At 39.4% G+C, this 60,414-nt stretch overlaps 6 protein-coding genes across 6 annotated transcripts; all 6 read right to left on the bottom strand.

Moving 5' to 3' along the window:
- Nucleotides 1-11,066: 11,066 nt before the first annotated feature.
- Krt39 (keratin 39) lies at nt 11,067-19,248 on the bottom strand. Its single transcript, XM_071603859.1, has 8 exons — nt 19,202-19,248; nt 17,391-17,841; nt 16,440-16,522; nt 15,603-15,759; nt 14,844-15,005; nt 14,614-14,739; nt 12,881-13,101; nt 11,067-11,325 (listed from the first exon to the last, which is right to left on the bottom strand). The coding sequence occupies exons 1-8, from the start codon at nt 19,246-19,248 to the stop codon at nt 11,067-11,069; spliced, it is 1,506 nt and encodes a 501-aa protein (XP_071459960.1).
- Nucleotides 19,249-31,442: 12,194 nt separating this feature from the next.
- Nucleotides 31,443-37,164, bottom strand: Krt40 (keratin 40). Its single transcript, XM_027947049.2, has 7 exons — nt 36,733-37,164; nt 35,924-36,006; nt 35,505-35,661; nt 34,085-34,246; nt 33,881-34,006; nt 32,266-32,486; nt 31,443-31,542 (listed from the first exon to the last, which is right to left on the bottom strand). Exons 1-7 carry the CDS (start codon nt 37,162-37,164, stop codon nt 31,443-31,445), a joined length of 1,281 nt encoding a protein of 426 aa, XP_027802850.2.
- Nucleotides 37,165-43,123: 5,959 nt separating this feature from the next.
- LOC114102050 (keratin-associated protein 3-2) lies at nt 43,124-43,420 on the bottom strand. Its single transcript, XM_027947309.2, has one exon. The coding sequence runs from the start codon at nt 43,418-43,420 to the stop codon at nt 43,124-43,126; it is 297 nt and encodes a 98-aa protein (XP_027803110.1).
- A 6,019-nt stretch (nt 43,421-49,439) lies between these two features.
- Nucleotides 49,440-49,736, bottom strand: LOC114101875 (keratin-associated protein 3-2). The gene has a single exon (XM_027947009.2). The coding sequence runs from the start codon at nt 49,734-49,736 to the stop codon at nt 49,440-49,442; it is 297 nt and encodes a 98-aa protein (XP_027802810.1).
- Nucleotides 49,737-52,376: 2,640 nt separating this feature from the next.
- On the bottom strand, nt 52,377-52,676 carry LOC114102053 (keratin-associated protein 3-1-like). The gene has a single exon (XM_027947312.1). It carries the CDS (start codon nt 52,674-52,676, stop codon nt 52,377-52,379), a length of 300 nt encoding a protein of 99 aa, XP_027803113.1.
- Nucleotides 52,677-57,962: 5,286 nt separating this feature from the next.
- On the bottom strand, nt 57,963-58,256 carry LOC114101874 (keratin-associated protein 3-1). The gene has a single exon (XM_027947008.1). It carries the CDS (start codon nt 58,254-58,256, stop codon nt 57,963-57,965), a length of 294 nt encoding a protein of 97 aa, XP_027802809.1.
- Between the last annotated feature and the right edge of the window lie 2,158 nt (nt 58,257-60,414).

The raw sequence follows: 60,414 nt of genomic DNA, 5'->3' as shown, positions 1-60,414 counted from the left end.
TTAAGTAGTTTTGTGTTCTTAAAGGTTTCTGTAGCAAAAGGAAAAGAACATCTTGCCCCGGTCATGACCCTTCTACTTGGCATGGTTGTTCTACAGGATGAAGTCATAAAACAAAATGGAGTCACACTTGCTTCTACTATCACATGTTGATGCATGTTCTTGTTATCAGACTTAAGTTCAAATCCTGACTCTTTCATCTACGACTCAACTCCTTACTCCTCAATTTCTATAACTATGAACTGAGATTAAACCTCATCTCTTATAATTCAATGGTAGAGCACTTGCTTAGACTGCACCAGGCCCTGAGTTCAATTCCCAGCACCAAAAAGAAAAACAAAAACGTAGACAACTAAAGTTCTGGCAATGTTCATTGTAAGCTTCAGAAACAAAACAAAACAAACAAATACCAAAACAAAACATCATCTGATGGTGTGAATTAAAGCAGATAATCTATGTGTTATACTCAGTGGTTTGTTAGTTTCCTACCACTGTGACAAAACACCTGAGATAATCAACATAAAAAGCCAAAAGTTTTACTTTGGCTTATGGATTCAGTCCATGGTCACTTGGCTATGTTGTTTTAGGCTTGTGGCATCACAGTATATGACAGTGGTAACACATGGTGGAGGAGGCTGTTTAGCTCATGGTGGCCTAGAAGCAAACAGAAAGAGACTGATGGCCCAATATTTTCTTCAATGGAATACTCCCAATGATCCTATCTTCCACTGGATTTCAGAGGTACCACCATCTCCCAGTAGCACCATAAACTGGCAACCAAGTCTTTCACACTTGGGCCTTTGGGAAAATCTCCAGACCTTAACTATCGTAATGGTACTATTATTAAATTTTTGTGTGTGTATTACAATATCTATTTGTTATATATTTGAAAAAACTAGGAGAGATAAACTTGAAGGCTCCAGCATAAAGTAATGATAAAGAGATGGGAATGCTGATTATTCTGATTTGATTATTAACATTGTATACATGAATTGAAATATCATATTGGAATCCACAAATGTGTCTACTTTTTTTTTTCTGTGGTACTGGGGATTGAACCCAGGGCCTTGTGCATGTGAGGAAAGCACTCTACTAACTGAGCTATGTCCCCAATCATATATATATATGTGTATGTGTGTGTATGTATGTAAATATAACACACACACACACATATATACACACACACACACACACTTATTATGTGTTGATTAAAATAAAATAAAAATCCCATATTTTTCTTTGTTCTGGACTTGAGTATAAATTGCTGGGAAGATATGTTTATTTTAAAATTGTGGGAGCCTTTTAAATTCTCACTTTTCTATATAAAATTGTATCCTAAGTATAGTTTCAAATTTCTTTGTTTTGGTGTATTTTATTCTTACTGTTTCTATGTTCTCTGTTTAAAACTATTTTTATTTTGGGATGAATACTATTTACACTTGGAGAAAGTTACCAGAGCATTCCATATGGTATCTTAAGTGGGGCTTAGGGTGGAGTGGAGCACAGTGAACCAGCCCTGCAGCTCTTCCCTAGCAAGATTTGACTTTGCCTTATTTCTTCTGAGCAGGTGAAATCCATTTCTGCATGACCTTTGTTAGATCTTACTCCCATTCTCTCTGTCTTCCTTATTTTCCCATGGACATGCCTCTTTATTTTCCTCCCCATAAGTTCTTTCCTTTCTGTCCCAGAATTATAGGAGAGGTCAGCGGAGAGTGGCCAAAATTGGCCTGAGGGACAGAATCCTAACAGCTAGATGTCTTTCTTTCACACTGAACTCACAGCAAGTCAATCAGTGAATAAATTCTTACAAAGTGCACATTGGTAAAAAAAAGAAGAGGCAGTTTTGCTTGATGGTTAAAAAGTCAGGGTCTGGAGTCCCACAGTCCTGGACTTGGAACCTGGCTCTGTAAATAACTATTCGCACGTCCCTGGTGAATTATGAACCCCTTGTACCTCATGCTCCTCATCTGTCAAATGAGTAGCTCTGTAGAAAATGCACAGAGAGCACATGACACTTTGGCACAATGTAAGTGCTCAGTAAATGTTAATTGTTGTTATTGTTGCTATAAAAAGATGATCCCCAGAAGGTTATAGAGTATGTTTACATCTTCAAACTATTAGTTAAGGTATAGTCTTAAATATATACTATCCTTACATCAATTGTATTCCCTGAGGCTTAAAGTACAACACAGAAACTTAATTGGTTGGTGGATTTAAATACCCATGTCCTTGTTACCGGGCACATCAGTCTTCAGATTGGGTCTTTGGTGTTTTACAAAGATAATATATGGAGTGTCTCTTTCTCTCTCTCCGGTTTTCGTTTGGTTTGTTATAAGCAAGTGCATTAGGTAGAATGATGGTTTCCCCCAAAGACATCCACATCCTAATTTTCTAGACCCTCTGAATAAGCTATGTCAGGTGACACAGGAGAATTATGGCTGTAAATAGAATTAAGGTTGCTAATCACCTGGCCTTAAAATGGGAAGATTATCCTGAATCATTCAGGTGGGCCCTTCCTCTTTTTTGTTCTGTCTGTACCCCAGTGCAATCTCAAATGTCTTTAAAAGCCAAAGAACAAAGTGGAAAATTCAGATCACGTTGCAGGAGATGTGAGGAAGGCAGAGCTCAGTCTACTGAGATTGCTGACTTGGAAGATGGAAGGACAACATCGCCAAGCATGAGGAGCAGCCCCTCGGAGGTGGACAAGGCAAGGGAATGAAGTCTCCTCTAGGTCCTCCTCCAGGAAGGAGCATAGCCCGGAGGATTTCAGCCCTGTGAGCCCTGTGTTATGCTTCTGACACAGAGAGCTGAAGGATAATAAGTAAATTTGTGCTGTCTAGAGCCACTCAGTTCCTGGTAGTTTATAGCAGCAGTAGAAAATTAACACAGCAAGTGCATGTAATGGGAACTCCAGCGATTGGTTTTTGCTGAAGATTAAATACAGATGAACAGAATATTTTTCCATGTCATTGGTAAGACATATTTTCAACACACATATTTAATAGGAATCTTTATTAGTAAAGCAGCAAAGATAGTTATAGTGAATATAGTTCCTAAACCCTAAATTAGCCAAATTATAGGTGTTTTTAAATTTGCAAATTAATTTATATAATAGACTTCATAAAATCATAGAGTTTTAACTCACATTGAATTAAACACTTAATTTTTATGGAAAATAAAAAACATTTCACTGAATTAAGGCTGTTCCTGATAGTCCACAACACCTGGGTGCTGTAATTGGACAGGATTGAACGTCTTTCAGTTACAGCCCAAGTCTCTCGCTCTCCCCTGATGGAGTCCTTTGTCCCCAGCTCTTGAACTTCTCCATGGACCTTCCTTTTAGACTGAGCTGCCTTATCCCCAGGTTTCTTCATCACTACTGTTCACTACACAGGCTTCACATCATCAATATGGACAGATGGTGATGCAACGGGGACACTGGACATGGCCCCTGTGGTTCTGCAGCTACAGGACATTCTGCTCCACCTGGATGAGCTTCCAACGGCCTCTCGGCTCTTCCCACTCAGGGCGACAAGAACAGAACTATTTTGCTTCTTCCTCTTCCTTGTTCTGTCTGTGCCTCGTTCACAGACAGTATCGTCTATTATCCTAAACTTAACACGTTGGATTTCACTTCTGATCTCCATTCCATCCCTGTAACAATCTGTAGCCGTTCTTAACAGGGATCCTGGGGGTGGACTTTGGATATCTCATCCTATCACTCTTGTGGCCTGCTACTCATGGGAGAGATCAAAACCAGAAAGTTGCTTGCTGCTTTGACAACCTACCATTGTTGATGAAGCCGCAAGTTGTCCATTGGAAACAAGGATACCCTGCAGCTATCATTCCAACCCTGTGCTCACCGTGAATATGAGTAGAAGTGAGGCCTATTCTTTCTTGATGTTTCTCCACGTAAGACCTCTTGGTTTTACATCTAGTGGGGCAGAACTATACAGTGCCAATATTCAAACAATAGACTTCACATGAACCCAATGACATGAGTGCTGCAGTTTGACCGAGATGAGGTGGAGATGCTATCTAGTTAGGTCATCTGGTCTCCAGGGCAGAGCTTCACAGGGGGATACTCTTTTGTGAGGTCTGTCTGCAGGCTGGTGGGTTCAGAGCCCTATTTCTATTGGTGCACCAGAAGCAAAGAGATTCTCAGGAGCTGACTCACAATAACCTGACCTTTAAGTGCCAGAGGGAGGATCCAGAATGCAAATGTGCTAATACCGAAAGATGATCCATTCTGCCACTATAGAGTTTCCATTTGCAAACCAGAGCATCTTTGTTATATCTGAAAATTATAGAAACCAAATTGAAACAGGAAGGTTTCTGGAAAAAATAGGACCAGAAGAGAGATGTGAGGTCTTAAGGAACGAATCCTGAAGAGCTGCTCTGGCCCTACATGTACTGATGTGACTGTGTTCAGCCCTGCTTCTTCCTGGATTGGGCTATATATATGAACACTACTGAGTTGTGTCTTTAGGGCTCATTTTCTTTAGAACTCGGTGACGAGCCTTGATTCTTGAACTCTTTATGTCTTTGATCATGCTACAGACATGACATAATCAAACTTGAGTGATCACATTAATGACTGGGCATCTGGAGTGTGGTAGATAAGCATTGGTTCAAGTTCTGACCTTACCATTTATGCACCATGTGACACTGAGCAAGTTACTTCTGTAAGCTTTGGTTCAGTGGCTGGTGAAGTGTGAATCATAATAGTATGACAGGGAAATTGTGAGAGTGGAGTGCAATTATTCATGTGAAACCCTTAGTATGATGTCTGAGCCAAAAAGTTCAATGCATTTTTGATTGAATAGAAGAAGCCCTGCTCTTCCTAGTTCTGGCCTTAGAAGGCACTGTGGTTTCTGCATGTGTCTGGTAATTCTGATCATGAGTTGGCTGTACCATGTTAACACTGAGAGTTTTGTAGAAGCCTTCCTGCTGGTTTCTCCGCGGACCCCTAACCAGGCCCCAGGGAACACTGGGGCCACAAAGGACAAAAACAATAAATAAAATGTACTGGTAGAAGGGCCAGCAATCCTATCTGAATTATCCTGTCATTTGCGTTCTCTACAAAAATGATCCTTCCTGCAGGACTGATGTCAAGCTGGTCTCCCTCCTCCTCTTGGTGCCGTCTTCTTCTTATTGGCTGCCCCCAAAGAGCAAAGGTTGATACATTATGGAAAGGTCCTTTCCAACTGAGTTCCATGACATTTTGGAAAACAAAAGTCTTTGACCTGCATGTGGTTTTTTATTTGGGGCTATTGTATGACTCCATTTTCTATTAAAAAGAAAGGTTCTAACCTTGATCTGGTGCTTTTGTTTGCTATTAAAACAGCTTTGGATGACTCCTGCCATTTACAATTGGCTCATGTGGAATAACTCATTAGCTTGAGTGTGATTCTTTTTCCAATTGAATGTAAGCTTCTCAAAGCAGCACAATGGCCTCTTACTACCAGTGTTACTGGGTGCCAGTCCTGCTCTTGGAGCTTTGCAGTCATTAATTAATGTCATCATCAAACCCTACGAAGCAGATGCTATTAATAGCTCCATTTTGCAGATGAAGAAGTGGAGCTATAGAGGTTAAGTCATTTGCCTAATATCTCACAGCTGGAAACCAGACAGTGCTGGTCTACATTTAAGTATTTGTTCTCAATCAGTACATGATTCTGTTTCTTGGCCAGAGGGGGGAAAACAGTTCCTTTTTTTCTTTTTTTAATATAGTGGAGATGGAACCCAGGGATGCTTTATCACTGAGCTGTATATACACAGTCCTTTTTATTTTTTTTATGTTGATAGAGAGTCTTGCTAAATTGCATAGGGCCTCACTCAGTTGCTGAGGCTGGCCTCAAACTTGTAATCCTTTTGCCTCAGCCTCCCAAGTTTCTGGGATCATAAGCTTGTACCACCAGGCCTGGCCTTTTCTAGCTTTTTTCTAATGCTTTAGTTCTGGACTTTCTGGATCACTTGATGGAGAAAAGGAGAAAATTATACTCTCCCTTTTCCCCTGAAAAAACAAAGTCCTGTTTGATAGGTTGTTGTTTTATCTGCCTTCTACCATCAGACTTCTCTCTGTAACCACAGAGGCCATCCTACAAGGCAGGTGTATGTATTTCTGGAACAGTGACGGTAAAGGAGGAGGGCACTTATTTTTTTTTCTGGTGGGTTAGTGAAAAACGAGCCAACAAACAATCCGCAGCTGACACGGAGAGAAGACACTTGTACTCTTACTTAGAGTTGGGGATAGATAGTTCTCTAAAACCAGCTGCATAAATTGAAAGAAATGAGCTCAAGATAACAAAAGATAACAAAAATCTGTTCAGAAACTTTCCTATCATTGACACCTTCATTGAGAAGTTTAATAAACATTGGCATTTTACACATTTTTCTTACGTGAATGTTAAATGGTGGCTTATGGCTTAAAGGTATTGGCTAAAAAAACTCTCCAGATATGATGCTCAACCTGAAAGGTTAATGGCAATTAGAATAAACCTATTCAATGTTGCCAAACAGGGTTGTTCCCATTTGTACGGGGTGCGTGGGTTGTCCCCGGGAAGCCTGTGACTCATGTATGAACACACTGACCAGATATTTCCAGCCAGCCAAATAGGCCAAGGATTCATTTCCTATAAAAGACATTTGATTATAGTGTTGAAGCAGGGAACGCTTGGCCAGGCTTGCGTGCACCGACACTAACCCACGGCTCCACACGGCGCATGCCTCAGCCTCCACCCTGATGTGGATGGTGCTACTCCCTCCTCTCCAGGACACTTCCCCTTTCTCCTGAAACTTTGCATTTTTCTCCTTCCCTTTCATTTAGAGAGGACATTTTCTTTGAAAATAACTTTTAATATGAAGACTTTGATTTGAAATCAAAATGGACGGAATGAAGATGAATCTCTTCAGGCATGGACAAGTTCGTGGCTCCCTAGAGGAAGATGCATCCCCCCATTGTCTGATAGGTAGAAATTATGGGAATTAATCCTAACAGCGTACAGTAGTGGCTTCTCAAAAACATCCATTGACACCATTTCCTTGCCTTTGAAAGGCACTGGGGTGAGGGGTTTGGAGGATGTCACTTTGGGTGTCATTTCATCTTTGCGGATGTAGAAGATTAGACACAATAAGGTGGGCCCCATGACATTAGCACTTACAAGAGAAACTAAGGATATCAGAGCTGGAGAGTTCTGTGATGAGCACTCAGGGCCCAAGCACAGGGAAGCCAAGTGATGCTCCCAAGGACTAGAACCCAAGGTCACTGTCGGGTGAAAAGAGAACTATATTTTCTCATCAGTCATCATGGTTCATGGTTCAGTTACCTTTCTCTCTGGGCTCTCTGGTTTCTCTATCTATGATATAAAAAAGGTTATGAGCTGCCAGCAAAATACCTAATACTAAAACTCACTTAATCTCTGCAGTTTGGATGAAGAGAATGATTAGTGGCAATAGCCTAAAAACTTCTCTTCTTGATGGCATCTCACTAGAAGTAGTGACAAGCAATTACAGAAGAGTGCTTTGAAAAGCAGTCATTGCTATTGTGGATCATGTCTGTTTGGGGAGACTGATTGATTATATGTCAGGTGTTAAGGAAAACAAAGTACTTAAAATTTAATTTCATTATGGTGTGGCATTTGACGAATTATTGAACTTCTCTGTCTAGCTGTTTCATCTGTTTAATGGGACTGTTAATAGTAGCTACTTCCTGGTGGTGGTGTGAGGGTTAAAGAATTAACAAAGTTTGTTAAATTATTGATTATTATTGATTAACTCCCTTTCATAAACAGGCAGATTGACATGTAGAGGAGGAGCTATCTGTAAATGCGATCATCTATGAGGCTAGTGACAAAATCTAAAAGAGACACTCAAAAGGAAGGGTGGATGCTGTATACATATTTGGAAATATTAGAATGCATCCCATTAATATGCACAATTTATATGTATTAATAAAAAAAGATGAGAAAAAAAAGATGGAGTCATCCAGATCTTTATACCAAAAATCAGTTGTCAATTATAAAGCAATAGCTTTGAATGCAGTGTATGCTCCTCTGTTGGGGAGTTTTGTTAAAAATTGGATTCCCAGGTCCCACACCTGGTAATGCGAATGCAGCAAGTCTGGCATACCTCTCAAGGATCTGAATTTTAAAGCTCCCCAGGAAATGTGACTGCAGGTGGCTTCTGGATTGCACTAGGGAAGTCCAGGAGGGAAATCGTGAAAGGGATTACCGCTAAGGAACTCTTGAGGAAAAGTTTCTAGGCCATGTTGGAATTGATGCTGAGAGGTTAGCATGGAGAGGCCACTTGCCCTGTGCCGGAGGAGCGGGCACGGGGGCAGTTAAAGGGCAAGAAGCAAAGGGTGGGTATCTGTGTATTTGGGAGAGTTGGAAGCAGCTATGACATTAGGGTGAATCAACATGAAGAAAGACAAAGTCTAGAAAAAATATCTCCAAAACATCTCCTTTGTTTAGAAATGTAATTATGGACTCTCACAGTGAAAAGCAGAGAAAGGATTTGAACTCAAGCTTCAGAGACCATGGTGTTTCCTAATTCATGGCTCTTTTGAGCTGTGCTAGAATTATACTAGTAGGGAATCCTTTGTCTCCCACAAGCCTCTTTTCTACTCCAGCTGCTGACCTATGCTGAACTATGTAAAAACCCTTTAACTCCCTCCTGTGGCTATATAGGATACTTATTTAGTTTCCTGGTAAAATCCAGACTCACATTGCCTTGAAAAGATTTGGCCACATGTAGACAAGGTTCTGCAGATGGGTTTACATTCTCTTATTCAAAGAAGACAATTCAAAAATCTATAAGCCCTTGAGAGGCCCATTCCCTCGTGACTGTGCAGTTCATAAAAACTTATTTTTATTACAGAAGGGATGAGGGATACTTTGCTCTGAGTGGGTAGAAGATGCCAAATTTCTGGGATGAACTGATAATGGCATTGCTGCATCAGCCTAAGGTTAGCCTGAGTCCACTGACCCTTCTATCTAGTTGGGATCAGAAGCTCAAAGCAGGTTGAGCAGCTCTGACCTCTTGCCAATTAGTTTTCCAGTAAGTGTTGATGGTATGTATCAGGATCCACCTGGCTTGCAATGATTAGAAAGGAGGAAGATGGATGGAAATGACATATGTCTGGCTTTTAATTTAGGGAATAAGGACTGCTTTCTGCATAGCACCACCACTTTGCAATATTCTATCATTATCCCACTTAATCCTATCAGCCACTTTTTAGATGGGGCCCAGGTTGTAAAGTTCGTTTTACTCAAGATCACACATACAAAATGGGTTGAGACTCTGTACCATGGTTTCTAGTTCAAGTTCTTGGCTCTTTTCCATATTTCCATCCTGTAGTCTGAGATAATATGCACTTAAGTGCTGACTGGAGGTACTTTGCTCATTTGGATGAGAAATCATCAATAGAAAAGAGTCCATTCTGGGAATTCTGCATTCCACTAGGTTAGTGTGAGTTGCTACTTGTCTGGAGGAAGTAAATCTCTGAGCTGTGAGTTACTGTAAACATCTTTGATGTGGGCACCAGGCATCAACTGACATCTGATACTTACCCTAAGAATTTAAAAAATGCTTTATTGAGTAGAATTGTAGGCATGATCACAAGACATCTTGTTTTGTCCCCCACCCTCCGAAGCTAAACACTATTAAAACTCTCAAATCATGACTGGATAAATAATTCATGAAGAAACAATTTTAAGAAGATAATAATGAATAAAATTATGTCCAGAGCTGTAGCTAATAGCAAAGCTTATTTAAGATCACATTTGTCTAGTGCTTTTCATCAAACAGCAGTATTACATAAACAATTTCATTTGCTCTTCACAACAGCCCTGTGAAGTAGGCAATTTCTTTCTCTAGGAAATGAATCTAAACTGTGCAGGGTCACAGTTGGGAAATGGCAAGTTTAGAACACAAGGCCTTTGGGCTCCCCATTATATGTTTGATTTGGAATTATTTGCTAAAACCTCCAAAAACGTCTCATTTTTGCAGGGAATGATTTACATACTCTGAGCTCTGCTGTTAAGAAGCTATGGTACTGGCTAGTACATAAATAATACCTTCTCACAGTGGGGTTCCCTGGTGCTTTCAAGTAGCAATGATTCACTATTGATTTTCTGCAAAGCTTGTGAATATCAAGTCCATTTATCTCTGATGGATAGATTGAAGCAGGAATCTAAGCTATTTTTTCATGATCACCCATCGGGGGTTATGTCTTGAGAGATCCAGCTACATGGCCCTTCTCAAACAATCAGATCAAACTCCCATTCCCTAAAGAATAGAAAGAGAAAGAGTAAACATTTAACGAAAGGACCCAGTTTCTTCAAAATTATTTTTGAAGAAATAGCTCTAGATTCATTCATTCCCCATAACTATTTCTGATTCTCAAAGAAAATATTTGGAGAAGAGCCTAATGGTTCACAAAGTTTTAGAGAACATGGACATCTTCAAAAATCTCCTGGGGAGGGTCAAGTATGTCAGTACCTATAAACAAAAAACTGAGGCAGCAGAGTTCAACAGGACCTGTGATTATCTATTCAAGGAAACTAAACATCAAAGATCTTTTTTTCCTTATTTACTCTGTTTTTGTATAGGCTTCTTTCTATAGCCACAAAAGGAGCTTGGAAGGGAAGGTTGTAGCTTTTCACCTTAGTGTGCCAATGGCCAAAAACAATCCTGGAACTTGTCTGACTGGCTCCAAGGAGGCACATAAGTAAATAAGGCCTGAGTAAACAAAAGAAAAACCTGCCGGTTCAACACCTGGGGAGTCAAGCATCATAGGCCATCTTCCCCCAGGAACTGGCTAATCCATTCCCACCCTTCAGATGAATGCAAAATGTCCTACCAGAGAAATGTAATTTATTATCACGTTGGCAGCAGCGACTTAGGGAAGGAGTGGAATAAAAGACACTCTATCTAGTGATGGGGACCCGCTGTAGTAGTAAGAGACTAAGTACCTTAAGGGCCTGGGGAGTTCTTAAACCTCTCTGGAAGGAGCAGGTATTGGCCTTTCTCTCATGAATGGGGGTCCTTTGCATCCCCTTGGGCCGTTAGACTTTGGCAAGTCTGGGGATGAAGCAAGGCTGCACATGTTCATGAGAAGAAATGACCTTCCCATCCTGAATCTCCTTGGTGATGGTGCATATTTTAACCAGTATCCGGGACGGGGGTCCACAGACGTTGTACCGCTTGAGTATCCCATTAGGGGCTGAGGATGTGAAAACCGGGGCGGTGCATTCCACGGTGCTGGGCTTGGAGGATGTGCAAGTGGAAGGCTTGCATTGGGTGGCACACGGGTTACAGGGAAGCCTGAGGAGAAAACAGAGTTTTACCTATGATTGAGAAAGAGCAATGATGGCTATGAAGAAAAATGGGGGTGGGCAAAGTTTTCAACAACCTGTCCCTCAAAATAGGTGCTTCCAAGTGTTTATTCATTTTGTGTTGTAGTCCAGTGGAAGAAAAAAAAATCAGGTCAGATCCATTGGAAAACAGCATCCTAGCTTGAGAAATATTATGTTAACTAAGCTTCTGATATGGCCAATGTCAGAGCATCACGGGACTCATACTGCAAGGGAGTCAAAAACTGTGGTGGAGTCCAGCACTGTCACTTACCAGCTGGTGACCTCAGGTAGCTCAGTTAACGCTCCTGAGCTTTAGCTTTTCATCTGCAGAATGGACATAATGGGAACTAACCTCACAAGATCAACAGTTAAGGATCAACAGATAAGGAACAAGTTGAGGAACAGAAATGAATCAGATATTTTTCTCATGGGAAGCTAGTCACATTGCTAGTGGTGATTTGCATCCCATCTATGGGATCTTTAGATGTGGAATCTTCAAAGTGCCTTCTGGGCCTCTATAAATGAATAGTTTTTAGAGAATTGGAGTAGTAAACAACTAACAGTAAACACCTTTTGTAATACATGATCTTACTTTGATAACAGGAGGCACTTTGAAATATTAAGGTGATGAAATCAGTTAACATTGTGCTAACATGATGGGGACATGCCTGTTTGGAGAATGCTGTGAGCTGGGTGCAGTAGCGCATGCCTATAATCCCAGCAGCTTGTGGGGCTGAGGCATGAGGATGACAAGTTCAAAGCCAGTCTTAGTAACTTAGGCCCTAAGCAACTTAGTAAGACCCTATCTCAAAATAAAAAATAAAAATAAAAAGAGCCCAGTAACCACCCCCCCAAAAAAAACAAAAACACCGTGAACAGAGCTCACTGATGTGATGAGTTGGGGCAGGTTGGTGTCCTTTGCAGTTTCATCTAAGCATGCATTTGTGTTCGTCTGGACTGAGTGACTTCAAAGTGTTCATATTTCAGGTGAGTTTTTAATGGGTTTGTTAGCTTATCATCATTTTAAAAATACAACTTAAAAAAAAAAGATGCTGAAACACACCTGTGAATATACTGTTATTGGCATTAAGAACCAGCAGCTGGATGCAGTAGGGGTTTCAGCTGGGGCGGAGTTTCCCCAAAGAGACCAGGGTTGTCTTGTTTCAACTTGGCAAAGTCAGGCATTCATCTCAGTGGGTGCGGGGGGGTGGCAGTCTGTAACAGTGGCTAGCAATGTACATCTTTGGGAAAATCCCTTTTTATCTAATAATTTTTAAAACTCTAAGAAGCAAAGGAATTAACTTACATACTGGCTCTTCAGAGCAACTCAGTTCAGCCTATACCTCAAGTTTGGACTAGGTTATAATTGGTAGTCTCGCAGGGTACAGCTTAAGACAGTCTCCATTCAGAGCTTCCCAGCACAAGCAAGAAGCTCAAAGTGCAGTCCCCTGGATACCTGTGGCAGTACATACATTGTGCATTTTAGCATTTTTTCTCATACAAGTTGTTTTCATTTTACTTACTTGCAGTCTGAGCTCTCCAGAAGGCTGCGGTATGTGGCAATCTCACACTCCAGCCGGGACTTAATATCCAGCAGAATGTCATATTCCTGGTTCTGTCTTTCCAGGGCACTGCGGATCTCTGCCAGCTGAGCCTCCAGGTTATGGACCAGACTTTGGATCTGGGCCAGCAGGGTCGTGTAGCGGGCCTCAGTCTCTGTCAGGATGCATTCCTGGGAATCTCTCTACCAGGGAGGAGGAAAAGAAAAGTAGGATTTACAATGACGACTCCTTTAAGCCCAGGTCATTGTTTAAGTCATTGAAACCAATGATTTCTTTGTGATACTGGTAATGGATCTCCAAGTCCTTTTATTACCTCCTAGCCACATAAATCTAAAAGCAAAATGACCAATTATATTAAAGCTTGTTTTCCTTTATCATCCCCCGACACATACTCTTTGTATTTATTTCTCTTCCTCTTATTTTTGGACCACCTGATAATCTCCTACCACATTCTGCTACTTGTAATAGAAAAAAACAAATTCAACTCATTGCACACTCAGGCATTAAAAATGCATCACCTCCCAGTGACTTGGGAGGCTAAGGCAGTAGGGTCACAAGTTCAAAGCCATCCTCAGCAACTTAGCAAGGCCCTTTCCCAAAATAAAAAATAGAAAGGGCTGGAGATGTGGCCAGTGGTTAAATGCCCCTGTGTTCAATCTCCAGGACAAAAAAAAAAAAAAAAAAAAAAAAAGCATTATCATGAGATCTCATTCAGTAAGTTCTTATACTGAAAAAGGTAGTGAAAAATGTTTAACCATAGACATTTCCCTCACTGGATCAATTCCTTTATGTAAAACAGAAGTTGAAAGTTGGATGAGTAAAGTTCTTTGATTGTGTAAACCTATGAATAATGGTGGGATTTTTAAGTTTTAGTAACCAAATATTTATACTCCAGTTGTTTTTTTGTTTTGTTTTGTTTTTAGTTGAGAAAACTGAGGTTTGAGAGGTTAAACAAGTTGCCTAAGATCATATGACTTTCAGGTTACAAAACCAGCGAAGGGCCAAGTCTTTGTAATACCTTTCATAGTTGGTCATTTCAGTAATTTCTTACATCAGAGAAGCATTGTAATGAGGCGGAAGTGGTATTGGCTGTGGAATCTGAATTGTGGGTCAGACTCATTTCTTCTGTGACTTTGGACAGATTACTTGCTGCCTTACAATCTCGATGTCTTAATGTGTCAAATAGGAGAGAGGACATTTATTTTAGATTCTCCTTGGGAAAATCACCTTAGCTCTTAGAACCTCATCAGTCAAGTTGGATAATAATTATACCACCTCCCTCATAAGATTGTTTTATAATTCTAATATGATAGCTTATAAAAATGCTTTGCATATATAAAATGCTTTCCTAGTGTTTTCCAAAGTGTACTCCATTATTACCATGAAAAACTTAAAAAAAAAAAAAAAGAAGGTCCATAGTAAAACAAGTTTTGGAGTACCCAATACCATATACCCCCTTTTTGGAGATTTATGGTGTATATCAGCTTGTTAAAGGCTTATGGGAAGCCAGTATGTTTAACCTTTGTTTAATTGAGCATTTCCCCCTTTTTTGACTAAGAAGTCCTTTCTTAGCCATAGACCCTTTAACCAACAGAGGAGCTGTTCCGAGGGGCAGAGTTTGGGAAGCACTGTGGCAGACACACAGGTGCTGCTGCCATCCTTGCTGAGCTAGGCTTGGTTAGCATGCTGGGTACCATTCGGTGCTGGGCCTGTAGTTCCACCTCCAGAGCATTCACAGTACGTCTCAGTTCTGCGATTTCCTTCTGGGAGCACTGCTGCTGTTGAGAGCTGGTCACCACTTGTTGATTCAGCTCCTCCATCTGAAACACAAAGTCCACGGGGATTTTGGAAGGAAAACACGACCCACGAAGGGCCCTTGGAAACACATCAGCTTATTGCTTTTTGACTTTTCTACTCTGCCTACCTGGGTGTTGAACCATTGTTCCACATCTTTACGGTTTGTCTCCATGATGGACTCATACTGACATCTCATTTCTTGTAAAATCTGGTTTATGTCGACAGAAGGGGCTGCAGTTACTTCAATGTTGAGTCTATCCCCAAGCTGCCCCCATAAGGAGTTGGTATCCTATGAAAAGAAAAAGAATGTGAAGTTATTTGGTGAATAGATGACCTTCGGATGTCTTTTTTTAACAGCAAGAATTCAGTTTAACTGCATCGATCTAAATTACAGTCCACAATAAAGGAATCAATGACTTATAGTAGTATCCATATGCCGTAAAATGATTTACAGCTATTTCAAACATGACTATGTATTCAAATATGTGCAAAATTAAAAGGAATTGACTAATAAGATTAGAGTTTCAAAAAAATCTAGATAAATTCTAGGGATGGGTAACGGAGGTAGCAACATAGAGGTGAATTGATAACGAGAGCCCATAGTCTCTATGATACATATATGGGCTTGTACGAGTTTGACTTGTACCAATTATAGGGAAATTGTAACATCAGAGGATTTTCTATCCAAGTGGCTCCAGATATTGTGTAGCAGCCAATGAGTTTGAGATACATTGAATCCATAGTGCATGAAGAAGCAGTTGGTATTATCAGGGCTAAAAGCCTGAGTAATATCTAATGGGAATGCCCTTTGTCAAGCACAATTCAAAGGAACTCATGCTCATTTTAGAGGCTTAGCATGTATTGACCCTCTTGATCTTTTTCTAACCTCTTGGTGACTGTTTTTGAGGCAGAGGAGCTCCTCCTTCAGAGACTGCACTCGCGCCTCCAGGTCAGCCTTACTCAGGGTCAGTGCATCCAGGATCTTCCGTAGGCTGTTGGCGTCGGCCTCCACGAGCTGGCGTAGGGACACCTCAGCTTCATAGCTTCAAAAGCCAGACATGAAAAGAAAGGCATTAAAAAGAAGATGGTGCCAATCCAGCCAGGCAGAACTCCCTTCCATGTTTTTCTCTGGGCTTCTCATTCATTCTATTTCTATGGAGAGTTTTATTCTCTTTAGAAGTGAAACCATCTGATAAATATCATTTGATACATATCATACTTAGTTATTATGCCTAAATTAGTTGGCCAGAGTTATGCTACAGTGCTATTCTTGGAGATGAGGGCATTTATCCTTCTTCCTCTGCCCCTAGAGGCAATGCAGTGTTAGTAAGAAGATATTAGGGTTAGGGGTCAGGGACTTGCGTCTACATTTTGGCTGTGTCTTCCATTGGTTGTATGCTTTTGTATAGGTAACTTCCTCATTACACCAGTTTTCTTACCTTAAACTGAATAACAGCATATTATCTATTTTACTAAGCTGTTATCATGTAACCAGCTGTTAAGCATGTAATCAGATAGTTCTTATGTTAGAACTGTAGGTCCTACATATACAGGTGAGGGTTACCAATCTTAATTATTTACTGAATTTTCAGGTCTCTTTGGAGCTAGTGCCAACATGCTCTGGAGTAGGAGGCTTAGTAGACATGGGAATAATCGTACTGGGATTGCTTAGGTCCGACTCAGGGGTAAATTTTGTCATTGTGACAGTGCTGGGTGGGCTTACTTGGCTCTCAAGTCATCTGCAGCCAGTTTGGTGTTGTCAATTTGTGAGACCAGCCTGGAATTCTCAGCCTTGGTACACAAGATCTAGAATTAAGAAATTGTACACACAAATGAGACAAACACCAGGATCTCCTTCTTTTAAGAACCGAAGAGGTTGTGTGTGTTTCAGTGAATTAGGGGAAGGCAAGTTAAACTTTTTATAAATCTCCAGAGCTATGTTCAAGAAGCTTGGGAGATTTTAGAAAAACAGAGGTTTTGTTATTTTCCTAAAAGATCAGCAAAAAATTACATAAGTAAGAACTTTTGCATATGTTTTTCTGTTAAAAATATAAAATCTATCCCAAATATGCCTAACACACCACAACCCATTAGAATATGAATTCCATGAAGGGAGGGATATTTTTAGTTCACCCACATTTTTTTTCAGAACCTAGAACAATGTCTAGGTGCTCTGAAAATATTTAAAATATAAAACTGAATGAACCCAGATGTGTAGTAACAGCAGCATATCACTCCGAATAAGAAACTTAGGTATCGGAACAAATGATTTGAATAATGTAAAGATGATAAAAGGAGCATAAGAGGAGAAAAAGGTGGAATGGTTCCAACACGGATTAAAAACTAAACTGTTTAGAAACTTACTAAGGAAAAATTTATCTTTTAAGAGCCCTGCTTTCTTATTTGTATCAAAGAAATGGTAACCACTGGTTGTGAACCTGATTTGGTCCTGAGCTATCTAGTTATAATGGTAAAGCCTATCTCTGGCAATAGGAAAAACTCTAAAATCCGAATGTTAACTCAAGTTGACAATTAACTCAAGAGCTTTTCTTATTCTTCAATAAACTTTTTTTTTTTCAGCATAAAAAGAACTAAAACCGCTAAGGCTTAGCAAATAGCCATTGCTTGGAGACCGTCGATTCACAACTTGGTTAAACAGATGGCTGGATCTTACCTTCTGCTGGAGCTCCTCGATGGTGGTGTAGTAGGACAGGTAATTAGGACACAGGACAGGGAGCTCTTTGTCACACTCTTCCTGGATTCTACACTCCAGTTCAGCGTTCTCTCGTTCCAGCATTCGCACCTTTTCCAGGAAGTTAGCAAGGCGGTCGTTCAAGATCTGCATGGTCTCCTTCTCATTACTGTTGATACCTTCACCCATCCAGCTGCAGTCATCCAGAGACGGATGGACACAGAAGTTGCTTATGAGGTAGATGGGGGTGCGACAAAGGCGATGAGTGGATTGGCAGACCTGGCTCTGGGGAGTTCTTGGTACGTGGCCAGTTGATTGGCAGCTGTTGTTAGCAGACATGGTCCTAAAATTTGTAATCCCAGAGCAGTTTTGGGGTGGGGTTGAAGAAGAAGTAGTTGTTCTAGATCCCTCGGTATCCACAGCGTGTATCCAGCTTCAGTTGGTCTCCTAGTCTGTGGTCACTGGCTCAAGCACCCTCGACTGAGTCTAAATCCCAAGCTGTTGGCTGTCTCCTCTTTGAAGTGCTTATATAGCCTTCCCTAGAGGTGGTGTCACAATAGGTGGGATGTTTTGCTTTCTAATGTTTATATCAAATCCCATAGGAACACCTCATTAGTCTGCTTTTTACTTGCCTGAGAAGAGTTACTTGTCTCATAAAATGGTGCATTTAGGCGGTTACTAAGTTATTACCCATCGCAAATACTACGTGTCATTGGATCCAGAGCTTCACATTGTATCTTCAAAAGGAACTGTCGTCACAGTCCTCACAGCATCCATTATTAAGCAGGTGTGAGTATATTAGGTTCATTAAATCCTCGTTGACCTCACCCCCTGGAATTGACCGGGAAGAAGTCCTTCCTTCTTTTCCTTTCTTCAGCAGAAAAAGGGAAACTATGAATATCTAATAATAATCAGTGAACTTAGAAAATAGGATTTTATCTTGTTCTGTCCAGCTGATTTTTCCACTTTCATTGTTAGGACATGGTAAACATGGATTAAAATGTTAGTCTTAGATAGGCTTTTCAATTTTTTCTTTTCTTTCAGTGCTGGGGATTGAACCCAGAGACTCGCACATACCAAGCAAGCACTTGATCACTGAGTGACATGGCCAGCCTTTAAATCAGGCTCTTTTTAAAGGTCGTTGGCAAATTAGTGTTTTAGCTTTCTAGGTAGAGTTTGAATGTTAACAAGATATTTCTTGGAAGAGACTAATTACTTTTTGATTATCCAAAGCCCACACTTTATAGCACTTTTAGTGCTCAGTGTTTGCTGGGGTATACCATTATCTTACAATTATCACTGCTGCTGGTTTATGTTTGATGTTTAAATATGATCTGTAGGGAGGTATACGTGTTCTTTCTGAGTATTTTCTTTAAAAAGTTACTTGATTCTGAACCTTTATGGGGGCTGGAGGGGAGAATCCTTCTCTTGTCTTTTTCAGCTTCTAGAGGCTGCCCATGTCTGCTGGGGTTCAGACAGGTGTCTTCCAAAGGTCAGCCTTTGGTGCTAGTGGGAGGTGATTCAGATACGAAAAAAATGAATCATAAATGTGTTCAGAGAAAATGCAAGATAATTATTTTATGAATATGCAGTCAGAAGGCCTTTCCAATAGTGACTCAAGATGGCACCTGTAAGAGGTGGGGCCTCCTGAGAAAAAGCTAGGTCACTGGGGGCATCCATTGGAAAGGATATTGGGACCCAGCCTCATCCTCTCCCTCTTTCTTTGCCTCCTGGCTGCTATGAGACAAGTAGTTTCCTCGGCCAGATTCTCCCACCACGATGTACTACCTCACCGTGGGTCCCAAAGCAATGGAGCCGGTTGACCATAGACTGAAACCATGAGCCAAAAATAGGCTTTTCCTTCTTATGAACTGTTTATCTCCAGTGTTTTTTTGGACAGTGATGGAAACTGTACACAACATCTTTGGCTTGTGACCCACTTCCATCTCCAAAGCCAGTCAGGACTCCTCCAGTCCTTCTCACATCACATCATTCAGACACTTCTGCTTCCCTCTTACACATTTAAGGACCCCTGTGACCACATGGGGCCACCCAGATAGTCCAGTCCAATCTTCCTCTGTTGTCCACTGATTAGCAACTTTATTTCCTCTTTGCCATGTAGCCCCCTAATTTTCAATAGCATCCACACATATGAAATATGTAGGAATAAATTTAGTTAGAAAGGTATAAGATTTATGTAAATACTATGTTAACATAGACTGAAGGACAGAAACCTAGAATAAATGGAAAGATACATCATGTTCTAAAATGGAAATACAGTATTCATCATTATAAAAATATCAATTGTCTCTATGTTAACTTCAGTCTCAATAATGTATTAAGATCTTCCCAAAATAGATGTCATTTTTTTTCAACTAGACAAGATCATTCTGAAATTTTATGAGGAAAACTGAAAAATATGAATAATTAGGAAAATTCTGAAAAAATAGTCCTTTCAAAATATTAACATATATTTTGAAACTTCGATAACTAAGATAGTACGATATTGATGCATAAATTGTTGGGCAGACCAGACCAAAAGAATAGACTTAGAAGTCTAGAAAAAGACTCCCAAACAGGTTGGGATTTAGTATGTGATAAACAGAACACTTATAAACAAAGGGGAAAATGTAGACCTTCATCTGTGTTCTGGGGATGATTCCACACCACTCTCCAGGGTGCAGGGAATGTAGGAATAACACCTCATGCCTCATAGCAGGACAAATTCCAGGTGGATCCAAGACTCAGATGTGAAAAAATGAATGTGTTCAGAGAAAACACAGGATAATTATTTTATAATTTTGCAGTCAGACTTTTCAAAATTGACTCAAAAGTAAGAAATCATAAAAACTGGACAAATGTGACTACATAAAATAATATTGATTGAACACAATCGATAAAATTAGAACACAAGATGAAAACCCGGGAAAGAATATTTGCAATGATATTACAGAGAGTGACCAGAAAGAAAATACAAAAGACACTTAAAATAAGAAATAGTGCTTAATGTCACTTGTAGGAAGGAAGATGTGAATTTAAACTATACGGAGGTATTATTTTATTTTACACCTTTCACATTAGAGAAAAATAAAAGGTCGTCAACAATCAAAATGTTTGGGAAAAATCAAAGTTTGGTAACAAATGTATTGCTTGTGCATAAATTCATGCAATTACTATAATGTTACTATAATTAAGACAGTGTGATATAGACATAAATATTGGCAAATAGATCAAAGAGAAAGAATATAGGGTCTAGTGGATTTTTTTTTTTTTTTTTTTTTGGCAGTGAGAATGAGCCTAGGGCAAGTTAGGCAAGTGTCTACCACTGAGTGACATTCCCAGTCCTTTTTATTTTATTTTATTTTAAAAATTTTGAGACAGGGTCTCATTTGCCTTGACCTCAAACTTGTTGATCCTCCAGCTTTAGCCTTCTGAGTAGCTGGGATTCTAGGTGTGTATACATTGGGTGAGTTGATTTTTGACAAGTTCTCAAAGCAAGTCCATGAGAATGAGAAAGCCTTTTCAACAAATGTTGCTGAATCAAATAGGTGATTGATCGCATAGGAAAAATCACATCTTGATCTCGACCTCACCAGTATTTAATAATTCTTCTAATTCGAGATGGATCACTTATGTGTGAAGTTTGCAAGTTTAAAGTTTTTATAAGAAAGTATAGAAGACTATATTTATAACCTTGCACTAGGCAAAGATTTCTTAGCATATGGAGGACACTGTTAAAAACAGATTGGACGTCATCAAAATGAAAAACTTTTGCTGGTCAAAATGAGTAGCTAAGAAAGCAAAAAGGCAAGGCATAGATTGGGTGAAAGTATTCTTTCTCTCTATATTAACATAGAATATAATAAAGTTATTATATAAAAATTGATTTAAATCTCTTCTGAGCTTCTCAGTATATTTATATTGAGAGTTTTAATCTCTTTAGAAGTAAAAGCAAGGACTAAATTTATAAATATTTATATATAATATATATACATTTTCTATCTATCTATCTGAACACACACACCTGACAACAGAGGACTCTTCCCAGGACCCAGCAATTTCATTCCCAGGTATCTGGCCAAAAGTAATGAGTATATTCTTACCCCAAAGACTCATACAAGAATTCTTATGGCAACTACATTCTTAATAGCACCAACATGGAGCTAACCCAAATGCTTATAAACAGGACAGTGGATCAACAAGCTGTGACATATTTATTTAGTGTGGACTAGTACTCAACAACAATAAAGAATGAGCCACTGCTGCTCACAACAGCATGGAAGAATCTCAGGAATGTACTGAGCTAGAGAAGCCAGGCACAGGAAATACAAACAGTGTGGTCTTCGCTTACACCAACCTCAAAGGCAGGAAGACTTGTCTGCAGTGTTGGGCATCAGAACAGTGCGGCAGGTGGGTTGACTGGAAAGAGCATGAAGGAAGGTTGAAGGCTGATGTTCTACATCTTGACCTTCTATTCTGCTTTGATCTGTGTGATGATTATAGGAGTGCGGGTGGGCTTCAAACCTCACAGGACTGTGTACTTTCAATTGATGCATTTTATTGTATAAAAATTAAACCTTAATAAAGTATAGTTAACCTTAAAATTAAGATCTAATGCAACAGTGTAGCTACGTGAAGCTTCACTATTTTGTTCCTATGCTTAAATTCTAAATTGATCAAACATTGTCATGAAAAATGGAAAAATCATGAATGTGCTAAGAGAAAATGTGGAATTCTCTTGAAATTGCAGAAAGAGGAACATCTTTTCAATAGCAATTCAAAATAAAGGAACCATAAAAATTGATGAATTTGACTCAATAAAGTAATAGTGTTTGAAATAGTTCATAATCTCAAAAATGTATAAAAAAAGACTGGAAGGATATTTGTAATAATGTTAAAAGTCAAATGTTTTACATTTTATGGTTATTAATAATGATAGCTATTTTCTTCTGTATGCCTTTATGTGTTCCAGAAATTGATTGGATCATTTTCAGAATCAGGGAAAAAAAAAAGACTGAAAATCATTCATGTTCCTGTATCTTTCTATCTTTTCACTTTCCTTCTCCTCTGGCATCTCACAGGTAAGGTTGTTTCTTTCTTTTGCTACCAACTTCTTTATTTGTACCATTGATTTGATTCCTTATGATTCCTTCAGGGCCATGATTCATGAATTATTATTACTATTATTTTTATTTGATACTGGGGATTGAACCCAACCACTGAGCAACATCCCCAGCCCCACCTCCCCTTTTAATATTTTATTTTTGAGACAGGTTCTTGCTAAGTTGCTTATAGCCTTACTATATTGCTGAGGCTGGTTTTGAACTTGTGATCCTCCTGCCTCAGCCTCCTGAGTCCCTGGGATTATAGGCATGGACCACTGTGGCTGGTATGTTTAATGAATCATATTCCCCTTTTCTTGCCTCTTTCATTTCTTCTTTACTCTTGATCAATGTTCCTTTCTCTATATGCATGTTTTCCCCTAAAATATGTCTTATCTATAACTATGAAACACTTTCTGCATGAAGACAGCTTTTGCCTTCTTTTCATTACTTAACTTTTTGATAGAGCAGTGGGTGACCTTTATTTTTCCACTGCCCACTCATTTGTTAATTTTTTTTTAAAGAGAGAGAGAGAGAGAGAGAGAGAGAGAGAGAGAGGGAGAGAGAGAGTTTTTTAATATTTATTTTTTAGTTTTCGGCGGACACAACATCTTTATTTTTATGTGGTGCTGAGGATCGAAACCAATGCCGCGTGCACGCCAGGTGAGTGAGCTACCACTTGAGCCACATCCCCAGCCCCATCATTTGTTAATTTTTTGGCAATCTGGCTATCCTGTGGCCATTGCACATGGTTTATCTTTTTTAATTTTTAAATTTGTTTTAGTTAGTTATACATGACAATAGAATGCATTTATGCACTTGGATATATCCTACATAGATGGGATATAATTTCTCATTTTTCTGAGTGTACATGTTGCAGAATCATATTGGTCACACAGTCACATATATACATACAGTATTGTCTGTTTCACTCTACTATCTGTCTTATACCTACATCCCCTCCCCTCCCATCACTTCCCTCTACCTAATCTAAGGTAATACTATTCTTCTCTAGTGCCCCCCTCCTTATTGTGAATTAGCATCTGTATATTACAGAAAACATTTGGTCTTTGGTTTTTTGGGATTAGCTTATTTCACTCAGCATGATATTCTCCAACTCCATCCATTTACTGGCAAATGCCATAATTTCATTCTTCTTTAAAGCTGAGTAATATTCCATTGGAAAAATATATATATTCCACGTTTTCTTTATCCATTCATCTATTGAAGGACACCGAGGTTGGTTGCATAGTTTAGTTATTGTGAATTGAGCTGCTATAAACATTGATGTGGCTGTATTACTGTAGTATGCTGATTTTAAGTCCTTTTGGTATAAACTGAGGAGTGGTATAGCTGGGTCAAATGGTGGTTCCATTACATGTTTTCTGAGGAATCTCCATACTGCTTTCCATAGTGGTTGCACCAGTTTGCAGTCCCACTTGCAATGTATGAGTGTACTTTTCCCCCACATCCTTGCCAACTTTTATTGTTGCCTGTATTCTTGATGATTGCCATTCTGACAGGAGTGAGATGAAATCTAGTGTAGTTTTGATTTACATTTCTCTAATTGCTAGAGATGTTCAACACTTTTTCATATATTTGTTGATCCATTGTATTTCTTCTTCTGTGAAGTGTCTCTCTGCCTTTGGCCTGGACAGAGCCTTCTGGGAAAGGGGCTGTGCAGGACAGAGGAAGAAGGCTTTTGGGATGAGGGTTAGAGAGGGAATCTGCCTCCACAGGTCCAGCAAGGGCTCCATGAATGGCAAATAAAGCCATGTGCTGCAAAAAAGGAGATTTCAGCCAATGATGCACTGAATGTGTGATGGTGGTCCTGCAAGATTATATTGGAGCTGAAAAGGTCTATTGCCTAGTGACATTGCTGCCTTCGAAATGTCAGAGCACAGAGTGTTCCTCATGTGTTTTGATGATGCTAGTGTAAAAGACCTACTCCATTGTTAGCCTTATAAATTATATTACATACAATTATGTATAATATAATAAACAGCTGTTGCTGGTTTATGTACTATGCTGTACATTTTATCATTATTTTAAAATATGCTTCTTCTACTTACAAAAAAAAAATAGTTTACTGTACACAGTATGCTGTGCTGCATTGGAAGCAGCCTCAGATCTCGCATTGACTGCAACTCTTCATTGCATCAAGGGACCATGTTGAGTGATTGCCCAATATCCTCTAAATTTGTGTAAGCACCCTCTATGATGTCCATGCAATGACAAAAATCTCCTAATGACGCATTACTCAGAATGTATTCCTGTCATTAAGTAGCACACGGCGATACTGAATACACACTATGAGGAGCAAGAGTCCCATGAGTCATGGATACTTCTTGCAGGTAAGGCTCAAGGCCTGTTTCTCATGGGAGTCCTCATGGTGGGCTGTACACAAAACCTAGACTACAACACTTTTGTTGGCTGTGAGTGGTGATTATAATTTTTATATAACACCAAGTGCTAAAATTATTGGCGTCTTCTTAGGTGAATTATTAGTGCCATGAAAATATTATATTCTTAACCAAAGATTAGGACTTTCCTAAATTCTACTGAATGAGGTCTCATTATTCTACCAGGAAGTGCAATTGCCATTTCAACACTTGACAACTCAGAGGAATGCCTACTACATATATCCACATGGAAAAAATTGAATTTTCTGCAACCTGGAAAGCTTTCAATGATTGAAACTCTTGCTCTACTTATAATTTATTCTTGGTTTGCCATCATCATCATCAATTGCTTTGTTGTAGATTGGATAAAACTAAAGTATGGGGAATGAGATTGATCACATTATGTTACATGCATGAATGAATATGGCATATTGAATCCCACTATTAAGTATAATTATAATGCATCAATAAAAAAGGTAAAAAAACACTACATAGTATACAGTGATGTAGATTCATATCAATAATAATTTTGATCCATAGTTTTCCAATAACCAAACTTAAAACGTATATTAATTGATATATAAATAAAAACACATTATATCACTATTAAAGTAGAAATATATCTAATGGCCTTAGTATTTTAGAAGTTTTAAATTACTGCTGGAAGGTAGAAAGGAAAGGTCATTTGGCTTGTCCAAGTGAAGTATGATCAACACAGTTTTGCCCCCAACCTTAAAATCATTAGAGTGGGTACATAACCCAAGAACATGTCAGATTTGGAATTAACCTGTCTTTAATGTAATCTTTATTATAATACTACACAAAGATAGCTGTAAGGAAATATAAGAACTCCCTAAGTGGTCATCTAATATTAAAGAAATTTTCCTATTTTGATTCCACTTTGACTTTACATAAACCTAGGCTGAAAATAATTCTGACTGACTATGTACAAAAAGATAAATTGACTATGCAAAATATCATACGTAATGGATGGTAGCTGTGGTATTTTTTGATAAGAAGCTTGAATAAAGTTCATTGGAAATGGATATATGTGCTGAAAAACTGTTAAAGAAATACTTTTGCTACAATCTTAACACCAAAATAAACCATGACAAAGTCAGAGAGCAGGAGTAGACTGTACCTCAGATAGAGCATTAATCTCCAGGATATATAGAGAACTCAAAAAAATTAACAACAAAAATACAAAGTAACCCAATTAATAAATGGGCAAAGGAACTGAACAGATACTTCACAGAAGAAGAAATACAATTGATCAACAAATATATGAAAAAAATGTTCAACATCTCTATCAGTTGGATAAATGCAAATTAAAAGTACACTGAAATTTCATCTCACTCCAGTCAGAATGGCAATTATCAAGGCTACAAGCAAAAATAAATGTTGGCAAGGATGTAGGGGAAAAGGTACACTCATAAATTGCTAGTGGGACTGCAAAATGGTACAACCACTCTGAAAAGCAGTATGGAAATTTCTTAGAAAACTTGGAATTAAACCACCATTTGACCCAGTTATCCCACTCCTCAGTTTCTACCTGAAGGATTTAAAATCAACATACTATAGTGCCACAACCACATCAATGTTCATAGCAGCTCAATAGCCAAGTTATGGAACCAACCCACGTATCTATCAACAGATCAGTGGGATAAAAAATGTGGCAGATATACACAATTAAATATTACTCAGCCTAAAGAAGAATGAAATTGTGGCATTTGCTGGTATATGGATGGAGCTGAAGACTATCATGTTAAGTGCAATAAGCCCATCCCCAAATACCAAAGGCTGAATGTTCTCTCTGACATGTGGATGCTAACTCAAAATAAGTGAGGAGGAGAGAAGAATAGAGATTCACTGGATTAGACAAGGGAGAATGAAGGGAAGAGAGGGAGGATGGGAATAGGAAAGATAGTAGAATGAATCAGACCCAACTTTCCTATGTTCATATATGAATACATGTTTAGTGTAAGTCCACATCATGTACAACTACAAAAATGGGAAGTCCATATATGTATGATATGTCAAAATACATTCTACTATCATGTACATCTGAAAAGAACAAATAAAAAAATTTTAAAAAAGAGAACAGGTGGCAGAGATGCCTGCGAGATTTATGTGGTGGAACCTTTCAAGTGACTGGGTTTTATGATTTTGGTAGCACTGTACTATCATATTTTTTCCCAATTTAATTATTAGTGGAATAATAGTGTTTGAACAGTATTTCATGGGTTTATTTATCTGGAAAAAATTTATTTTGAGTATTTTCACAACTTTTTAGAGCAACGGAATGATATGTAAAAATATCTAACATACAATTTTAGGTCTGAAGCTTAACTTTGCTTTAAAACTGTATTAACTTATTATTAGATGCTTTATTTCTGAGTACTCAGGAGATAGAAATAGAAAAATGAAGAGAATTTTTCTTTAGTTTGCTACTGATTTTTTAAAAAAAACTTTTAAATTTTGAAATAAAGATTCATAAGAAGTTGCAAAGAAGGTACAGCAAAATGTCACATGTACCTGGTTTCTCCCAATAGTTAAATCTTATTCAATTATAGCACAATTGTAAAATCAGAAGATTGACATTGAAACACTGTGTGCTGAGTTCTATATAATTGTGTTCATATTTGTAGATTCATGTGGTTTCACAGCAATCAAGATATGGAACTAGTCAGTTGTACAAAGACCTCTCTCATTCTACACCCAGTTCATTTCCATCCCCATGATTTTGCCATTTGAGAATGTTATAGAAATAGCACCATACTGTATTGACTCTTTAAGATTTCCCCTTTTCACTCAGCCTAATGGACATTTCAGTTGTTTCCAGTTTGGGGCTCTTCTATTATGAATAAAGCTAATTGTGAACAACTATGTAGCTTTTGAAACTCTTTGCTTTCCCTCTAACCTGCATCTTTACATTGGAAATGGGTTTCTTGTGCAAAGTTTCATGCAGTTTGGTCATGCTTTTTCATCTATTCTGCCAATCTCTGCCTTCTAATTGATGTATTTAGGCCATTTCTATTTATTGTAATCTCTGTTATTTAGGGCTTATGCTTACATTTTTGTTTCTGTTTCTCTGTTTTCTTTTTTCTGCCTACCCTTGGGGTTGAATGTTTTAGGATTCCAGTTTGATTTATCTACAGTATTTTTGAGCATATCTCTTTGAATAGAGTTTTTAAGTAGTTGCTCTAGATAATATAAGATATACGAATAACTTATCACAGTGCACTATTGTTGGTATTTTTATCAGTTTAAATGCAGAAACCTTATCCCTTTTACTGTACCCCATTTTAATACAAACATCTTAACATTTTTCTGTACATATATTGAGAACCATTTCAGGTGCTATACTTTTGCCTCAACTATGAAACACAATTTATAAACCTCAGAAGAGAAGAAGATGTATTTATATTATTCATATTTTAATTGTTATTTTTTCTCCTAATATTCTAATATTCTTTATTTCATCATTGCATTTGTGTCCAGAGGACTCTTTTTATTTATTCTTTCAGGGTGGGTCTGCTGGTGGCAGCTCCCTGTGACTTTTCTTCACCTGAGAATATCTTTTTTATCATTCTTTTCTGAAGGATGTTTTCAGAGGGCTTTTCTTTCAGCACTTGAATAATGTTGTGGCCCATCCTATTGGCTTCTAGGATTATGGTGACAAATCTGCCATCATTTAACTTGTTACCTTCTATGGTAAGTTGTCATTTCTCTCTTACTCCTTTCAGGATTTTTTTTTTCTAATTAGCTTTAGTTTTCAGAAAATTGTCCTGGTATATCTTGGTGTGGATTTCTTTGGATTTCTCCTTTTGGAGGTTGGCTTAGTTTCTTGCATCTGTAGGTTTTTGCCTTTTGTCAAATTTGGAAAAATTTTAGGCTTTATTTCTTCTAATCCATTTTGTGCTTTACTCTCTTTTTCCTCCTCTTAAAGTTTCTGATGACATGAATGTAAGATCTTAAGATATAGCCGGAGTTGCCTGAGATGCTTCAGGTTTTTTTTTTTTTTTTCAGACTGTTTTTCAGATTGGATGATATCTATTATTCTATTATAAAGTTCACTGATATTTTTACCCCACTGATATTTTCATTCTGCTCTTGAGTCCATTGACTGGGTTTTATGATATTTTTCAGTTAAGAAACTTCCATTTGGCTCTTTATATCTTCTACCTCTTTGCTGAGAATTTTCTACTTTTTCATTTGCTACAAAAGTTCATTGAAGTATTACTTATTGAAGTATTTTTATGATGGCTATTTAAACATTCTTGCCAGATAATTCTAACATCTTGTCATCCTGGTGTTGGACTCTATTGATCATTTTTATTTTTCCTTTTTAAGCTAAGTTTCCTGATTCCTAGTATGAAGAGTGATTTTTGATAGAAACCTGCACATTGCGGTGTCAGGTTTTGAGACTCTGGCTGTTGCTTTCGGTCTTCTGTTGCAGCAGGTCTCGCTGACATTGCTTTGGTAAGGGAAGGTGGATGCTGCTTCACACTGGCAGATGGGAGTAGAAGTCCAGGTCCTCCACTTCACCTCCTTTGACATCCAAGGGGAGTGCTCTGCACTATTGCTGGGAGGTATAGACTTCAGGCTCCTCACCTGGTCTCCCTGGATAATATTCCTGGATGGGCTGGACAGGGTGTTTCATTACTGCTTTAGATGTGGCTTCCGCTGATACTGCATGGTGTGGCCTTGTTACTGTGACTTTCCAATAGGCCTCCTTTGACATCACTCAGTGGGGAGAAGTGCCTCACTGCTTCAAGGTGGTATTAAGTCCAAGGTCCCCAGAGAGTCTCCACTATACCTTGGTGGCAGTGGGTCTCAGAATCTTGTAGTGGGAGTGAAAGTCCTGAATCTCTCCACTCAGCCTTCTCTGTCTCCACTCTAGTGGAGGAGTTTGGGTGCCCTGCTACAGCCTGGTAAGGATGGAAACCTACACTTCTTCCTTGGCCTTTCCTGGTGGGGGTTGCAAAATGATTTTTTTTTTTGGTGGGGGCAGTGTGTGGTATTTGGTTGGGTAGAGTGGCAATTATCTAAAGTTTTTCTGCCTTGCTAGGTGACCTCTTTTCTGGTTCTTTAGCTAGTGAGAGAAAGCTCTTCTTGGGCATTTTTTTTTCTCTTCATCTGTACCTTTTGGTGGTTCTGGGTGGTTGGTCTCTGTAGCTCCCACTTTGGGATAGAAGAGGAAGGAAATCCAGGGATCACATCATAAGTGTGGTTCCTTGAACCTCAATATTATCCACTTTCCAGAGTTCTTCTTATAATTGTTTTATATGTATTGTTGAGGGTTTTTTTTATTGTATTCAGGAAGAGGACTAAAGAAATGTATGTGTATCTACTTCATCTTTCTGGAAGTGAAAATTCTCGTCTTTGCTTTTTAAATGTATGAGAATAATTATTCTTAAAACCTAAATGTCCAATAACACAGCAGTGTACTGTATGGTATGTTATATGCCTACCAAAATGATGGCCTCAAGACAATTTTATTTTTTTATTAGGATTGAAAAATACTTAGATAACATAAGTGAAAAAAAATGTATGCATATGTAAATAAGATTACAACTAAGTGGAAAAGCCAATTATAAGGATGGACTTGAAGTTCCCCAAAATATTGACAATGGATGTTTAGGGAATGGAATTGTGAATGTTTTACCCATTAATATGCCCTGCCAAAAAAAATTTTTTTTTGATACTGGGGATTGAACCCAGGGGTGCTTAATTACTGAGCCACATCCCCAACCCTCTTTTACATTTTTTATTTAGAGAAGGGGTCTTGCTGAGTTACTTAGGGCCTCACTAAGTTTCTGAGGCTGGGTTTTGAACTTGAGATTCTCCTGCCTCAGCCTCCAGGGCCCCTGGGATTACAGGTGTGCACCACTGCATCCAGCTTAATATGCCAAATTAAAAAAAGGAGAACCTAGTACTTTTACAACTAAAAATAAAATAAATGTAATTTATTATATTTTATTTCTAAATTCCCTCTGAGACAGAGACATACAACTGTCTTTGAGGACATGCAATACTTCACATTGATTAATCTATTTGTATTTGACAGAGTTAAACATATTTTCAGCCTGGTTTTATGCAAATTCAAACCACAGTACTGGGTTTAGACAATTCTCTTGCCATCTAGTGGCTATTATATCCATGGCAACAAGCCACCCAACTGTACTTAAGGACCCCTGGGTTCAATTGCTGGTTTAAAAAAAAAAAGAAGAAGAAGAAAAGAATTGCAGAAACTTCTGTCAGCAGTCTCTCAGGCCAGGGGGCTGTTTTCAAGTACTTACATGTTAAAGGAATGAGACACATTTTATTTGGAGATTAGCAAGAAAGCTTTATGAGCTCTAAGAATACCACAAATCGCTTAAAGGAGAGGAAATGATAAAATTTACACCAACGCTGCTCAGAGGATTTGGGAGCCTTCTGACCTTGTGTTTCTGGTCTGGATGGCCCATCTCCTTCCTCAGACACTGCTGGCTTCCATTCTTCCATCTACCATGTTGGGTGTTTAACGTTCAAACACAACAGTTTTCAACTGTACAAATGAGATATGCTGAGCACGGCTCACAAGTGTTGTTTGCAGTGGATATTGTAGAACAGGGGTTACAGGCCAGCCTGGGGAAAATCAATTTTAAACTGGGCTTAACAAGGAAATCTTGGTACAATGTAACTTAGACATGTTACATTTTGCCCCATGAATTACATTCTGTAGAAAATTCCTTACAGCTTAAACCTGTTTCATGGCAAGACCCAGAATGGTACTTCACCTTCACCACAGCAGTGGCTGTTGAATAGTATTTAATATATTTTCTTTATTTTGCAAATGTCTTCGAATGCATGTTCCAGATTTCCCTTTAGTGGAAAACGGGCAAAGTAATACCCCCAGCATGAAATGTCATATATAAAATTTATCCTGCTTTAGAACATCAAAATGTTTTAGGACATATCCACTGTCATGTGCTTAGCTTCAGGCACTTTTCCTCACTCTTTAAAGAACCCTTGGCTGGCCCCGTGGTGCATGCCTGTAATCCCAGTGGCTCTGGGCTCTTGAGGCTGATGCAGAAGGATTGTGAGTTCAAAGCCAGCTTTAGCAAAAGCGAGGTGCTAAGCAACTCAGTGAGACCCTGTCTCTAAATAAAATACAAATAGGGATGGGGATGTGGCTCAGTGGTTGAGTGCCCCTGAGTTCAATCCCTCGTTATCCCTGCCCCCCCTCAAAAAAAGAACCCTTAATAGATTAAGGAGGTTTGACCTTGGCCTGACCTTGGGGGAAACAGGATTGTCTATTTTGGCCTCTTTGTGACTCAGGGCGATTTCATGAGTGACTGTGGAACTTGCCTGCTGTCCTCGCTGTCCAGCAGGCCCCGGTACGTGTTGATCTCGCACTCCAGCCTGGCCTTCGTGTCCAGCAGCACCTCGTACTCCTGGTTCTGCCGCTCGAGGTCGCAGCGAATCTCTGCCAGCTGGTTCTCCACGGTATCAATCAGGCCTTGCATCTGGGCCAGCTGGCTGCTGTACTGGGCCTCGGTTTCTGCCACAGTGCATTCCAGAGATTCTGTCTGCAGAAGGAAAATATTGTCAAGAGGATCCTGTCTACAGTCTCTGGGGCCAGGGGCACTGTTTTCAAGTCCTTGCTATGCCCTCTTCTAGTTTTATGACTTTAGGAAAATTCGTCAGCTTCGTGGAGCCTAAGTTTCATTCTGTCTAAAATGGGGAATGTGAAGTTCCTACCTCATGGGAAGGTTGTGAGGATTACATGAGATAATATGTGGAGAGCACTTAGAACAGTACCTGGAACCTGTAGAAGTACCTAGGGCCTGTAGAATCATCAGCTATGAATTCTACCTCTATGACTACTGCCACCTTGGACTTCCTTGTGTAGCTTAAGGAAGATTGCCAGGATTTGGGAGGAAAACCTTGAGTTTGGACTCCTGGCAGGGAGGGATGGTATAATGTGGTTACAAGAGAAGAGGCTCTGGGTTTGAAACCCTTGGATTTAGCTTCCTCTTAGAAGTGGAAGTGCAGGAACTCACACATGCCTGTAATCCCAGCGGCTTGTGAGGTTGAGGCAGGAGGATTGCAAATTGAGATCAGCCTCAGAAATGTAGCCAAGGCCCTAAGCAACTTAGCAAGACCCTGTCTCTAAATAAAATATAAACAATGACTGGGGATGTGGGTCAATGATTAAGGACCCCTGGGTTCAATTGCTGGTTTAAAAAAAAAAAGAAGAATTGCAGAAACTTCTGCAAATTTTTTAATTTGAGCCTCAGTTTTCCTCATCTGAGATTGGGTTAGTGAAATCTAACATTATGGTCCTATAACATTATGGTGAGGTGTAAGCCGCACTGTGTCTGTCATCAAATGAATGCCTGCTATTATCCACGTAGGCATTCTCTTGGGGCTTAATGTAGCACACACTGTGGTTGGTACTTGACTGGAACTGGTGCATGTGACCTTGACTGCGTGGTATTCTTGTGGCTTGGGTGAGGTGGGGCGGGGTGCAGCAAAGGGTCAAGTTGAGGTGTGGATCCCAGGAAACTTTGCCATAGTTGTAGGATGAAAAGTTAGAAAACTATTCTTTGTTTTAGATGTGGTGGAGAGCCTGAAGAATTGTCCTTGATTAAAAGAGTAAAAATCCATTGTCCATTTTCAGGCTTAATTGGTTAATTGCTCACTCTGCCCTGACTCCCTTCTCTTCCTGTCTCTCGAGGTGCTGTAGGATTGTGCACAGGCGCAGAAGGGAAGGGCAGGTACATTAGTGGGGCAATACAAGCTGATGACATGTCACCTTTGCCTCCAACTGGGTTGACAGTGGTACTTAGGAAAGGCGAGGAAATGCTATCCTTGTAAATTGGAGATCCAGACTGCCCCACACACTGTTTGTCTCTCCCTGGGGTTGGGTAGAGGACATAATTTCTTAGGGCAAAACTGACCCTGTGTTTGCCTTACGCACCAGGTTTTGCTGGGCTTGCAGCTCAATTTCCAGGGTGTTGGCCGTGCGTTTCAGCTCCAGTATCTCTGTCTGGCAGCCCTGCAGCTGCTCCACGCTGGACTGCTGCTGCTGATTCAGCTCTTCTGTCTGAAACACAGGGCGGGTTAGAGAACTCCAGCAAGGCACAGCTCTGGAAGCTGACCCTGTACTGCTGTGGGTGCTGACCTGAACGGAGAACCATTCTTCCGCGTCTCTGCGGTTGTTGGCCAGCACCGTTTCATACTGACTTCGCATCTCATCCAGGACCCTGTTGAGGTCGACATTGGGGGCAGTGTCCAGCTCCACACTGAGTCGGTCTCCGAGCTGTCCTCGAAGCAGGTTGACCTCCTGAAAGCAGAGGTGGAATAAAGGATGTCACGGAGTGGTGGGGGAGGAAAAAGCTAATTGGACAACTAATGCCATCCCATTTCGGTTTTTGCTTTTGTGGATGAAGGTGTGGGCTTTTGAATCGGGTTGCCTGGGCTGACTCTCTTTTTGCTTATAAGTACCTCTGTTTCTTCATCTATAAAATAGCTGTAACAATTATCTCCTTTCCAGAGGGTTATTGTGAGATATGGAAGAGTTAAAGTACATATAAATAACTTCTAAAAATCCTGGCACATAGAAAGGTCTCAATAAGGGTTAGTTCTTCTTTTTTTAAAAATTTTCTTAATATTTATTTTTTAGTTGTAGTTGGATACAACACCTTTATTTCACTTGTTTATTTTTGTATGTGGTGCTGAGGATCGAACCCAGGGTCTCTCAGTGCCAGGCGAGCACTCTATCCTAAGCCACAACCCCAGCCCCTCAATAAGGGTTAGTTCTTAATCACTAAGCAGTGTTCAAAGAGAAAATATATTTTGTTACATCAGTTTTTCATTTTTAAACTTCATCGATATGAGGTAACATACTCTTTTATAATTTATTTTATAATTTAAAAAAGTTTTAAAACACAGAATATTGAAAAACACGGGTCCAAATATTGCATGTCTCTTGATCCCCTTTTCAGAATGGGACTTCACAGTCTATTATCAGCCCAATTTTCATACCAAGTGGATTGGAGTTAGGGGTGGCATCTAGCTGCTAAGGAGAGCCACTTGTGGGGTTAGGGTTATTCACTCTCTCCAGAAAAGCAATGGAGAGGAGGAGTTGGTCTTTATCTCTGGAACTGGCCAGGGGTCATGCTGCATGTAGTGATGCACATCTACATTCAGACCTGGAATGATCAGATGCATATGAGAGAGCCTCAAGGAGCTTTAGTCCAGTTTAAGCAACATCTGCCCAAATTCAACTTAGATACATAAAGCTGGGTGTGTTAGTGCATGCCTGTAATCCCAGTGGCTCGAGAGGCTGAGGCAGGTGGATCACAAGTTCAAAGTCAGCCTCAGCAACTTATCGAGGGAGACCCTGTCTCTAAGTAAAATATTAAAAAAGGGCTAGGGATGTGGTTCCGTGGTTCAGTGCCCCTCGTACCAAAAATAAATAAATAAATAATAAACTAAAATAATTCAGATACACAAAACTTATCAGTTTAACTTTGTTACTCTGAGTCCTTCAGCCATATCACTGAAGGACTCAGAGTAACAAAGTTAAACCATTTTCTCACCTCTTCGTGACTTTTCTTAAGGCAAAGGAGGTCTTCCTTCAAAGACTCCACATGGGCCTCCAGATCAGATTTGCACAGGTTCAGCTCATTCAGGATTCCACGCAGGCCACTGATGTCCGTCTCTACCAGCTGGCGAAGAGACAGCTCACTCTCATACCTGTTATAGCAAGAGAAAAACATGAGCACTTACCTTGCTATGCACTGAACAGTGTTGGGTACACCAGTGAGTGAGGCAGGGGACCCGGGAGTCACACGCCATTACATCCTTCACATCCCAAATAATGGTACGTTCAAGATTTTAAAGCATTCTCAGCTTAAAAATATTATGCAGAAAACATTTTGGGGGAGAGCTAGATAGAGGTAGAAGGCAGGTGGGGAGGGAGATCTTTCTATTATTATCAAATTAAAATTCCACTTACTTTGACCTAAAATCATCAGTGGCCAGTTTGCAGTTGTCAAGCTGTACGGCAAGTCGAGAATTCTCCGCCTTTGTGCATAAGATCTGAGAAGTAAGTTGTTATGTAAGTAAATGCTTCTTTGAAACCTGCGTATCTCCTCCTTTAACAATCATGCCTTTCATTATCTTATAAAAGTCTTTGTAAGAAGGTATCCGATTGATTGGCCTGCTTTTCTTATTAGCCATGTGACTTTGTGGAGAAAAAAAAAACCTCAGTGCCAATTTAGCAACAAAATATAGAAATACAAAGTTTTATTTTTTAAATGATCTAAGACTTTCTGCAATATTCCTTGCTAGTTGAAAACTTAGGTTTTTTTTTATTAGTAGTTTGTATCATGACTCTATCCCCATCCTTGATGGTAGAAATTCATCTGTAAAAGAAGAAAATGATTGCTAGATGAAATTCAACTAGGTGACATCATTCGACATCTGTGTGAAAAAGAATATACATACACAGTGTCCTTTGTACCGTGTTACAGACAGAAGTGATTTTAGATATACTGCATTCTCCCCCCATCCTATAGATGATAAAGGTCAAGTCTACAGATGTGACTTTTTTTTTTTTTTAATAGTCACTCAATTTTGGTGACCCCACCGGGGCTGAAACCTAGGTGTACTGACTTAGTCCAGTGCCCTGGTCTCTGTACTCCATTAGCTCTTGGAATTCTGCCTTCCCTTGGTTGACTTCCATAAAACAGCCTCTTCTAGTGCAGGGATACAGCAAAGAAGAGTCTGGAAAGATGGAGCATTGAGAGATTTGCGACACCAAACCTTCTGTTGGAGGTCTTCAATGGTGTTGAAGTAAAACTGATAGTCCGGGCACACCAGGGGCGTATCTGGCTCACACTGTTCTCGGATCCTGCATTCCAGCTCGGCGTTGGTCTCCTCCAGGCTGCGAACCTTCTCCAGGTAGTTGGCAAGTCTGTCGTTCAGGAACTGCATCGTCTCCTTCTCATTGCTGTTGAACACCCCGTCCTCACACCAAGCACAGTTCCCCACCAGGCACAGGCTGCTACAACTCCCAGCCAAATAGCAACCGATGGGCAGGTGAGACCTGGACAGGAAGCCTGGCGTCTGACATCTGGATGTAGCCCCAGCAGTGGCAGTGGGGACACAGGGGGAAGCAGATGCACAGCTGGAAGCCCGGCCACAGGACTCAGAAGAGCAGCACTTGGGGGAACCTTCAGATCCATCGGAGGTCATCCTTTCAGAAGTGAAGAACAAAGATGGGTTGCAATACTCTGGTGTCCTTGACTCCAAACATCTCCTTCCCTCCCGAGGCCTTTATAGAGTCCCCCCCAAATGGGTATTTACTGACCCCACAGGATGTTTTCTTTATCACTGTTGGTGTCAGTTTTCATACTAACATTTCATTATGCTGTTTATTTACTGAGGAAGAGTTTTATGCCTCATAAAAGAGGGATAAGCTTAGGTTACTAAATCAGGACTTACCCCACGTGCTGCTAGGATAAAATACTTATTTCAGTAAATGGATATAGGAGGCATTGTTCTTTTGACAGAATAAGGAACAAAAAAGAAAGAAAATTTGGCCAATCAGTAATTAGAGATACAACTTGTTTCCAATAAGGAAAATAATATTCCCACAGATTTTGATCTGTGCATTGATTGCTGGTGTTTACTTTTAAAATCTATATTATAACTCACCAAATGACATTTATTTGTGCTACCACCATGAAGATGATCACTCTTACCAGTTACCTTGAAATGCTTTTTGTGATCATAAAGTGTGTCCTTTACATGGTAGAAGAGCAAGGTATGTACTGGATTTCGTGTGTGTGTGTGTGTGTGTGTGTGTGAACCACAACTCTGTGTATGAAAATTGAAATGTCACTTTATATAACTAAGGGGAACAAATTGTTATCAAGACATGTAGTCTTGATAAATCTTTGATTTCCCGAAACTTGCCTTCTCCCGATATCCTACATCTCATTTTTAGATGGGTTATACTAATTTTTACTGTGTTTCTTTCTTTCTTTGGGGCTGGGGATCAAACCCAGGGACTCGCTTGTGCTAAGCACGTGCTCTATCACTGAGCCATTACCCCAGCCCTTACCTGCGTTTCTATCAAGAGTGAAACATAAATTCTAAGTTACCATCTTTTGGTGCCCTGGGAAAACCTCACTGCTTATACTTCCAAGCAGAGATAAGGAAATCACAGAAGTCTTATGTGCTGAGATGTGGAGTCTGTTTTCTTTACACATGAAGGCCTCAATTTTATGAAAATTAAAAATACTGGAACTTAGGAATGAAATCTGTAAATTAGATAAAATTCCTCAAACTAGCAATTCTATTGGATAAAATCTCTGATCCAGAAGGATTAGGCAGTAGGGAGACTTGAGATGTCAATTTTTTTGCATTCTTTCTTGAATTTCATCTTCGTAAAGCATAATTGATTTCACTTTGCTTGGCTTCAGTTGTGGATTTATTTCATTTTCAAAAGTCCACAGGGAAAATTGCCTCTGGAATCTCTAAGACTTTTTTTTTTTTTGTATGTGGTATTGGGGAGTGAACCCAGGGGCATTTAACTACCATTGAGCCATATCCCTAGCCCTTTCTAACAATTTTTATTTTGAGACATGGTCTCACTAAGTTGCTTAAGGCCTTTCTTAAATTGCTGAGGCTGTCAAACTTGTAATCTTCCTGCCTCAGCTTCCTGAGCCACTGGGATTACAAGAATGCACCATCACACTTGGCTCTAAGACTTTTATACAAGGGATAAGAAAAACCCCATTAATCTGACAAAGTTAAATTATTTATTAAAGTTAAGTTAATTTATTTATGAGCCAAAATAAATTTAATTTTCACCCTAACTCTGAGCACTATTTCTCTGTAGCCACTACTGGAAATGAAGCAATGAAAGCAAATGAACATACATAGGTAGCTTAAACTAGTCTCTTAGAATTGAACAGAGATGGGTTTGAATGTAGTGACTTTCTTTACATTTCAACACATGCTAAAGTTTTTACAGGGCCTCATGGTATATTCATGTTGTTCTGTAAAGGATGTGAGTTTGAGGATTCAAAAACATTTGAAAATCACAAATCTCTGAAAGAAAATAATAATTGTATAGTAACCTAATGAGTCAAAAGAAAAATACCTTTGAAGAGAGCCCATGTATTGGCTGTCCATCATATGTGAAGTATTATTTTAAAATAACTTCAGGCAAAAATAAGAAATATTTCCCTTTGTCGAGCTAACTTCTAATTAGAAAATGTGGTTACTGGTTGTTGTATGTGTATAAAAACAGAGTAGGACTATTTATTTTGGTCTTGATTAATTTGGTCGTGTTGCGGTAATGATCAATAGTGGCAGGCTCATCTTGCAAAGTGGAAATTGGCCAGGATTCGTTTCTAGAGTGTAACTCCCTTGGAGGAGGAGAACACTGGGAATAGAGGAAGATAAGTAGAAGCCATGAAAGGTCATGATAAAAAGAAATGGTTGTTTCATTTTGTAATAGGCTCTCATCTCAGAACACCACCAACTACCAGAATCGTTATTCTAAAATACAAATCTAGTTTTGGTTACTCTCGGCCTAGGAGGTCAAAACTTTCTATCTCAGCAAATAGGACTTTCCTTAACGTGGGGCCAATTGACCTCTCCAGGCTCATTTCCTGACCATCTCACGAACCTAAGCTCCAGCCACTCTTCAGGCTTGTAGGCACTTTTCTCCTGCTGTCAGTTTCCTGGATGAACATGCATGTCAAGGCTCAGCTGAGGTGCTGCCTGGTGAGCCGGGGGCTGTCCCCAGATCACTCTGCACAGGCCTCTACTATAGCAGTAGTCATGTTACTTTTAAAATCCTGATGCATTTTTTTTTAAACAAGTTTTCTTTTAAGACAGGTGTATCTTATTTGCCTTTTTGTCCTAAGCCTGGGACATAATATATGTGGGATATAATAGATTAATAAATGTTGGCTAAAAATATATCCACTTAGCTTAATGGAGGCTTCTGTTTTGAGATATATATATCTATATATCTATCTATATCTATATCTATATCTATCTATCTATCTATCTATATATATATATATTTTTTTTTTTTTTTGCCACAGAAACCGACAGTAGAGGACAAGGAAAATTGGTGTAGGACAAAAAAACACTGTCCACAAAAGGTACCAAAAATGTACTTTGGTCAGTCTTTTTAACAAATGGTGCAGGGTAGACTGATAGCCATAGAGAGAAGAATAAAACTAGGTCCTCATCTTTTACCCTGAAAACAAAAAAAAAGTCAACTCAAAATGGATCAAAGACCTAAGAATAAGATCAAGAACTTTGCAACTGCTAGAATGAAACAGAGGAAAACATTCCAACGGGTGGGGGCAGGCCAGGGCTTCCTCAACAGGACTCCTGAGAAACTGATGTGACTCCATTTTTGAGAAACCAGCTTCTACCTCAGAGCAAAGCCTGTCCTAAGGAAGGGGGTGTGACCCTTGTCCTTGGAAAAACCCACAGAGCACTCCTAGGTACATACCCACCCTGCTGAGTTGTTTATCTACAAATAACAGGAGAGATCTGTGGGGCCAGGTGTCCCTGACTCAGTCAGGCTAGGTGAGGACCCATAGCAACCCCCTAGCAACCACCAATCAGCATGAGACAGGGAAAATACCTGGGATGCCAGATGACCCCCACAGTAGTTTATGGTGGTTGATAAGATGTTGGGAAACCATGTAGTTTAGCACCAACACCCCTCGTGGCCTAAACCAATCAGTTCAAAGGAATCCCCCCTCTTGTACTAATCAATCATCCCTACCCAACTTGTTCCCGCCAGTGAATGTGCTAATCAATGTTAAGAGTTGTTGTTTGATTTTCCCACGGTATGGAATGATTTGCTGTGTGATGTTGTGACGCATAGAGTATCCCCCCAAAACCTATAAAATCTCACTGAACAAAGGACCGGGACTCATTCCCTGGGACTGCTGTGTCGGAAACGGTTGTGAGTCCAGGCTCGAGCTTGCAATAAAGACTCTTGTGTGATTGCATCGATTCGGCTCCTGGAGGTCTATTGGGGTCCCTCAAATCTGGCATTACGCTCCTATAGCTCAGGACAGAATCAATGGGACAGGATCAAATTAAAAAGCTTCTGCACAACAAAGGAAACGTTAGGATGAAGAGAAAACCTACAGAATGGGAGAAAATGTTAGCCAGTGACTTTTCCAAGAAAGAATTAATCTCCAGAATACATAAAGAATTCTAAAATCACAACACCAAAAACAAAAACAAACAAACAACAACAACAACAAAAATAACCCAACCAATTAATGGGCAAATGACCTCTACAGACACTTCTCAAAAGGAGAAGTACAATGGCCAACAATTATATGGAAAAGAAAGTTCAATATCTCTAGCAATCAGGGAAATGCAAATCAAAACTACACTGAGACCAAGCACAAGAGCTACATCTCTAATCCCAGTGGCTCTGGATGCTAAGGCAGGGGGATCCCAAGTTGGAGGCCAGCCTTAGCAGCTTAGCAAGACCCTGTCTCAAAATAAAATATAAATAGGGCTGGGGATATGGCTCATGATTAAGTGTCCCTGGGTTCAATCTCTGGTACACAACAAACAAACAGACACCGAGATCCTCTCAGGCTTGGTGTTAATTAGACTTAGGTGGGTGTGATTTGGTGTGTTCCTTATTCAAGATAGTCATCCTATTCTTTTGGTGTGTTCCTTCTGGAACATCAGTTGATGCTTGAGGTACTTGGAGAGCTTTTCCCATTCTAGTTAGGCTGGAAATTCAATGTTTATTAATAGAAAATGACCTCTGGTATCTCCATTCAGTTTCTAATCCATAGCAGCAGCTCTCTGCTATGCACATGGAATTTCATCCTGCACACATGCAACTCAGTCCTCTGCACAAGACCTTTTACACAGACTTCTGCACCTACCAACAGACATCTTCCTCCTCACAACAGCTGTCCAAACTCCATCTAGATTAGATGTACTTATCAAACTTGACTTATCTGGACCAGAGAGCTCAGCGTTCCCTTTTGAATTCTTTCTTCTTTCTCTGCTCCAGGCTTAGGTGGTGACATAACCCCATTGTCTAGTCTCTCTTTGATACCCTCTTCTCCAAAATTTTTTGAACACAGCTTCACATCAATTTGCCCTTGACTGTGTCCTTCCCCTTTCTCTCCATGGCAGCAGTCTTGATTGTTCTCAACTATGTGGTCCCACAGCACTTTACTAATGCAACTGCTAGACAGAACACCAAACTTTTCATTATAATACAGCAACAGACAGTTAATAAATAATTGTAAACTGTGTGAAGGAATAAATGATCATGGTGTATCCTGCAAACCTGCTCGATAGTGAGCTCAATTTTGGCAGGGACAATTAAGCACAGGATACATGAGAGATATTTGATAAATGTGAGTTGAATGAATAACGTGGCCATATTGTGAATATTTTCTCATAATTACATCAAGTCACCTGGATTAGTTGATTTGGTTTGTCATAATTGGTCACCAGGTCATGTTTAGTCTTTCCCAACCTATCGTAAAACATTTTTTGGGGGGAGAGAGGACAAGTCAAGAAAAGTATACTCTAAAGTATGCTCATCAACCAGACCATCTTAGATGCATCTTTAGTTTTCTTAAAATAGAAAGGACAACAAAAGCATGAAGTATGTCCGTACTACCACCATTTTGAGTTTTACTGATGTTCCCAGTTTTTCTTCAAATGCCAACACTGGGAGTTGGGGAACACACTTAATAAGTTCACAGAAACAAACAAAATTAACTGTAGACATTTGTGCTATGCGAGAGACAAAAAATTTATTAGCATGATCATGAGGGAGTCCTTCAATTTACAGAAAGACACCACCCAAGACTGGAAACAGAATTCCCAAACACCCAAAGAAAGGTACACTTCAATATGGAGGAATCACACAACTTTGGGAAGCTATAGGCTTCCACCTATTCACACTGCCCTTGGCTCCGGATCGTAGCTACATGTTTATTGAAAGTCCCTTGACTTTTTTTTTTTGGTGGTGGTGATGGGGTGGCAGTGTCATCAGTGATCGTGCCAGCCCCGTTCCAGTTTTTAAAGCAGAGTGAGCTAGTTGCAGGTGCTGAGACAGGTGAATGCTAGAGCTTCTAGGTTGACTCTCTGAATGACAGGCACTGAGTAAAGCAGACACGGGTCAGCAGCATCTTGGGACGCAGGGGTCACAGCTGGGCTGAGTGTAGGTGGTGAGGTTGATGGTCTCCAGGTCTGGGGTGGGATAGGAGGAGTTGAGAAGGAAGCAGGTGGGCACACAGGGCTGAGGGATGTGGCAGGGTGGGGGGCAGTTGTCACAGCAGGTTGGCTCCAGTTGCCAGATGGTGTGGGGGCAGGTGCTGGGCAGGCAGACTCCACAGCGGCAGGACTTGTCTGAGGAGCAGATGGTGGTGGCAGGGCCGGTGGGGACGCTGCAGCAGCGGGCAATACAGCAGGACATGGCGTTGGGGGTCAGGTGTGCCTTGGGTCTCTTGGGAAGGTGAGGTTTCTGAGGTTCAAATGTCTCCTCTCACTTTGAGGCTCTTATATACCCTTCCCAGAGGGTGTGGGTCCAATAGGAAGGCTTCTTTCCTGATTCTTGCTTATGTTAGTGTTCCCATTATCTAGTAATTGGTTTGACATTTAAATGCCTGTAAAGAGTCCCTATTGTCTTAATTAACTTTTATTTGAGTTCATTGCTAAATATGAACTGATTATTCTTGCTATTTGTCACTCGAACACAGCTTTATGAGGTCTCACAAGATGCTTCAGTACTATAATTCCAACACCTGCCTGCTGGGGACATGGCATGATCGTAATCTGCAGCATGTGTGTTTTTTTCTGTGCTGCTATTAAGTTTTTATTTTCTGTACCTTTATCAGTATCAACTGATTTAATGAAGAATTATTGTTTTAAAGAGATAAACTTAATTTTAGTCACCTTCTTTTACCTTTGAGGCTTTGGAGATCAAAATTGTCTTAACATGGAGAGATAGGTTACTGAGAAATATGAGAAAACTTAAAAAAAATACTCATCATTTTAGTTTTTTTAACCATAAAATATTATATCATATCAAAATTTGGAAAACGTAAATAAACAATAAAGATAACAGCTCATCCACAATCTTATCATCAGGAGAAATTACCTGTTAATGTTTCATACACATATATGAAGCAGATCATTTTTGTTTATGTGTATTTATCCTTTTATTACATTACTGGAAGCATATTGTATGGAAAATATACATGTAAACATGTATATTTTTAATATTTTCTATTTACATGTATATTTGATGTTACTTTTAATACTTCCTGATATTCATCATATCATTGTAAATTTCTTAAGAATTTCATTTTATTAAACCCTTAGGTTATTTTCAAGTCTTCTCTCTGATAATTGTGGCAATAGAGAATGACCAGGTATATAAATCTTTGTGTACATTTCTGATTATTTCAGAAACAGATACAATTACTAGGCAGAACTCTAGGGGCAAATGTTAATTCACACTATTTTAAAGACCAACTCCTGATAGTCATTGCCATTCTACTCTCCACCACGGCTCTGAAAATCTGTTCTTTCCTATTTATCTTTTCCCATCACCTGTGTTTGAGAATATTGTTTCCCTATATCTTTAATATTTTTAAAGTATTTGTCAATGTATGGGTAAAAAATGAAATTCCATCATTGTATTTGTATTTTTTTTTTTCATACCTAGGTAAGTTCAAACACCCTTCATAAGGTCATTTAAGTTTCTATGGAGGACTGAATTGCCTTGAGGGGAAATTGAATTTTTGGCTTATGTCTATGTACACTAAGTGAAAGAATAACTTAAGACCACAATGCTAACACTCAAGTAAAATTGAGATGAAGGGAAAGCAAACTTACGGGCCTGAGCTAGATTAATAGGTTGACATTTGATTTTCATTCTCTTTTTTTCTCCAATGTAATGCATTTTTCTCCCCAGATCACAGGTAGCTATAGAAGAAAGACCTGGATTTTAGCGCCAGTGCATTATTTAGACTTTAGTCATAATTCAGTGTTTAAGAGTGAGCATGAGCTCCTGGATAGTATTACCCTGACATCGCAAACCATTTCCACTCAGCTTGGACTCACTTGCCCTCCCAGCCATGGTTCTTCTCCATTCTTCCTGTCTCCTCCTTTAGGTCAACCTGTGAGGGTCTGAAGGTGAGCATGTCTGTATGTTTTGCAATTGGAGCCATAGACCCAAGAGGACTGCTTTAGGAGCCACAAGACCTCTTCGCTGGTCCTAGTGCTACTGGTCCTCTCCCTGCATCTTGTTATGGCAAGTATTTCACTTTTTAAAGGCTCATCTCCTTTTTACCCCCCTCTGCAAAGTAATGGCAATAATAGCTATATTCCTCCACTTAGAAGATTATTGTGAGGTTCACATGAGATAAAAAGGGTTAAGGTCCATGGATAACCATAAAGCATAATGCAAAAAATAAATTATCACCATTAATGAAGTCAGTTGCAGATCAAATTCAAGGCAAAGTAAAGATGAAAGGAACAGTCGAAAGAAGAAGAGAAAAAAAAAAAAAAGAGCTAAAGAGCAGCCCTGGGTTTAATCCCCAGTACTACAAAAACAAAACAACCAAACTAACCAAACAGAAACCCCAAAACAAAGAGAACAGTCTTATAGGAAATAAGAAACATTAACCTAAAAAATGCACATCAACTAAATGAATCAATTAATATTCATGCCTACAAGAAAAGAAAGTGGTTAGCATATAAATTAATGAATCGAAAAAAATTTGAAAAACTTCCCTATGGCTTTACTTGAAAGAGAAGATTCGTGACTTCTCCTGGTGGCCCAAGACTTCCCCAATTTATTTTTGCATGGATATCTGCCAAGTTGCATAACCTATTACTCAGGACAGATAAATATTTCATTCACTATTTGAAAATTAATTCAATAAGCATTTATTGAGTGATTACCATGTACCAGGTCCTGTGATAAATGCTGGCAATTCAAGAATGAACAAAATAAACATTATCCCCATGGAATTTATAGTCTGATGGAAAGGTTTACCACATATAATGTATTATTATAAATTGCTGCTATTAAACATTATAAAATGAAAAATATTGGGCTCTAAGAGCAAACAACAACAACAACAAAAAGGAATTAATTTTCATATTTTAAGGAAACATTGCAAAGGAAAAGTGACCTGCAGACACAATTAGCATTTCATGGGATAAAGATATCAATCTCCTATTCAGAATGCAACATGACTTCAGGCTCACCATAAAAGGTTAAAAGCATTGTGATTGTTTATGTAGAACATCAAGCTTCTCTAATTATAAGTAAGACTGAAGACTGTAGGATAGAAACAGTTATAAAGCTAATAAGTGTAGGCTGATCAATTCATCTCTTTTATTGAAAAGACTTTCAGTGTTTATTAAGATGTGTTTTCTCATATATGAAAATAAATAAATAAATAAATAAATAAATAAGATATGAAGTGCAGGGGTGTTTTAAGGCAGTGACACTATTCTATAGGATACTGGAATGGTGGATACATGACATTATGCATTTGTCAAATAAAAAATGCATGGAACTTAAGAAAAAAAAAGATGCATTTTCTCTGCAGTGGTCTAAGAGACCTGGGAATTACTCTTCTTTGTTTATAAATGAAGATAGGGAGTTCAGAAAGGCAAGGAAATTGGCTTTACATGGCTTTCTGACTAACTTGTTAAAAGCTAAATATAGGATCTATCAGGACTGAGATACTTTTTAGGTGGTTAACAGTGGAAGTTTGAACGATGTGTCAGAGATACAAAACATATTTTATTTCTAAAACCAAAAGTTCTCATTTTTCTTTAAGCTAATATAAGAGAAACACAGTGATACTTGAGTAAATGGTAGATTTTTAGCACTTTGAAAATCCATACTCTCTCTCTCTCCCTCTCTCTCTTTCTCTAATACCTTGTGCAGTTTCAATTATGCTTTCCTATAGTCAGTAGTGGTATCTGTGACAGTGAGGACAAATCAAAGATTGATTTTGAAAAGAAACAGAAGCGAAAATATAACTGGTAATCTTTTGCTTTCACATCTTTCATCGTTTTGAGGTTTCAGCTGAACCCCTCTTGCTCTGGGGGTCTTTGTCTCTCTTTTGGGCCTCACTGTCTTCTCCCCTTGGATGCATCCTCACCACCCCCCCCCCATTCCCAGCTCCTGTACTTTAAGACCAAGCTCTCAGTGCCTCTGTGATTCATTGAGTGGCTCTTCTTTCCGGATCAGAGGCTCCCGCCCCGCCCCCCACTGCTTATTCACCTTTTCATGCTTTTACTGGAGACATCTTGGAGGATTTCCCTGCCTACTACTGCTCATCTCCGACACTGCATCACCAAATCTGGGTTTGGGTTACTCTTCCTGTGTGCTGTTATGGTCCACTGTGTCCTTGTCTCATCAGGAATCATAGAGCATGGTAACTGCACTCATATGACCTATATAGTCCACGTGTGTTGTGCTTATAGGAATTTATCAGTCTGCACCAGATTTGGGAGAAAGTTGAAGGCACTTTAGGTGATAGCATTTCTTTTGTGTTTATACTCCTAGCATGAATGCAGGACTGGCATAGAGAAAGCACTCAAGAAATATCGGCCAAAAGATTGAGCAAATGAACTGAACCTAGATTTTTAGCATTTTGTGGGCAGTTTCCTGGGTTGTGTCTCTTCTACCCCATGGCTTCTAAGTTCCGTTCATTCAAAGTTGAGCTACAAAGAACCTATGAGATCCTCAGAGTAATCCGTCTCTGAAAAGATTGACAGTCACTTCAAGGACATTTAAAAATGTGTTTATTTAAAAGTGTTTGCTTTGCCTCTTCCTTGCCTTGTCTTTGTTTCTCCCCACAAACATTCTTTTGATTTTTTTCCTCAATGCTTTTTCAGATTTTGGCTTGTGTCTTTGTATGTTTGGTGTGTGTGTGTGTGTGTGTGTGTGTGTGTGTGTATCATGGATTATATATGCACTACATTTATTATTTTACATATATGTTACTTATGTATTGCATATAAACATTTTATATCTGTACATACATACATCATATATATATGTGTGTGTGTGTGTGTGTGTGTGTACTTTCTAGTTTCAGAGAAAGATAATGTGCATGAGAAAAAAAATTAAAGTAGGCTGATGAAATCAGTTAAGGCATTACACCAATGTTTTAGCTCTAGGTGTCCATTTCACAAGCATTGACATTCTAGCGATAACTTTGACAGAACTTCTGTGCTTATATGGTAGCAAATGGAGATGTGCTTCTAGTGCGCTGCTACTAGAGTTGATCCCTTTAAGTTCTCTCTAATGGAGAATGAAACTGAAATAGATATGCCCACTAAATCACCCAGAATGCCTGCCCTTTTATTCATTTGTTACCCAGGATTGAACCCAGGAGTGCTTAAGCACTGAGCCACATTCCTATCCCCTTTTTTGTGTTTTATTTTGAGAAAAGGTCTTGCTAAGTTGCTTAGGGTCTCACTAAGTTGCTGAAGCTGGCTTTGAACTTGCAATCCTCCTGCCTCAGCCTCCAAGCAGCCCATTTTAATCTATGAGCCAATATAGATTTTTCTATTACAGTTGGATGAGATTTTGTTAAAGAATCTTACACTTTTTATTTCTCTTGCATATTTTAAATTGATGTCATAACTTTCTTTGGTATTAGAGACTTTAAGATGTATGTGGTGGAAGGAATTCTGCTTTAGAGTCAGATAAACCAGGGGTTAAATTCTATTTTTTTTTTTTTTTAGTAACTAACTTCATAAGAAGGGTGAATAACTCTTAAAGCTTCATTTTTCTCATCTATTATTGCAGTTTTTTTAGATTCAATGAATTAATACATGTGATTCATCTAGTAAAAATCAGGTAAATAAATGTTGGCTCACCCCAAAATTATTTTTATCTGAGTAAGAGAAGGCAAACGTAGAAGACAGCCAATTAAAAGTTAGTAAGCCATATTAGCAAGCTAGTTCCAAACATTCCTTTAATTGTAACTTTTTAAAAATTAAAATAACCATCTTATCTTTATTTTTACTAATTTTTTTTTAGTGAAAGAAATATACCAAAGCCTCTAACATAAATAAAGAACACATGTGGCCAGGGAAATAAAGTTTATTAGGAAACCCACCAGTAGTTTCCTTTGCCTCTTTGAAAATACTCAATACAGGAAATAAGATCCAGGAAGCAACATGACGAAGAAAACATAGTTTTAAGTCTTAAAGAATTCAATAGCATTATGATAACAGAAGACATTCACATGCTCAAATGAACCAAATGGTTATCTGGCAAAATAACCATAATTAATTTTCTTGGCTTTCTTTCCATTAATGTCAAAGTAAGGTTTCCATATCTGGGCCATCTGGTCTACCTTAACATCTGCTAAACTACCAAGGCAAGTGAAAACTGGCTGGGCAGCATCTGGGGGCTTCCTTCAGTATCAGACACTGAGCAAAGTGGCCACCGGTCAGCAGCATCTTGGGACGCAGGGGTCACAGCTGGGCTGAGTGTAGGTGGTGAGGTTGATGGTCTCCAGGTCTGGGGTGGGATAGGAGGAGTTGAGCAGGAAGCAGGTGGGCACACAGGGCTGAGGGATGTGGCAGGGTGGGGGGCAGTTGTCACAGCAGGTTGGCTCCAGTTGCCAGATGGTGTGGGGGCAGGTGCTGGGCAGGCAGACTCCACAGCGGCAGGACTTGTCTGAGGAGCAGATGGTGGTGGCAGGGCCAGTGGGGACGCTGCAGCAGCGGGCAATACAGCAGGACATGGCGTTGGGGGTCAGGTGTGCCTTGGGTCTCTTAGGAAGGTGAGGTTTCTGAGGTTCAAATGTCTCCTCTCACTTTGAGGCTCTTATATACCTCCCCAGAAGGTGTGGGTCCAATGGGAAGGCTGTGTATCCTTAATTTTGTTTGGGTCACTCTTTTCCATTTAAATTCTGTAATCTGTTTGGTATTTTCTTGTCAATTAAGGGCTCCTGCCCTTATTAAATTAATCATGTTTTTGACTCATTGACTTGTCATTTTTGTCACAAGATCATCACATTTTATCTTTACAGGGTTCTGGTATGCTAAACCTTGCATGGATTGTGGGTAATCAGTGCACCTAAGAATTCAGCTACAGTTTTAGGGGTTAAAGTCTTCTTGGTTTTTTTCTGCCTTAGGTTCACATAGTATGAGTAACATGATGTGCTTTCTAATTACTAATTTTAGAATAAGCAATTCAAATAATTGATTGGGCCATTTTAAACTCAATAAAGTCAGTAAGAATATGGCTATATATAGATGAATATTTCATCTGGCTATATGCATCTCAAACATAGTTGCTTTATTTACTGATGATATAATTCAGATTCTAGTGAGAAAGCATGAAGAAAGAATGAAATAGGGTTAAATTCACTTTCATTATTTTAAAAACATCTATACTGAGTTTCCAAAGATTGTGTTACTGTTTTTATTTATTTTTTTTTTAACTAGTGGCTCTGTTTTCAAAGTTACACCAGTCTTGAAGTAAGTCAGAGTATAAAATCATTGGAAGGAAAGATCCAGCCAGCTGCTATCCTCTGTGAAAAGTACTATTAAAAGAAAACTATGTTGATTTTCATTGATTTTTACATTAGTGAGATACATACAGGGAATGAAAGAAGAAGCCATACATTTCACAGAGTAGCAGTGGGTTTAGAAGGGGATCTGACCCCATGCAGTTGAGAACTATGGTATTCCTAGAAATCATTTTGTCAAACAGGACTGACTTCCTGTTCAGCCTGTTTATTTCTTGGATCTTCAACGAGATTGTAAATTCCTTAAGGAATTCCTTATACAACATTCTTCACTTCAATTGGCCTTGATTTGCCTTCTTGGTGGTTGGCAGGTGAGGTAGTTGGAATGAATAATCTCCAGTGTGTGATATTCTATGAATCCAACATCCTCCCACATCTCCTTGTGATCAGCCCAAACCCATTCAGTTAGTGAAATCTAAATGACATAATTTTTTGGATAGCAAATGTTTATCGAATAAACACAAAGTAGAGATTCTTTGGTGAGTTGTTTCCGAGAGGCTCTTACCAAAACCAATATATGATCAGTTTAAAAGAGAAGATGACCGAAAAAATATCTGTGGAAAATACTAAATGTCATCGGGAAGTGAGTGTCATCCATTATTTGTAAGAAGAGCCTGTCCATGTTAATTAAGTTGGTTTAGGTTTTGCTTAAATATTGCATTTATCCCAAGTCACATCATATAGAAATGAAGGCGAGTCTCTTAGGTACTTTGTACCTACCTCTGCGACCTCCCTCAGATTGTTTCTTTGGCTTAAAATGTCCTTCTCTGATCCTGTTTCTCAAATCCTACTCATTCCTCAAGCTTCAGCTCACGTTATCTCTTTCATGAAATCCTTCCAGATGGTCTCATTCTTTTCTCTGTTCTCACACACTGTGCTGCCCATCTTTTCACTTAGATCTATTTCATTCTGCTCTGTACCATAGTCTCACTTACGTTTGCCTTACTCCGCTGCAAGATCCTTGAAAGTGGGAATGGTATCTTAATCTTGCTTGTCTCTTTCAAGTACCTGAGCCCATCCTTGGATCCCAGTAGGCATTTGATAAATATTTATTGAATTGGATTAAATCACACATTAGAATGTGAGTATGTTGATGTCCATGTTGATGAACTTCTCTGCCTTTTAAAGGACACATGTGAGCTTATTTAGATAGGCAGGAGAAAAATAAAAATTTAAAGTAGGCGATGACCTTGGAATTTAAAACACATATCTTGTCACCCACGTGGTTTTCCTCAGATATCAACGTATCCCTGTACAATTTCCTTTTTGGCTCTGAGATTTATGTTGATGTCATCAGAAAGTGTAATTCTGCCGGGTATATTTATGGCTTCATGATGCATGTGTCAAGAGTCGGGTAATTATAGCATTAAACACTAAGACAGTGCATGTTTTGGCAAGTAATGGTGTTTATTTAGTTTTAAAGTAAGGACAATCGGGATAGCATTTTCCCCCCATTTCCTTGAAATCATTGTTCAAAATTGTGATACAATACTTCTTCAAAATCAAAGGCACAAGTTCAGATCATCTTCCATAGAGCTTAGTTAAAGGACATTTGCTTAAACAGCTCTTATGATTATTGAAGTTCCTTAGGGCAATGTAGGCAAATTCATTCATCTTTTCTTTCTTTTTATACTGGGGATTGAACCCAGCGATGCTTTACCACTGAGCTACATTCCCAGTTGTTTTATTTTTTAATTTAGAGACAGGGTCTTAATGACTTGCTTAGGACCTCACTAAATTGCTGAGGTTGGACTCCAACTTATGAAACTCTAGCCTCGGCCTCCCCAGTCTCTGGAAATACAGGTGTGCACCATTATGCTCAGCTGGGCAAGCTCTTTGAAACATTTTTGGCTAGCAGCAAGAAGGTTCACACTCACAAGACTGGACGTAGGTGATGACAGAGATCCCATTCAAATTTGGGGTAGGGTGGCACTTGTTGAGCAGCCAACTTGATGGTACGTAGGCATCAGGCATGCAGCAGGACGGGGGGCAGGTGTCACAGCAGGTGGGCTGAAGGAGGCTGATCTTGTGTGGGCAGGTGCTGGGCAGGCAGATCTCAGATGGACAGCAAATGTCAGAGGAGCAGATGGTGGTGGCTGGGCTAGTGGGGACATTGCAGCATCTTTGGAGACAGGAATCCGAGCAAGACATGGTGACAGTGGATCAGGTTGGTATTTCGTTGCCAAGGAAGGAAGAGTTTTCTTCTACGAAGTTGTCTCTGGTGGGTCTTTTATATCCACCTATTTCAGGGACTTGGCTTCTATCTATCTGAATGTTTCCTTATTGTTGTTTGCATAAGCCTACACAAATAACTCACTAGGTTACGTATCTGCCATGGGACGAGTTCTCCTTCAGATTTGTTTGGTTGTATTGCTGCATTCAAACTTGCTTCCTGTTGCCATTTCAAAATGGTGTCAGTATGGTTCTCCATGAACTCGTTGACACGTTTATACATCCATATCTGCCTTGGCTTTCCTCTGTTCTACCAAACAGAATTTCTTCTTACAGGTGATCATTGTAGAGTGTGAAGAATCTAGAGTGATATTTCTGAGATAAGGAATGACCCTTCTCAGATTGTGTATCCTTGGTACCTGTGGGAAGTCAAAACCTGTGGTGCTTTTTTCTACCAGGTTCATGTTGGTGTGTTTTCACAAATTTGAGGGAATAAATGAATATTGAAGATACACCAACATATGATCCAAACATCATTTAATTAAGTACTTGGTAGGGGAATGGAGGGAGTTTTAGAGCTAGGTTTGAATTCTGATTATGAGTTGTAAGACCAAGATCAAGTTCTTTAATCTCCATGGGATTCAGTTTTTTTAAAAAAGTCTATTTTTTTTTAGTTATACATGGGCACAATATCTTTATTTTGTTTATTTATTTTTATGTGGTGCTGAGGATCGAACCCAGGGTCTCACACGTGAGAGGTGAGTGCTCTACCACTGAGCCACAACCCTAGCCCCTGGGATTCAGTGTTCTCAAATACCAACTTTGGGGAAAAATAATAATTACGGATTATAGTTTTATTGCCAGGGCTAAATAAATATTAAATGAGATTTACTTATGTAAATCATTTTGTGTGGCCTGAACAAGTGATTCAATATATGGCAGGTTCTTCTGTGGCTACTATAAGAATTCCCATAATAGAAGATAGTATGAAAGAGAATTGAGGTCATCAAAGAAACCTTAATGGAAGATTTGGATTAAGTTATTTTTGATCATAAATACTTAGAAAAGAGGTAAGTAAGTGCATTATAGGCAAGAAAAGCAATAACATCTTCTATGATGCTATCCCATCCCCTACTCTCAGCCCCTGCCCCAGACACAATTGGCAACTCCTACCTTTGTGACTTTGGTGAACCCCATCTCCACCCATAACACTTTGTACATACATTGATTATCTTTGCTAGATTGCAATCCCCTGTAAAACAGGGACATTATCTAATTCATCTTGGTATCTCCAGTGCTAGCATAGTGCCTTGATTATGGGGTGGAATCTGGAAACTGGAATATATAGAATTAATATTTAAGGAAGGCAGTCAAATACTTACAGCTAGCATTTATTACATGATTTTTGGATCAAGTTTACCTCAGGAAAACATGCAAGCAAGGTAAACTCATACATTTCAACAGAGAGAATTTTAATATAGGGAATTTGTTAGCTAGGTATTGGAGATCTGAAATAACAAAAAAGGAAAACTGGGGTAACCCAGAAAGCAGTGACCCGCTTGAGGGTTGGACAACGAAGAGAAGAGGTTAGGGCTATTTGAACCAAGAAGCTTGGAAGTGGGCCTGCAGAGCTGGGCTCTGGTTCTGGGTACTGCCTGGTGTTGCTCTTGCCTCTGAAGCTCATAGGGAGGCCCCGGAGGGCTGGGCTTTGGACCTTTGCAGGGAAACATCGCTATTTTGTGGATGTTGGTGTTTCTCTGAGGTGCAATGACACTGGTTTTCAGAGTTCCAAAAGAAGCTAGAGACTAGAACCATTGCTGCTGTCAGATAAATGATGGCTGCTGGGGCAACAAGACTCTTCTTCCTTCCTTGGGACTTGTAGGCTCCTTCTAGCGCCCTCTATAGGTAGAACCTTGTAGAAAATCAGCCAAAGGAGTCCTCACCCCAACATCACAGAGCAGAGTATAAAAAGGTAGACTTAGAGAGTTTGATTATTAGCACACATTGTCCTTACATGCAGAATTTTTAATTGCATATGTTTTAATTAATTTAACCTGCCCTACAGATTTATGAGGCACGATTTGTTTTTAATCTTATTTGACAGTTGGCCAAATAAATGATAGAGGTATGATTTAAAGCAAGACAGACTTTCAGAGAACATGCTCTTGACTATTGTATCGAAGGCATAATTATGACTAGAGTGTAAGCTACGTGTTTCTTTAGATCAGTAGCAAGTAAGATTGGGTGATAATGACTGTCCCACATTATTCACGGTCTTAACAACCACCCCGAAGAGCTGAGCCTTGATTCAGTAAAAACAAAAATCTTGGATTGTTATCACGTTTTGAGCAATTCCATTTAACCAATATTTATCAGGCCAGAACCTTGGTCTGGCAAAGGTACAGATTGAGCAGAGGGAAGGGCATAGAATATTTAACTCAAGGTCAACTGGGAGACTGGCAATGATCAGGGTCTAGATTATTCTAGAATGAAAAGAAAGTCCTGGATGCCAAGAACAATTTGAAGGAAAAGTGAAATGCCTAGGTTTTCTATTCCATTGTCAAGAATAAACAATTATTAACTTGAAGGGTAGTTTGTTCTTCCTTGGTCTAGGTTTTATTGATGCTCATTGAGAAAACTGAAAATGTGTTTGGGTGGCCAAATGTTCTGCATTTCAATTCAAGGTCAATGAGCCAGCCAGTGCTCCTGTCTGACATCGATAGTCAGTACTTAAAGTCTAGCTTTAAAATTATTTAAATATGATTTATTCTCACTTTGGAAACACAAAGAGTTTTTCTTACACTCCTTGACTACGCTCATCTTGTCTTACACTATAATTACTCAGAGCAAGCCAAGTTACTGTGTACAACCAATACACAATTTGGAGGGACAGCAGAGAATGTGCCATGTGGCATATGAATAAAGAGAGCCATGAATTCTCCTGAATAAAGAGTCACGTGTGATTAAATTTCTCTTTGACATGTTGATGTCTGCAGGGGAGATAGTGGACACAGAAGGGATTTCAGGTTCAGGCAATTCTAAGTTTAGTATTCTTTCTCTGTCACTTAGAATGTGTGTAACTTTTGGAAGGAATAGTCTTTCTTTAAATATTTTTTTTTTAGTTGTCGATGGATCTATATTTTATTTATATGTGGTGCTGAAAATCAAACCCATTGCTTCACACATGCTAGGCAAACACTGCACCCCCTGAGCCACAACCCTAGCCCAGGAATAATCTTTCTCAACCTCAGTTTTTTTCACTTATAAGTCGGGGAGAATAATGGTAGTTGTGTGATTTTGTTAAGGACAGATGAGATTCTGCATGTAAGGCATTACTAGGGCATCCAGTGGAGATGTCAGTTTTTGCTACTGAAAGCACTAAAAGTAGCAAGGTGGAATGGGGTTGTTTAGAGCCATGGGGTACTTGTTATATAGAGTCTTCTGGGTGATCTGGAACCCAGTTTGTTAACACCGAAAATGATTTCTGAGATGATGTGATCAGCCGGTCCATTTGACTGATTTAAGACCTGAGACCCAGAGAGCTTCAGTGACTTGCTCAGGGTCACAGAGGCAGCCCATGGCAGAACTAGAACTAAGACACACATCTCTTGGGTTCAGGTTTTTCTTTTTTAAAATTTTTTAACTAGCTAAGGGCTCTTGCCTGCAAAATGTTCATAGAGGTAGTAGTAATAGCACACTTGGAGGAGTTATTCCTTACAAACTTGACATGGTAAGAGTGGCTACCTTACATTGATCCTAAATTCCACAGTGATACTTATAAATGTATTTATGAACAAAATGAAGGAGTTAATATATTTTTATTGAAGAAATACATTTGGGAAAATACATATTTCAAAAACGAAAAAAGATGGCTTTTGGAGAAAAAGCTGGGAACCACTATGTGCAGTGATGGTGAGAGTCTGACGTGTGCTCTCACCATTAGTCTCAATGCTGTGGATGTGGTGGTTTCTACTCTGCTCATTTGAGCTGCCCAATAATCCTGAGAAATAAGCAGGACAGAGAAGAATAATAAGAAAACGGAGGCTCTGGGAAACCAGGAACAGAGAGTAAACTACTGTAATAATGAGGCCATCAAGACTCAGAGAAAACAGCTGCCCCAAAGTCCTAGGGTAAATTCAAGAAAACATACAACTAGATTACACTCTGAGTCCTTCCTGAGAAGACCTCACTGCATTTGGATTTTTTTTTTTTTTAGGCAACTAAAAGTTTTGTATCATATAAATTTGATTCTAAGAGGAATGGTATGTTTTTGCTTTCAGAATTAGGAGACTGGTATAAACAGAATACTGCACTGTGGTCTGATATTTTAAATATATTTCGATGACAGGATTGGTAAATGTCACTTGGACTGGTAAACTTGTAAGCAGAGTTATGACAAATGCAAGTCATTTGAGGGCATAAGGGAAGCCAAGGGCAGCAGAGCCCCACCAGGTCTAGCCAGCAGAGTTATCACAGGAATGTGATACATGGTTTTAATCCACTTGTCCAAAAATCAGTTAATCATGTTCATTCAGAACTGATTTTTCTGGAAGACAGCATATATTAAGAAAAGGATGTATATATATGTCTTCAAATTGTTTTGTGTTTTTATCTCGGAATTTTATGAGGACTCTCGACCAAGGGAGTGAAAATTATTTCTGCATGCCAGCACAATGATCAACGTGTTTAGTCAATTAAGGAAGAAAAATCAATGGAAACTAGACTTATCAAATATTTTAAAAATATAATATTTATCTCTAGATTCTAGCATAGTGCTGGGCACAGTGGAAGTCTTCAAAAATATCTATTAAATGAAAAGAGCCTCTAGAAGGACCTTCTGAATTTTTCACTTTTCAGCCCATTCAAAAAGAACCAGTATCTCGTTTTTCAATGAATTCCACCATTACAGCTCACATTCCTCTGGGGTGAATCCTGGGTTCAAGCAGAGATAGGCATTCCACTTTCCCTGAGAGGAAACAAAGAAATAGACACTCACAAGGCTATATTTGCTAAGCCAGAATGAAGTTTATTAGTGAAGAGTCAAAAATGGTTGTTTCTCAAAGAGCAGTGAAATCGCCTAAAAGAAAGAGGTCTCCCACTAAACCAGAGAAGCCAGGTGGTAAGAAGTCGGGCAAATCCTTAAGACTCGGCCCTGGCGGCTGGGATTGATTTAGCTCTGATGTAGGCAGGAGCAAATGCTGAAGGCCAGCTGCTGTGGATGCCGCTGAGCAGCCATGTCACTGCACCTGTGGAAGACTTGGCTTCTTAGCAGGGCTCACAGGGGTTTTCACAGCCACGCTGAACGTGGGTCATCAGGTTGATCCCGCTCAGGCCAGGAGTTGGGTGGGAAGAGTTGAGCAGCCAGCAGGTTGGCACATAGGTATCAGGCTGACAGCAGGGTGGAGGACAGTTGTCGCAGCAGACGGGCCGAAGGAGGTGAAGCTCGTGGGGGCAGGTGCTGGGCAGGCAGACTCCACAGCGGCAGGACTTGTCTGAGGAGCAGATGGTGGTGGCAGGGCCGGTGGGGACACTGCAGCAGCGGGCAATGCAGCAGGACATGGTGTTGGGAGTTGGGTTTTTGTTGGGTTGTTGAGAAGTGTCTAGGTGTCTCAATGCTCCTCTCCTCTGCCCTGGCTCTTATATACCCACCTTCATGGGCGTTAGCCTATTATCCAAATTTTTTCCCCATGCTTCAGTTTATAGCTCTCTCCATAAAAATCCACCTAATTACTTAAGTGTTTATTACCTAAGACAAACTCCTAACCCCATAAAAGGGATTTAGGTTGTTTTGTTGTCAAATTAGGACTCTTCACATTGGACAGGTGTCACTGCACGGGAACTTCATTTCAGTCTTCAAAGGCTCTGGGTCATTATCTCCTAATCATTGCACATTGCTAATAATGGCGTGGTATGCTAGGTATCTGCAAATCTTCACTGTGAGTTTTTTTTTTTCTTCTTTCTTTTCTTTTTTGGGTGGTGGGGGGAGGTCTCCTTTTCAGATGGAGAGGGAAGTAGGTTTTTTGATTGCTATTCTATTCCCAACCAAAGATTCTATGTAATAGTTTAAGCTTCTGACTGAAAAAAGTGATGATTTTTTTTTGCTTTTTTCTTTGCAACTCCAAGAAGCTCAAATAAGACGAATGGATGGAATCTATAGAGAAACAGATTTTGGTTCTGCAAAAGGAGGCACTCCTGCCATCTGCAACAAGTCATTTCCTCTCTATCCCCTTTATACATGCTTTAGTGATAACTTGTCAGGGATACGTGGATAGGTGTGAACACCTGCATGGGTGATAGTGCCCAGTGCCCTTTAAACCTCCATTCAACCACGTATGAATTAAGATTATTTATGATCAGAAGACTATTTGTATTGGGACATTTAGAGGTGAAATAGTGCAGTATTGGCCAGAGTGAGTTCCATGAACTCTATTCCAAGGGACATGAAAGGGTTGTTTTAACTTCTTGGGAAATACTGAGTTTTTCATTGGTGGGTCTCTCAAAGCCTTTACTATGCAAACATTCTCTGTGACTTTTCAGTAAATAGATGGAACATGTGTCTTCCCCTAAACTTACTTGATCACGGACTCCTTGACACTTGTTTATCTTCATAGATTAGCTTCATAGTTCAAGTGTTCTCTAGAGCACTAGAACTTCATAGTTCAAGTGTTCTCTAGAGATTTGGCAATATCTTAGAGACTCTCCTGTCCAGGAGAAAAGAGACATTTCCAAATTGCATCTGATCTACTAAAACCTTAATAATAATTTTTTAAAAAAATAAGTAAAGTCATAGCTTAGTATGATGTATTTGAATCCCTTTAGACTGGGGAAACTATTAAACCAGTAAAACCTTTATAACTATTTACTTGGAAAAGCTTAAAAGTATGTACATATTGATTTATCTTTGGATAAAAAGGCTCAAACTCTAAGGGCAGAGAAATAATACAACATAGAGGAACTAGAGGCCAAAAGACATGTAAATGGACAAGATTGTGGTTCAAAAAATGGTTATCATGCAACTGATTTCATTTAGGATTCTGACTTTCAGAATAATTTTTGCAGTTTTGGTATCCTATGCTGGAATTGACTATCTCTTTGTCCAATCAACTGCTCATTGATTGAACATCTCTTGGAAGTCAGGAATTATGCAAAAAGAAGCAAACAAGAATCTGCCCTCAAGGCGTCATCAAGAAGAGACAGAGAAGTTAAGCCAGCAAATGACAACCAAGGATTGTGTGTATATCCAGTTTTCTCCGTTATGATGTGAAAGTTTAGAGGTAGGAGCCACTGACTACCTGAAAATTTTAGGGAACCAAAGGGAACATATTTTGGGTGGGAGTGTCTTGATCATCAGGTAGAAAGGAGCAGGAAGGGGATTTTGTAAGTGAAATAGCTGGAGAAATAAAAGGCCATAGGATGGGGGTTTGCTCATGGGTTGGTAAAAAGTATTGATTGCTTGAAGCACAAATTCTGGATCTGAGTGAAGGGAGCCTTTGGAATGATGTGAAATGAAGTTGGAAAAGTTTGATATGAAGAATCTGTACTATGCCTAGTATCCCTCACTCAGGATTTTGAACTTTCCCTTATAGGCAATGTGCATTCATTAAAGCTGTTAGAGCAGATATGTGAAGAGTACACTTGCCCTTCGGAAAGATACTATAGGTTTTGAGCTGAAGCTCATCGTCATCATCATGGTCACTTCCTAGGCTTTAGCCACCAT

The sequence above is a fragment of the Marmota flaviventris genome, chromosome 17 (genome assembly GCF_047511675.1).
Source record: "Marmota flaviventris isolate mMarFla1 chromosome 17, mMarFla1.hap1, whole genome shotgun sequence".
In the NCBI taxonomy this organism is placed as follows: domain Eukaryota; kingdom Metazoa; phylum Chordata; class Mammalia; order Rodentia; family Sciuridae; genus Marmota; species Marmota flaviventris.
This window is presented reverse-complemented; position numbering and strand designations above follow the sequence as displayed.

Coding starts and splice junctions, on each gene's coding strand:
- Krt40 (XM_027947049.2), bottom strand. CDS start 37,164: ATGACCTCCGATGGATCTGAAGGTTCCCCCAAGTGCTGCTCTTCTGAG. Junction 34,007..34,084: donor AAGAATGGTTCTCCGTTCAG/GTCAGCACCCAC, acceptor CCTGTGTTTCAG/ACAGAAGAGCTGAATCAGCA. Junction 31,543..32,265: donor CTGGACAGCGAGGACAGCAG/GCAAGTTCCACA, acceptor GATTTTCCCCAG/GCTGGCCTGTAACCCCTGTT.
- Krt39 (XM_071603859.1), bottom strand. CDS start 19,248: ATGGTTTCAGTCTATGGTCAACCGGCTCCATTGCTTTGGGACCCACG. Junction 16,523..17,390: donor TCGAGGAGCTCCAGCAGAAG/GTAAGATCCAGC, acceptor TCTTAATTCTAG/ATCTTGTGTACCAAGGCTGA. Junction 15,760..16,439: donor GCAGATGACTTGAGAGCCAA/GTAAGCCCACCC, acceptor TGGCTTTTGAAG/CTATGAAGCTGAGGTGTCCC.
- LOC114101875 (XM_027947009.2), bottom strand. CDS start 49,736: ATGTCCTGCTGTATTGCCCGCTGCTGCAGCGTCCCCACTGGCCCTGCC.
- LOC114102053 (XM_027947312.1), bottom strand. CDS start 52,676: ATGTCTTGCTCGGATTCCTGTCTCCAAAGATGCTGCAATGTCCCCACT.
- LOC114101874 (XM_027947008.1), bottom strand. CDS start 58,256: ATGTCCTGCTGCATTGCCCGCTGCTGCAGTGTCCCCACCGGCCCTGCC.
- LOC114102050 (XM_027947309.2), bottom strand. CDS start 43,420: ATGTCCTGCTGTATTGCCCGCTGCTGCAGCGTCCCCACCGGCCCTGCC.